At 36.7% G+C, this 72,089-nt stretch overlaps 2 protein-coding genes and 1 long non-coding RNA gene across 3 annotated transcripts; 2 read left to right on the top strand and 1 right to left on the bottom strand.

Moving 5' to 3' along the window:
• The first annotated feature begins 36,463 nt into the window (after window positions 1-36,463).
• Window positions 36,464-38,550, top strand: LOC110778502 (pathogenesis-related protein STH-21-like). The gene is made up of 2 exons (XM_021983058.2): window positions 36,464-36,763; window positions 38,027-38,550. The coding sequence occupies exons 1-2, from the start codon at window positions 36,574-36,576 to the stop codon at window positions 38,320-38,322; spliced, it is 486 nt and encodes a 161-aa protein (XP_021838750.1). The 5' UTR covers window positions 36,464-36,573; the 3' UTR covers window positions 38,323-38,550.
• Window positions 38,551-43,895: 5,345 nt separating this feature from the next.
• On the top strand, window positions 43,896-45,022 carry LOC110778503 (pathogenesis-related protein STH-21-like). The gene is made up of 2 exons (XM_021983059.2): window positions 43,896-44,200; window positions 44,565-45,022. Exons 1-2 carry the CDS (start codon window positions 44,011-44,013, stop codon window positions 44,858-44,860), a joined length of 486 nt encoding a protein of 161 aa, XP_021838751.1. The 5' UTR covers window positions 43,896-44,010; the 3' UTR covers window positions 44,861-45,022.
• Window positions 45,023-49,966: 4,944 nt separating this feature from the next.
• On the bottom strand, window positions 49,967-54,093 carry LOC110778504 (uncharacterized). Its single transcript, XR_002530859.2, has 3 exons — window positions 53,614-54,093; window positions 53,458-53,529; window positions 49,967-52,057 (listed from the first exon to the last, which is right to left on the bottom strand). It is a non-coding gene; the product is annotated as an uncharacterized lncRNA (long non-coding RNA).
• Window positions 54,094-72,089: the final 17,996 nt, after the last annotated feature.

The raw sequence follows: 72,089 nt of genomic DNA, 5'->3' as shown, positions 1-72,089 counted from the left end.
TGTTCCTGTGATACAGAATTACCTTTGTTCTTTTTCAAATGAATACTAGAATCATATGGGGTTTGCACTGGAGTGCAGTCAAATTGACCAAATTTCTTTAAAATCTTTTCAATATAATGAGATTGGTTTAAAGACATCCCATATGAAGTTCTAGTAATCTTTATGCCAAGAATCACATCTGCCTCTCCTAAATCCTTCATCTCAAAACAAGAATTTAGGAAAGCCTTGGTTTCGTTCACTATGTCTATATTGGTACCAAAAATTAACATGTCATCCACGTATAGACATATGAAAACGCAACCAAGTTTTGAAAGTTTGGAATACACACAAGCATCAGAATCATTTACCTGAAAGCCATTAGAAATAATAGTTTGATGAAATTTGTCATACCATTGTTTAGGTGCTTGTTTTAATCCATACAATGATCTAATGAGCCTGCATACCTTATCTTCCTGTCCAGGAACAACACATCCCTTTCCACAATTCATATGGGGTTTTATCTAATTTCTTATGGGGAACACGGTTAAGCACATAGCAAGCAGAAAGAATTGCCTCACCCCACATGTTAATAGGCATACCAGAACTTATAAGCATAGCATTCATCATATCCTTAAGTGTCCTATTTTTGCGTTCAGCTATTCCATTCCGTTCTGGGGTATAAGGAGCTGTAACCTCATGAATAATCCCATTAGCTTCACAAAATTTCTTTAAAGGAGTTCCATCATATTCACCACCTCTATCTGATCTAACTCTCTTTATTTTCAGGTCTAATTGGTTTTCAACCTCAGCCTTATAAATATGGAATTTCTCTTCGGCCTCATCTTTAGTACTCAATAAATAGACCTTACAATAACGAGAAAAATCATCCACAAAGGTAATATAATAACGTTTGCCTCCTCTACTCATGGAATTCTTAAAGTCGCCTAAGTCACTATGAATTAGTTCTATTAGGGTAGAAGATCGACATACATTCTTATTAAAGGTTTTTTTCGGGTGCTTAGCTTCTACACAAACTTCACATTTGTCAAAAGAGGTATTACTAAAATCTGGAATAAGACTAAGTTGTTTGAGTCTCTTGACAGATGCAACATTCACATGACCTAGTTTAGAATGCCATAAAGAAACTGACTCAGCAATATAAACAGAAGCAGAAGAATTATTATTATCAGTCACAACATCAAGCACAAATAAACCCCCATTACAAAATCCCTTACCCACAAATTCACCATTTCTGGTAAGTACAAGTTTATCAGATTCAAAAGTTAACTTGATACTTGCTTTGTTAAGTAAAGCACCAAAAATGAGGTTCCTGCGGATATCGGGTACATGCAAAACATTTTGCAAAGCAATAGTTTTTCCAGAAGTAAGCTTTAGAAAAACTTTTCCTTTGCCAAGTACACTCACAGTGCTTGAGTTGCCCATGAAGACACATTCTCCTTCAGAAACTTTTTCATAGTCTTGAAACATTTCCTTTCTCGAACAAATGTGGCGAGTTGCTCCAGTATCAACAACCCATTCAATCATGTTGCTCACCAGATTCACCTCGGACACAACAGCAGCAATGATGTCTTCAGTGAGATTAGCTTGAGGCTTGTTCTCCTTTGGCTTGTTCCCAGGTCCATGTCCTTGCCTGCATTCCCTAGCTGAATGACCATACTTACCGCAAGTATAGCAATTTCCTTTAAACTGCATTTTCTCTTTGTTGTTGTTGTTGTTGTTGTTGTTCTGCCTTGTGCCATGGAACTGATTTGGACCCTTGCCTTTCGGTCCCTTATTATAACCTGCATTTCTTTTAGTTTCAACAAGATTAGCAGTAGAGGAAGAATGGTCAGTAGTTTTTCCCTTGGTTTGGATACGGTTCTGCTCTTCAATCTTAATGTGGGAAACGAGTTCTTGAAGGGTAAAGTCTTTTTGTTTGTGTTTCATGGAATGGACATAGGTTTGCTAAGAAGGGGGTAATTTCTCAAGGAGACAGTTGGCTTGAAAAAGCTCACGGATTTTCATACCCTCAGCAACAATATCAGCACATAAATGTTCATACTCATGAACTTGATCAAGGACAGGCTTATCATCAGTCATACGGAAATTTAACCAACCACTACAAGCATATTTCTTAGTCCCAAAATCATCAGTTCCATACTTAGTTTTCAGAGCATCCCAAATTTCCATAGCATTCTTAGACTTACTATAAATCATATAAAGAGAAGCAGTCATGTAGTAAAACAACATCCCACGACAGGTTTTGTTATCTTTCTCCAAATCCCTAGTGGAATTAGCAGGGGCAGCAATAACAGTAAGACAATAATCTACCCCAATTTGACCCAAGAAAAACTCCATCTTATCAGACCACATCTTATAATTCTTCCCATCGAAAGGATCTAACTTAGACATATCAGGGATGAAAGGGTTGGGAAGCATGGCAGAAGTAAAAGGGATAGCAGTAGGGATATGACCAGCCATTGTAAAAATAAAACATGGAAGAACAATTCAACTTTAGATTGTAGGAACAATGACTAGTAATGAACGAATAAACTTATCTTTAACCAAGTCGTGGCGTGTATGAACACTGCCCTAAAGTTGAATTTGCCCCGTTACGTACACACGACCTCTTGACAATCAACCTCCAGGGTTACACGACATCTATCTCGTTGGTGTAGTACAAAAAGATAGATTGAAAACTGTGAGGGGGTCGAAAAAAGCACGACGCTAATGCGTGACCTCGTCCCTCGTGGGTGTGACGATTCTTTTTATTCAATCAAGTGTAATTGGATTTCCTGTGAGTATACACCCAATTGACTAGTAATATAGGAGTCGCCATTCAGTTTTTAACGACAATGAGAAAAACTGACAAAACCCGGTTATCGTGACATAAAGGGAGTGCAATTATGTTTGACCACGACGGCCGTAGGTTCCCTTGTGATCCCTGGTGTGGGGATCTCTCAATATACACCCGCAAGGTAGAGATTGAGGGTTCGGGGGACCGTAACTACCGAGAGGAGTACTTCGCTCGTCGATAACTCCAGAGGCAGGATATCCTTACTAGCTCAGCATAAATAATTGAAGGGACATGCGTTAACTATTAAACTAATCTGAGTTGATTTTAGCAATATGCAACATATAATACTAATTCGATCGTGATTATCTGATTTAAATAGCATTAAGGGACCTAGCATGATAATCCGATTTCCCAAAAATATCATATTGTTAGGCGTGATAGAACAATCAGATTAGGTTAGTTTAACATTTCATAAAAAGGGCGAGGAAAGCAGTTAAATCATCGAAAAGGGACACATTACGACGCACCCTTGAGAGGTGCGTCACGGTTCTCAGAAAACTAACCACTTTGACTTTGCTATTTCTCCTTTTTATTAAACGAATCTCAATTATGGGACAGGATACGTTCTGTTCGATTTCTGGATCGATAGCGACAGAACGCGTGAACAATTTCGCAGCGAGAGGCTTAGCCTAAGGGTTGGAGTCAATACTCAGAATATAATTATGTGTTGTTGTGTGTCTTTTCACGTCGAATTTAGGGGGCTATTTATAGGGAAGAGTTCGTGGAAAGATAGAATTGCAGAGTTCTAATCCACAAAGAATTAGGAAAAAACACGTACCCAGGTATTTTCAGCGCCCAGGCCTGGGCGCCGAAGATTTCGGCGCCCAGAGCCAGGCGTTGAAAATAGGGTCTGGGCTGTTTTCTTTAGTCAGATTCGGATTCCTGAAATCCGTAGAGTTTGAGATTGATTCGAGTCTTTTAGCGCGTATCAATTTTATGACGGAATGCGTCTGGGCCCGTTACGAACTCTAGGCTCGTTAGGATTTTAATTAATACGTAACTCTTATTTCTGAATCATATTAGAAATAGGATTCTCGCAGTTTTCTATCTCATTTAGGATTTATGTTGGAATGCAACACCTAATTCTGACAGGTTTCTATCTTTTATGATTTTCCACTTTTAATAGCTACCTTTTACGGCAGTTACTATTTTTAGAAGGTTTCCATAAATAGCAGGTTTCGGGTGAAATGAAAAGGGGAATCGAGATTCGTTTATTTTATAGGAGATGCGTTGTCAAGTGGAGATTTACGTTTTCATCATCGAACCTTTCCCTTGCGGGAATGGGGACAAAAGTAGGTGTCTACAGTTAGCCCCCACTTTGACTGAGTCTTGGAGTAAGACGTTGGTCAAAGTATTAGACGGAGTGCGTCACACAAGCCACCGTGTATTGTGACCTGTTTTGCGAGGGTCTCACGAGCCCCCGAGTGATAACATTTGACTTAAGGGTCATCACTTGAAGTGTCGACATATCCCTCACGTGTCATTGGGATTTGTCAACTGATAGTATAGAAACTTCCTCACTTTGTCATTGGAAGGATCTAAAGGTGCGTAGAAACTCCCTCACTTTTTCATTGGGAGTAGCTACAGAGTTTTTCGAAATCAAAGCTATAAAGTGTAATTGGGCCTGGCCAAGCCCAATCACGAGGTAAAAACGTTTTTTAAAGATTCTCATTTTCATGGCTAGCTAAACGAGAAAACCCCCTTGTTTTTATAGGACGTAAAACGAAGGAAAATCCAGCACCCTTGTTTTTATAGGACGTAAAACGAAGGAAAATCCAGCAAAAGTTATCGCTGCAGCGACTAAGGACCTGCGCGGTTTAATGGCGCAGACACCGCCGGTTGAAGATGGCGAGCCTGTCCGCTGAGGGTGGACACCCCGTCCGATAGAAGTAGACGAATCTGTTTTTGAAAATTTGAAAATAAGGACCTACGCTGTTTGTGACGTAGACCCCGCCGGCTGAAGATGGCGAACCTTGTCCGCTGAGGGTGGACACCCCGTCCGATAGAAGTGGACGAATCTATTTTGAAATTTATTTTGCTTTTTTGAAAATAAGGACCTACGCGGTTTGTGACGTAGACCCCGCCGGCTGAAGATGGCGAGCCTATTTTAAATTTGAAGACTTTATTTTTATTGAAAATTGAGGACCTGCGCGGCTAGTGACGCAGACCCCGCCCGCTGAGGGTGGGCGAACCCATTTTGAATTTCTTATTTTGCCTATGTAGAAGGGCTTTTGTGATTACAACCTGTTGGTGGGTCGTAATATTTCCTGATTAGATGTGTCCTATAAGTGGGTCCACACTGTGTATATTTTTGTTTAACAATATTTTTTATTTTTATTTTTTTCAAAATACCGTTTTTTTTTTGGGAAAAAAATATCAAGATAACGGATATCTTACACAAAATAGGGGAGTACGCGTGCCCGACAGCGAATATTCGCTGTCTGGGAAGCATTTTCAGCGCCCAGTTGTGGGCGCTTGAATTTCTAACGCCCAGAGCTGGGCGTTGAAAATGCGAAAGGGAAGGCTGGTCTTTAAATACGCGGACCGTCTCCTTCCTTTTCCATTTCCACCATTTTCGCTCAAACTCTTCACTTCTTTCAACTGATTTTTGCTCGTTTCCTTTACTTTTCTTCACGAATTCTACTCCAAATCACTTCCTAATCTTCCCAATGTAAGTAATTTTCAGTAATTTTGAGCTTTTTTTTTGTCAATTTCAGTATTTTTGTCAAGTATTTTTGTGCATGAAATTGATTTGGGGTTTTTTTGATTTTGTGCCCCTTTCCTTCAATTAGATAGTTGAAAATGTTCCACATAACATGTTAATTAGTTTGTGCATGTTAATTTTTGCAAGTATGTTGATTTTTGTTAAATTTGGGCATTTTCATGCTAGCCCCCAAGTATACCTACGACCCAAGTATTTCCTTATAATGTAGGTATTCTTGGTATATTGCTTGCGTTCCTCATAATTCATGGGTGACAAATCATGGGAGAATTTTGATTTTGCTGGAGTTTAATTTTTACTTAGGGAATTTTGCTAAGTATGAACTTAGTATCATGTTTTTAGGGAACAAAAATTGTATGACTCCATTTCATGAGTGAAATGCACTCTTTTTAGGGATCGGTATGAGTGTCGATTTTGTCAAAGGTATAATGCCTTGTTGTATTGTTGATCAGCATGTCTGACGAGTCGTTACCCCCTCCTGGTGGCCACGAGGAGCGTGGCATGACGCGTCAGTCCACTGGCCCGGGTCCCCTATGGGTGGGCCCTGAGCTCTACGACGGTCGTGATCTGCACTACGACCTAGAGCACCACGTGACTTCCCGCCTTCACGCGAGGAGAGAGACCACGGTTCGCGGCTATGGCGCAGCGACGAGTGAGACCGTTTTTAGCTATCTGAGCTCGGACGCCCAGGCCTTGGTGAGGGCGAGCTCACTGTTTCCGGTGGTTGAGACCTTCTGGGAGATACTGCGGCTTAACATCTCCCTGTCCTTTCTGCGGTCGTTCATGAGGTGGTGGTGGGATACCACCAACACCTTCCATTTTCCTTGGGGCGAGATGACGATCACTCCTGAGGACTACACAGCTTTGACGGGCTTGACCTTTACAGGGAACCCCGTTCGTCTGAGGTCGGATGGCCCATCGCCGACTGTTGCTGAGGGTACCAGACTCCTGGGCTCGTGGATGGGTAGTAGATTACCTTCGTACCAGCCCCGTGGGATACCTTTCGCTGACCTGATGTGGGCTTTGGAGCATGGGGTGGAGGAGTCGCCTTCGAGACAGGCTCGGCTGTTCTACCTCCATTTTATTACTTCCACTTTTCTATCGGGTCCGACTGACACCTTTGACCCGAGGTGGATAGGCATAGTGGAGGACGTGTCTACACTGGGTGACCATCGCTAGGGCGATTTGGGCTATGCGACGCTTGTCGGCCAGATGAGTTTGTCGGTGCGCGACTCGGACCCGAGTAGACGTCACTTTGTGATTACATTAGCGGGAGTGCCGCGTTTGATCGAGGTATGTGCCTAGACTTTCTTTTGTTTTCTCGCTTTTACCGGGCCTCTTTTTTTTTAAATGCTTTATTGTCCTTTTCTTTTTGCAGCTGTGGGCCTTTGAGCACTTACCTTGGCTGGCTCCTCGAAAGGGGTAGAGGCCTTTGGAGTTTCCTGCCGGTCGCCGTTGGGGTTGGAAGAAGAAGCTGACAGTGCGTCCACCGCCCGATACCGTGTGGGATCTTATCCGGGACGGGAACCCTGAGCATGTACAGAATCTTATCCTCTATCTCGTATTTCGTCATTTTTTTATATTTTCTATGTGCGAGATCTGACTGCGTTTGTACAAAAACAGGTGGTTTGGACCCCATGGCTCTCTTTTAGGGGTACCCATGCTTCGGTCAGGGATAGTTATGCCCTGAGCCAGATGCGGGTCTTGTTCGTTGGCCGCCGGGACCCTGTCTGCTACCTGGGAGAGCGGGTACGTATGCAGACGGTCGGGGCTTTTTCGGTGCCCAGGCCTCCGCCTGCGACCATGCTGTCTACTCGCTCGATAGGCGAGTCGTGGAGGGTCCACTCGAGGACTGGCGTGCCGGCGACGGAGTTGGTGATAGAGGGAGCTAGCTATTACCAGTTTATCCAGGATTCTCTTCGTCTCCCGGAGCCTGGCGCTGTAATTTGCCTCCTCTCTTTGTATTGATTTTAGTGTTTTCATGCTCGTGCCCATGTGTTTATGCCTACTGTGTTTTGTGCAGGAGTGTCCTGACCTTTCGTTGGGTGGATGGGTGCTTCCCGATGCTCGGATCTCGTATACCGGAGAGAGTGGATCCGAGATTCTGGAGACTTTCCCGGAAGACCGGGTTTTCCATGCTCCGCTCCCTGAGGGAGTACAGGCGGTATGCACCTTTTATTTTTGTACTCTTCTTATATTTTTTCTTTCTTTTTTACTGACATTCTTGTTTCAGGTTCCGGCCCGTACGGCCAATGCGATGGTGGGGGTGATCAACCGGTTGAAGTCCGCGTTGGTTCGAGCTTGGTCTGCACTTTCTTGCAGGAGCCCCCACTCTACTCGGGTAATATGCCCTCTTTTTTCTTTTGATCTGTACCTTTTGTTTGGCTTTCGGTTATTCACTCTCTTTTTTGTCCTTTTTTGCAGACGGCTGCTGGACGTGCCAGGGCCGACGACGTGGGTCCCTCGGGCGGGGGACACGGTCGTGAGAGAGAGAGGGCACGGCACTTGCCCCTACGGCATCGCCGTTCTGACGCGGGGGTGAGTTCTTCCGGGGAGAGGTCCGAGCCGGAGCGTAGGCGACGTTCCGTGTCGGTGGCCCGAGATCCTAGCCCCGAGTTGCAGTCACAACCTCATTTTTGGGGTGACTCTGGCTGGGGGCCCTCATACCACGGGGAGTGGAGTGGATGGACCGGCGAGGCTTGGAGACATGGAGCCGATGACGAGTCTTAGGCTTACCTCATGTTTTGTACATATTCATTCTTGTATTCCGCATGTATATATATATTTTTGCGATTTTTGGTGCAAGAATGTTTTGAGCCTTCCGTGGGCTTTGTTTTAACATATTATAGCAATATTAGCTTTCTAAACCAACGACGAATTTTGAAAAGGAAAAGACTTTCGTAAAAATAATGAGTTCATATAAGAGTGCACACATATTTTTAGACTAACCGACTACTTGGGGTATTACATATGCATGTTCACTATTTTTTTGTTTTTTGCCGACTCGTGCCATACTCCTTTGTTGGGCTTGTTCCTGGAAATTCTTGTGGCTTTGTTTTTTATTCTATTTGGTCTTGCTCGTGCATGGGTTAGGGTAGAGTGCCCTTTGCAATATCTTTTCTTCTTGATGCGTTGCATGACTTTATTATTTTTTAATTTTTATTGGACCGGATCCTTGAGAAGGATTGCCTACGTATCTTGTCAGAATCAGGTCGCGCGTAGTTCTAGCTTGTGAATTTTTTTTGAAAGGGTGTTCATTACACGTCTGCTTCCCCCCCAAGTGTTCGTGGTTCTTTTGAGGGTTAGAAAAAGGAGTACGAACACTTTGCAGAAGCGGGAGGGTAGGTGGCAAGAGAGAATGACGCCCGTTCAAGGGCGAAGGAAATATCGGCGCCCAGGCCTGGGCGTTAAAAATAACAGCGCCCAGTCCTGGGCGTTGAAGTTTTGTCCTTCGCTTTTTCTACCTTATCGAGTTTTATGTCGTTTGCTTAGAGTAATGCGCAGAATGTTTGCTTATGAGTCTTAATGTGTTTTATTAGATGCCTTAACTCTAGACTGAATTTAAATATGGTACTTTTTTAATTGGTCTAAGTTCGTGAGGTTAGCGAATTCCGCTCCATCTATGTCATCTAGTTGGACTGCTCCGCCAGGTAGGATGGTCTTTACAAAATACAGTCTTTTCCAGTTAGGCCGGAATTTTCCTCGAGGGTCCGTAGTAGGTGCGCGGACTTCTTTTAATACAAAATCGCCTTCTTTGATATTTCGAGGTTTGACTCTTTTGTTGAATTGCCTTGCGATGCGCTTTTGATACACTTGCACGTGATGTAGAGCTCTCAACCTCCGTTCGTCTAAAAGGACGAGCTCGTCGTACCTAGCTTGAACCCAATCAGCTTCGGGTAGCTTGCTTTCTAGGACGATCCGGAGGGAAGGAATCTCCAACTCGACCGGTTGGACTGCTTCCATTCCGTATACCAAGGAGTAGGGTGTTACTCCAATGGAGGTGCGGATTGAGGTTCGATAGCCCCATAATGCGAAGTGTAATTTGTTGGGCCAATCCTTATAATTTTCGGCCATTTTTTCGATTATGACTTTAATATTTTTGTTGGCCGCCTCTACCGCGCCGTTCATTTGCGGCCTGTAGGGAGAGTATTTATGGTGTTTGACATGATATTTTTTGAGCAGGTCTTGGACTTCGGCCCTGAAGTGGGAACCTTGGTCACTTATGATTTCATGTGGAACCCCGTATCGACAGAATATGTTCTTTTCTAGGAATCGAGCGACATGTTTGGTTGTTAATTTTGCATAGGAGACTGCCTCTACCCATTTAGTGAAGTAATCAATTGCGACTAAAACGTACTCGTGTCCCCCTGCGCCTGTTGGTGTTACCTTGCCGATTATATCTATACCCCAGGTGGAAAAGGGCCATGGAGAAGTGAAGGTGTATAGTTCTGAGGGAGGCAAATGGTTAAGGTTACTGAAGATTTGGCATTTTGGGCAAATTTTTACAAAGTGATGACAATCAGTTTCCATAGTGGTCCAATAGTATCCTGAGCGGGATATTTTTCGGGATAGCATTTTTCCGTTCATATGGGGTCCGCACACGCCGTTATGGTATTCTTCCATCAGTCTTTGGGCTTCGTTTTGATGGACACAAAGTAATTTGATTTTATTCGGCGTGTATGTGTACAGTTCTCCCAGAATTATGCTATATTGTGAAGCGAGGAGGCGTAGGGCCTTTTGTGCTCGCGGGGAAGTGTTTGGGGGGAATTCCCCACTTGTTTTGTAACGAAGGATGTCCGTGTACCATGGTTCTTCTTTGGTGTTTTCAGGTTCGGAGTCTATGGCACAACAATAAGCCGGCTCTTTCCTTCGCTCGACCCGAAGGGTCATTCCGTCCCATTCATTCGGGATGTTGAGCATTGAAGCTAGCTTCGCTAGTGCATCCGCGAATTGGTTGTCGTCTCTTGGCAAGTACGTATACTCGATTTTTTCAAATTGCTCGACTATTTGGTCCAAGTGAGCTTGATATTTTGAGAGACTAGTGCTTCGGACCTTCCATCTTTTGGATATATGGTTGATTATTAGGGAAGAATCCCCGAAGACTTGTAGGTGTTTGACTCCGAGGCTAACTGCGGCCTCTAGCCCAACTATGCAGGCCTCGTATTCGGCGGCATTGTTTGTGGCCTCGAAGTCAAGTTTGACGGAAATTGGTATATGGGCTCCTTCGGGACTGACTAGGAGAACTCCGACGCCGCATCCTTTTTGGTTGGACGCGCCATCGAAGTATAGTGTCCAATAGTCGTCTCGTATCATCAGAAGTTCCTCGTCGGGGAGGAGGTAAGCTTCCGTGGTTTCCTCATTCGTGGCATGCTCGGCCAGGAATTCGGCTACCGCTCTTCCTTTGATTGTTTTTTCCGGCATGAATTTTAGGTCGAACTCTGATAGCATGACTAGCCACCTGGACAGGTGACCACTTAGGGCGGGCTTTTCGAACATGTATTTTAAGGGATCTAGTTGTGACACTATATGAACAGTGTGGGCCAATAGGTAATGTCTGAGTTTTTTGGATGCCCAGACGAGGGCGAGACAGGTTTTCTCAAGTTCTGTGTATCTCGTCTCGTACTGTATGAACTTCTTGCTCAAGTAGTAAATGGCTCGCTCGGATCCATGTACACACTGTGAGAGCATAGCTCCTTCTGCAGTATCCGTGACGGTTAGGTATAGGCGTAAAGGGATTCCAGGCAAAGGCGGGGAGAGGACGGGTGGTTTGCTTAGGTATTCTTTGATTTTATCGAAGGCAGTTTGGCATTGTTCATCCCATTCGATCTTTTCTTCTTTTCTTAATTTTTTGAATATTGGCTCACAAGTCATAGTAAGCTTGGAAATGAACCTACTAATGTATTGCAGCTTTCCTAGGAAGCCCCTTATCTGTTTTTCAGTTTTCGGTGGGGGCATTTCGGTAATGGCTTTGATCTTAGATGGGTCAATCTCGATTCCTCGCGTACTAACAACATATCCTAGCAATTTTCCCGAGGTTACCCCGAACACACATTTTTGTGGATTTAGTCTCATGTTATATTTCAAGATTCGGGTGAAGAACTTTTTAAGTGCCGGGAGGAGACCGCGCCGGTCTTTAGATTTGACGATCATGTCGTCCACATAGACCTCGATTTCTTTATGTATCATGTCATGGAGTAACGTGGTGGTTGTTCTTTGATAGGTGGCCCCCGCGTTTTTCAAGCCAAAAGGCATTACAGTGTAACAATATGTTCCCCAAGGGGTAATGAAAGTTGTTTTTTCCATGTTTTCTTCTGCCATGAGTATTTGGTTATATCCGGCGTACCCGTCCATAAAGGAGAGGAGCGCGTGTTCTGCGGTGTTGTCTACTAGTATGTCAATGTGAGGTAGAGGGAAGTCATCTTTAGGACTGGCTTTGTTGAGGTCTCGATAGTCTACGCACATTCGCACTCGTCCATCTTTTTTAGTTACGGGGACAATATTGGCCACCCATTCTGGGTAGTTGGAGACTTTTATAAAGCCGGCGTCTAATTTCTTAGTGACTTCTTCTTTTATTTTCAAGGCTATTTCTGGTTTGAGCCGCCGTAGCTTTTGTTTTACTGGCGTCATTTTGGGATCTAGCGGAATTTTATGCTCAGCGATTTCTCGATCTATTCTTGGCATGTCTTTGTAGGACCAAGCGAAGACACCCTCGAATTCCCGCAAAGTGGAGATTAGATCGGCCTTTTCAGTGGGAGTTAAGGTGAGGCCAATTTTAATAATTTTAGGATTTTCTTCTGTTCCAATATTTACCGATTCTGTGTCCTCAATTATAGGAGTTTTGAGTTCTTGTTCACTTACATCTTTTATTAGTTCGGTATATTCCTCTTCTGGCTCTTTTTCGTGCTCATTAGTGGCGAGACATTCTGCATTATTACTCGGATTTTTAAGCGGCACATACTCAAAAGTTTCGTTTATCTTATTAAAGTCATGAAGCATTACATCAAAAAGATCTCCCGGAGTAGAAATTTCCGGGTCTAAACTATTTTTGGGAGGGGTTACAATTTTGCTAGGTTCGGACTCGGAGTCAGACTCGGATTCAGACTCTAATTCTTCGTACATCGGACCCTCTCCGGCAGATATCTTGAACTTCATCCCACGAGCGTTAGTCCATTTGAAAGTCTTGCGCCACCCTCGTTGGATTTGGTCATCTTTTGAGGGTGATGGAGCGATCAATTTAGTAGGATCGAACACTTCATCTTGGAGAGCTAATGCCATAATTTCTGTTTCTTTCTTCGCTCTTTTCTTTTCTAACCCAAACAATAGCCCGAAAGCGTGTGAGTTGGGGAGCGTTTTTGGCATAGCATGGTTCTTTGGGGCGAGTGGCCTTTGAGAACGTAAAGGGTCGTGTCCCAGAGCATGCATCTCTTGGGTTTGTGCGACCTCTAGGTATGGATGTTCGGGATATGCTTCTTCCATCGCGTTCCTTGATGGCTATCACGGGCAAGTACCCAGGAGCCCTGCATTATTGTTGTGGAGTAGGAGACACATTAGTTTGTTTCGTGAGTCGGTTTTTTTTAGACATCCTATGACTACCCTTAAGTCGGACTAGTATATTTGGACTGTTATGTGTGCACTTTGAACTCTTTATGTTTTTGAAAATCTCTGCCCGTGTGACATTCATGATTATTTGTATGGTCGACTTTTAGTGTCGAGCATTGCCGTCGTAGGAGGCCTAACAACGACGCAAAGAGTTATTAATTTTTTCGCGAGTCGCTTTTGAAATCGAGTGCTTTTCTTATGCCCTCGTAGCAATTCTTTTTTATGAACATTTTTTGCGCTACGTATTTCCTTTCGCGCGGGCACCGAGGCTGCTGCGCCTGACCAGAAGGCCAAGTTGCAACTTCAGCGCCCAGCGAGGGGCGTGAGAAATTCTGGCGCCCAGCCAGGGGCGTTGAAAATTCGTCCCTGGCTGGTTCTCGTTTTCTGTCTTCTGTTTATGCGACTTCGACTTGCGTGCTTTCCTAATAACGTCCTTTACGCGTAACAGCGTTTGTGGGATTCGTTACAGGCCATCCCGAGCGTCGTTTATTTGTGGCGATCATTCGGGTTTGCGGAACACGTGTTTCGGTATAACTCTTTGGAAAATTAGTCTATGAATGTTTGGGCAATTTTTAAGGTCGTTGGTTTTCTAGGATAGTTTGTCACACACAATCACATATTTCGCTACACATAACTACATTACAAACATGGATTTGAAAATTAAATATGCCACGTAGTTTATGATAGGCTTCTATGGGTAGTTTATTTGCGCCTGGCTTGGTACCGCTTCTATCGTAGATCCAACACATGCCCCGGTCGAGGTAGTGTCTTCAACAGACGAATTTCGCTCAAGAGGCCAAATCGCAAGTGCAAGCCAAGGGGGCATGCAGGCGAGAGGGACCTAATGGGCGAGCGATTGGGTTCGGGATAGGTGTACTACCTGCACAAGTACCGAGTGGGAAACATGCGCGGCGTATGCACCCCCCTATTGGCGAAAAAAGGTATCCTTAGTCCCAACTCCCGAGGGAGCCGAGATTCGTTATGATGTTCTGCCCGTTCACATTAATATGCTGATTTTCAGGTCGTCCCAACTTGATGGGGAAATAAACGCGGGGTAGGATCGTTTCACCCTTCGGCTAGATTGATTACCTACAAGCACGAGTATTTCCTTCACTATCCCCAGTGGAGTCGCCACTGTGAGGGGGTCGAAAAAAGCACGACGCTAATGCGTGACCTCGTCCCTCGTGGGTGTGACGTTTCTTTTTATTCAATCAAGTGTAATTGGATTTCCTGTGAGTATACACCCAATTGACTAGTAATATAGGAGTCGCCATTCAGTTTTTAACGACAATGAGAAAAACTGACAAAACCCGGTTATCGTGACATAAAGGGAGTGCAATTATGTTTGACCACGACGGCCGTAGGTTCCCTTGTGATCCCTGGTGTGGGGATCTCTCAATATACACCCGCAAGGTAGAGATTGAGGGTTCGGGGGACCGTAACTACCGAGAGGAGTACTTCGCTCGTCGATAACTCCAGAGGCAGGATATCCTTACTAGCTCAGCATAAATAATTGAAGGGACATGCGTTAACTATTAAACTAATCTGAGTTGATTTTAGCAATATGCAACATATAATACTAATTCGATCGTGATTATCTGATTTAAATAGCATTAAGGGACCTAGCATGATAATCCGATTTCCCAAAAATATCATATTGTTAGGCGTGATAGAACAATCAGATTAGGTTAGTTTAACATTTCATAAAAAGGGCGAGGAAAGCAGTTAAATCATCGAAAAGGGACACATTACGACGCACCCTTGAGAGGTGCGTCCCGGTTCTCAGAAAACTAACCACTTTGACTTTGCTATTTCTCCTTTTTATTTAACGAATCTCAATTATGGGACAGGATACGTTCTGTTCGATTTCTGGATCGATAGCGACAGAACGCGTGAACAATTTCGCAGCGAGAGGCTTAGCCTAAGGGTTGGAGTCAATACTCAGAATATAATTATGTGTCTTTTCACGTCGAATTTAGGGGGCTATTTATAGGGAAGAGTTCGTGGAAAGATAGAATTGCAGAGTTCTAATCCACAAAGAATTAGGAAAAAACACGTACCCAGGTATTTTCAGCGCCCAGGCCTGGGCGCCGAAGATTTCGGCGCCCAGAGCCAGGCGTTGAAAATAGGGTCTGGGCTGTTTTCTTTAGTCAGATTCGGATTCCTGAAATCCGTAGAGTTTGAGATTAATTCGAGTCTTTTAGCGCGTAACAATTTTATGACGGAATGCGTCTGGGCCCGTTACGAACTCTAGGCTCGTTAGGATTTTAATTAATACGTAACTCTTATTTCTGAATCATATTAGAAATAGGATTCTCGCAGTTTTCTATCTCATTTAGGATTTATGTTGGAATGCAACACCTAATTCTGACAGGTTTCTATCTTTTATGATTTGCCACTTTTAGAAGCTACCTTTTACGGCAGTTACTATTTTTAGCAGGTTTCCATAAATAGCATGTTTCGGGTGAAATGAAAAGGGGAATCGAGATTCGTTTATTTTATAGGAGATGCGTTGTCAAGTGGAGATTTACGTTTTCATCATCGAACCTTTCCCTTGCGGGAATGGGGACAAAAGTAGGTGTCTACAAAAACGAAATTGAACGTTGCCCAAAATGAATCAGAGAGTATGTGTTTGAGAGGAAAATATTCGGAGAGCAAATTTTTCTGTGTTTTCTTTGTGAAGGACGAAGCCAAAATAAATAATGGAAGGGTGAAGAATTATTTCGGGAAGGAAATAAATTCGGTAATCAATTAGAATCAATCAATGACTCAATTTCCGGAATAAAATCTGTAACCGTTATGGAAAATATTCGATTACCAAAATACAACAACTAGCCGTTACACGGGATTGATTGGCGGCAAAAAGGGACTCACCCACACCCGCGAATGCGCCGCGCCACTCGCCCTCGCCCAAGCCCGGCCCGGCCCGCGCGCCCGCGCGTGTGCGGTGGCCTAGAGCCTCCTCTCAAGTCTTCTAACAAATCTATTAGTGGAGTGAGGATATATAAAGTGGGTAAAACTCTTGTTTTTTGTCAATGTGGGACAAGCACAATTTTCATTCTTTTGAAGCATCACTACCTATACTTCCAACATAGGCTTCTATGGGTAATATTTGCGCCGGCTTGGTACCTCCTCTATCGTCGATCCAACACATGCCCCGGTCGGGGAAGTGCATTCACGAGCGAATTTCGTCCCAAGAGGCCAATCACGATGTAAGCCAAGGGGGCATGCACCAATGAGAGGGACCTAGTGGGCGAGCGATTTGGTTTGGGATAGGTGTACTACTAGCGAAAGTGCCGAGTGGACAACATTCGAAGTGTATGCACCCCCCGGGTGGCGATGGGTATCCTTATTCCCAACTCCCGAGATGAAACATGCCTAGGGAGCCAAGATTCGTTATGCGGTTCTGTCCGTTCACATTAATATGCTGATTTTCAGGTCGTCCCAACTTGATAGGGAAATAAACGCGGGGTAGGATCGTTTCACCCTTCGGCTATTTTGATTACCTACGAGCACGAGTATTTCATTAACATCCCCAGTGGAGTCGCCACTGTGAGGGGGTCGAAAAAGCATGAGGCTAATGCGTGACCTCGTCCCTCGTGGGCGTGACGTTGTCAGATCAAGTGTAATTGGATTTCCTGTGAGTTTACACCTAATCGACTAGTAATATAGGAGTCGCCATTCAGATTTTAACGACAATGAGAAAAACTGACAAAACCCGGTTATCGTGACATAAAGGGAGTGCCATTATGTTCGACCACGACGGCCATAGGTTCCCTTGTGATCCCTGGTGTGGGGATCGCTCAACGTACACCCGCAGGGTAGAGATTGAGAGTTCGGGGGACTGTAACTACCGAGAGGAGTGCTCATCGATAATACTCCAGAGGCAGGTTATCCTTACTAGCTCAACATAAGTAATTGAAGGGACATGCGTTAAACTATTAAACTATTCTGAATTGATTTTAGCAATATGCAACACATAATACTAAATCGATCGTGATTATCTTATTTAGATTGATTTAAGGTACCTAGCATGATAATTCAATTGTCCACGGTATTATCTTATTAGGCGTGATAGATCAATCAAATTAATAGTTTGACAATTTTATAAAAGGGTGATGAAAGCGATTAAATCATATGAGGGACACATTACAACGCACCCTTGAGAGGTGCGTTGTGGTTCTCAGAAAACTAACCACTTGGCTTTGCTATTTCTCCTTTTATTTAACGAATCTCGGGTTTCCAAGCAATGTTCCAGTAGTTAGGCTTAATTCATCAAGCTACAAGGGGCAGGATGCGTTCTGTTCGACTTTTGGGTCGATTGCGACAGAACGCCGGATCAATTTCGCAGCGTGAGGCTTAGGCTTAAGGCTAGAGTCAATACTCAGATTATGGAATTGTGTGTGTTTTTTTCATGTCGGTTTTAGGCTGTATTTATAGGAAAAGAGTGTGTGGAAAGATAGATTTTAAGATACGAATCCAAAAAGAATCCGGAGATAAAACGGCCCCAGGCACTTTCAGCGCCCAGGGCTAGGCGCCGAAGATTTCGGCGCCCAGATCCAGGCGTTGAAAATGGGATCTGGGCCGAGTTCTTTGTCAGATTTGGACTCTTAGAACACGGAGCTTTTGAGATTTATCAGAGTCTTTTAGTGCGTATTAACTTATGACGGAATGCGTCTGGGCCCGTTATGAACTCTAAGTTCGTTAGGAATTTAATTAATACGTAACTCTTATTTTCGAATTATACCAGGAATGCAAATTCTATCTCTTTTAGGATTTATGTTGGAGTGCAACACCTAATTCTGACAGGTTTCTATCCTTTATGACTTTGCCACTTTTAACAACTACCTTTTACGGCAGTTACTATTCTTAGCAGGTTTCTATAAATAGCAGCTTTGGCTGAAATGAAAGGGTGATTGAGATCCTTTATTTTATAGGAGATGCGTTGCCAAGTGGAGATTTATGTTCTCATCATCGAACCTTCCCTTTCGGGAACGGGGACAAAAGTAGGTGTCTACACATTCTTCTTCCACGAAACGAGCCCCATACTGTCGTTCGAGACATGCAGGTACAAATTGTCATTCGAGTACAAGATAATACAACTGAAGTGCAGGAAAAATGCAATACGAACAATGTCTGGAAACCCGTAGCGAAAAGTAGGGTTGAAAACATCCCTACGGCAAAATGCGCTGCAGACAGAGGTTTATTATGTATGCTTCAGTTGTTTTCCGTGCTAGAGAATGTGGCGTAACTAATCGAGGTAAATGTCATTTATGCTCAGCATAATTTTAAGATTTTGTAACGCAAGCAAAAAGATAATAACAATTGGTTAATCATGCTAATCATGCAGGGATACCCGAACAATGAAATGGAGATAAGAACCCTACTTCTTGGTAAGCTGGTGGCTAGCCAACATAACGAGTTCAGATAAAACGAAGTCATAAAAATTCTATCTTCCAAGTAAAAGAGATTGTTCAATGTAACTAAGTAGGAATACCTACGCTGAACTTTAATCAATTATGGTGTATGTGCTCATCTTTTGGAATATATGAAGTTGTATGAAACTATATTATTTTGGGGCACAACGTACATATAATAATGAAGGAAGTAATTTTAAACATCCGTAACTCCCTTGTGCGTTATAGAATACCTACAAGCACCTGACTGTATAGTAGAGGAAAACAAAACACTTAATAGCCCGATCTGATTTCTGTGTAACGTTATTATAAGTTTTTGACAAGAATAGTCTCGTTGACATGTTATTAGACCAAGCCGCCCCTAAGCAAGGACGAACCTTCCTTCCAGAGTAGGAGGAAGTATTTTCGGATATCAGATATGTGCTTACAAATACATATCATAGCAAAAGATAAATAGAAAAAAGGACAAAAAAGAAATTAAATGGTACTTTTTTAAACAAAAATTGTACTTTTTTAACAGAATGGTACTTTTTTTTACATGAATGGTACTTCATGTTTTGTCTTTATTTAGCTGATATGTGAGTTGCCACACATATCTGATACCCGAGAAAACAACCTCTCGGAATAGTGACCAATTTTCTCATTTCAAATAGGATATTGAAGTATTTACTTGATTTTTATACCGTGATATGTGCTTGTAATTTAATAATCCACACATAATAATATTTAATTGATTTAATTACCTCTTGCCTTTTTTACTGATATTTTTCACAGCGCGTTTCTGTCAGGCGGCCTGACGGCCACGCGCCTGTCAGTCCGCTGACTCCCCCACGCGCGCGTGGGCTTCACGCGCTACATAAATACAAAATCTCATATTTTTTTTCTCTCTCTTCCTCCTTCCTCCTTCCTCCTTCCTTCTTCGACAACAGCGAAATCCTTTCTCAAACCCTAATCTAATTTCGCGAAATTATTCAGCTTGCTCCGCCGCAATCGCCGCTAACAACTTTCAGATCCGACATGGGCGACGGCGGCTATGAGCAATTTCAACCACCAATACCGATATTTCCGCCACAATCGCCGCCGACAACTTTCAGATCAGACATGGCCGACGGCTTTCAACCACCACCACCATTATTTCCGCCACAATTTCAACAACCAACACAGATGTTTCCGCCACAATTTCAACCACCGAGTTTTCAACCTCGCCACCTTCAACATTCTCCTCGATTTCTAACACCACCGAATTTTCAACCTCCCCACCTTCAACATCATCGATTTCTACCACCACCGATTTTTCAACCTCGCGACCGTCATCCTCCTCCTCGTTTTCAACCTCCTGTGCGATTTGATAACCCTAACCAAAGCGACCTTCATCCTCCTCCTCGATTTCAACCTCCTGCCCGTTTTGATAACCATAATCAAAGCGATCTTCATCCTCCTTCTCGATTTCAACCTTCTGCGCAATTTGATAACCCTAATCAAAGGGCTTTTACAACATTGCAGCAAGTAACTACTGAAACAAGTTCTGGAACAAAGGAAAATACATCTGAAACAAGTTCTGCAACAACAGGAGAAACAACATCAGCTTATTTTTCAGGTTTTAAAATTAATTTAATGAATATAGTTAACTAATTGATTAATTGTCGTAACTAATTAGATTGTGCAATTAACTAAGCGGCTAAAAAACTAAACAAATTGGTTTAAAATAAAGTAATGAATGTCAAAGTATAACTAATTGCTTTGAAAGAATCACTAACTGGTAAAAATAGTTAACTAATTAGATAATAAACTAAATAATATATAAAGGAACTTTTAATTTAAATAAATCACTGATTTATTTAAAAACTTAACTAATTAATATCAAATACTAAACTAATTTTTTTTAAAGCTACTTTTCAAATTTCATTTTTCACTAAGTTAACCATTACCATTAATTAGGTAACATTTTCCACCAAGTAGTTAACTTTTTGAAGCAACTAGTTAACCTTTTCCACCAAATAGTTAACTTTTTGAAGCAATTAGTTAACTTTTATCATCAATTAGTTAACTTTTATCATCAATTAGTTAACTTGTACAATCAATTAGTTAAGTTGTTCCCTTAATTAGTTAACTTTTATCATCAATTAGTTAACTTGTTCTCTCAATTAGTTAACTTGTTCCCTCAATTAGTTAACTAATTGATTTCATTTTCAAAAGTTAAGTTAGTATAATTATTGTTGATGACTATGTTTAACTAATATTGTTAACCTAAAAGTAGTTAACTTTTTGCATCAATTAGTTAACCTAACAATCCATTAGTTAAAAAATTCTTAACTAATTGGTTCCACTACGTAACTAAATAGAAGATTTATTTAACTAATCGATTGCAGAAGAAAAATTTAAAAAAAAAAATTAATCAAAAAACATTGTAGTTCAATTGGTTAACTAATTTCCTGAATTATGTAACTAATTAGTTTCTTTTGTTAACTATTACTTTTGTTCATTTTACAGGTTCAAAAGATATTTGGAACGATTTAACAGAGGATGATATTAGAGGACCTTTGACTGGATATACTGGCACTGTAGATGAACTACATGAACTTTATGACAAACATTCAATACTTCTTGGATTTTCAATAAGAAAAAATACATTAAGGAGAGATCAAAAAACGGGAGAGATAAAGGAAAGATACTTTTGTTGTTCAAAGGAAGGAAAGAGAAAGGAAAACACAAAGAACACAAAGAAAGAAGAAGCAACTGTATCAAGTGAGAGCAAACAGAAAGAGCAGTCAAAGAACCCAAGGCAGCAAAACCTTACTAGAACAGGGTGCAACACATCTATACGATTGAAGTTACAAAAGGATGGAAAGTTTATAGTCTTTCATCATGTTATAGAACACAATCATGCCTTAACAAGAGAGTCACTGCAAAACTTTGAAAGGTACAAAATAAAATACAAGTAATTAGTTAACCATTAAATATATTTAGTTAGGCTTTGACATTAATTACTTAAGCGTTTAAATAATTTTGTTTTAATAATAAACTAGATAAAACAGTTACTTACCTTTTTCCATCAATTACTTAACTTTTTTCATAAATTAGTTAACATTTTCCATGCATTAGTTAACTTTTTAAAACATTTAGTTAACGTTTTGCATCAATTAGTTTACTTTTTGCCTCAATTACTTACTTTCTAAAACCATTAATTAACTTTTTCATCAATTAGTTAACTTTTTCAATCAATTAGTTACGTTTTTGCATGAATTAGGTATCTTTTATTTTAATAATATATTAGTTATTTACCTTTTACAACAAATAGTTAACTTTTTGCGTATATTAGTTAACTTTTTGCATATATTAGTTAACTTTTTACAACAATTAGTAAACTTTTTGTATCATTTCCAGATCACAAAGAAAAATTGATAAAGAAAAGGGAAAAGTAATTGAAGGACTCACACTATCAGGAATAACACCAACAGATTCCTATAGATATATGTGTAATGAAGCTGGCGACGCAAGGGTGGTTGGACACACATTAGTTGACCACATGAATTTCACAAGTAGATTGAAAATGAAAAGACTAGAAGGAAAAGATACACAAGCAGTTGTGAACATGTTAATTAAGAGAGGAGAAGAAGATCCAACATTTTATTTTCGAGTAAAGGTGAACGAGGCAAACCAAGTAATAAGCATGTTTTGGAGGGATGGAATGATGCAAGAAGATTATGACGTATATGGTGATGTCTGTGTCTTTGACACAACTTTCAGAACAAACAAATAAAATTTAGTTTGTGCGCCATTTGTAGGTGTCAACAACCATTGGAGTAATGTGATGTTTGGTTGTGCTTTTATTGCTGATGAGAAGACGCACACTTTTGTGTGGTTATTGGAAACATTTCTGGACTCTATGGGAGGCAAAGCACCTATAACTATCTTTACAGATCAAGATCAAGCAATGGCAAATGCTATTGAACAAGTAAGAGTGTATTAACTATTTGGGTTTTATAGTTAACTAATTGCTAAAAATTGTTAACTATTTGCTACTGGTCTTTAACTAATGAGTTGAAAAGTTTAACTAAATTGATAACCATTCATCAGTTACTTTTTCCATCAATTAGTTATCCTATTACATACATTAGTTAACTTTTTGAATCAATTAGTTAACTTTTGCAATGAATTAGATAAGTTTTTGCATGAACTAGTTAACTTTTGTTTTAATAATATATTAGTTACCTTTTTGCATGAATTAGTTAACTTTTTGCATGAATTAGTTAACTTTTTGCATCATTTTCAGATCACCTAACTAATACAGAATTCTGTTCTCACTTAACTATATAGTTTAAATTCTTAACTAATACATCATTCATCAAAAAAATTGCAGGTATTTCCTAATACCAGACATAGATTATGCTTATGGCACTTACAAAGGAATGCTGTGTCAAGATTTGGAGACTTAAAAGTTGAAAATACATTCAAAGACACATTCAAGAAGTGCTTATATCGTTGTTACAATGAAGAAGAATTTGAAACCACTTGGTTTGACATGATTACTAAGTATAACCTTCAAGATCATGATTGGTTTACAAATCTTTATACAATAAAAGAAAAATGGTGTACAGCTTTGAACAAAGATTTTTTCTCAGCTGGAATATTGTCTTCACAAAGGTAAATGCTTAAATAAAAGAAGTCCACTAATTTTTTTAATGCTAAATAATTGCTCAGAATAATTCACTAATTGCTATGAATACTTCACTAATTGCTTTGAATACTTCACAGTGTTTAACTAATTGTTTCATCTACTTAAGTAATTCCTTTGCCTGCGGCTTAACTAATTAATCAGAAAGATTAACTAATTAAACAAAATGTTTAACTAAATGTTTCACCTTCTTAACTAGTTCCTTTGTTTGCTTAACTAATTCATGTACCTGCTTAACTAATTAAATAGAATGTTTAACTAATTCAATCTTGTTACACAGGAGTGAGAGCACTAACAATGCAATTGGATTTAAAGGGAACAAATCAACTTCACTAACAGAATTCTTTCACATTTTTGGAGCAACAGTGGATCGTTGGAGATATCAAGAAGATCAAAATGAATATGATTGTGGAAATGCTTTGCCTAAATCTGATTTTCCAATGGTCGGAATGATAAAACATGCGGCAAATGTTTACACACTTACATTGTTTAGAGATTTTGAAAAAGAATTCAAGTATGCAATGGGTTGCATCTGAAATGTCAACTACATCAATGGAAATTTCTTTGGTTACAAAGTGCAACATGAATCTTGGCCTGAACATACTGCCCATTATGTAGCATTTGATCCAACAACAAATTCCATTAAATGCACTTGTAGGAACTTCGAAGAATCGGGTTAGTTAATGCTCTTAACTAATTGCATTTTTACATACACTATTTAGTATAAAAACTTAACTAATTGCTTCTAAAATGTAACTAATTGAATTGAGATTTTACATGAACAAATAATATGTTTAACATGTTCAATTAATAAAAGTGTATAACCTAATATCACAAATAAATTAGTTAACTTTTTGCATCAATTAGTTAACCTTTACCATCAATTAGTTACCTTTTTACAGAAATTAGTTAACTTTATTCATCAATTAGTTTACTTGTACCATCTATTAATTAATTTTTTCATCAATTAGTTAACTTTTTCTATCAATTAGTGAACTTTTTCTATCAATTAGTTAGCCTTTTCCATGAATTAGTTATTAAGGTACCTAGTTTTGTATTCACTTCAGTTAGTTTGTTGTACAATTAGTTAACTTTATTCATCAATTAGTTTACTTGTACCATCTATTAATTAATTTTTTCATCAATTAGTTAACTTTTTTCATCAATTAGTTAATTTGTACCATCAATTAGTTAACTAATTTATTGAAATATTTTGATGTCACAATATGTAGGATGGCTATGTTTCCATGCAATACGAGTTCTACATATACATTCTATAGTCAACATTCCAGAGCAATACATTTCAAAAAAGGTGGACAAAGTTTGCAAAAAGTGAAGTATGGAAGAGAATGGAACATAGAGAAGATAATGGAACAGAAAAGAGAAAAATTACTCCATGGCGTTATGAGATGGCAAGAAATTTGTACAACTTGGTTATTAAATGTCAAGAGAGTGATTCAGCTAAAAAGGTTTTTACTAACTATTATTTAACTAATACATAACAATAAATACTAAATACTTCAAGAGTCTAAATAGTTTGCTTTAAATCTTAACTAATAGGTGCTTAAAGAGGCTTATGCTCATGCTAACGAAAGCATAAATAAGGTTCTAGAAAAAGAAAAAGCAGCAGAAAAGGAGGCAACCCAAAAGGCACAAGACGATGTTGAAGCACAACAAACCACAATCAACATAGCACCGTCTACATCATCATCATCATCAAATGCACCACAAATAATAGTTGAAAATCCACCACTAGTGAAGACAAAAGGAAGAAGTAAAAGAAAAAAAGGATACTTTGAGATAAGGACATCGTCAACAGCACCTACGAAATTTGGAACTTTTACACCAAAACAACAACTTTTTTAGTGATATTGGATTGAATTTTAGTGTTTATCAAATTAGTTAACTTGTACCAGCAATTAGTTAACTTGTTCCCTCAATTAGTTAACTTGTTCCCTCAATTATTTAATATTGTTAACCTTACAATCCATTAGTTAACCTTTTCCATCAATTAGTTAACTTTTTGCAGCAATTAGTTAACTTTTGGAATCAATTAGTTAACTTTTTCCATCAATTAGTTACCTTTCTATAAAAATTATTTAACTTGTTCCCTCAATTAGTTAACTTCTTTCATCAATTAGTTAACTTGTTCCCTCAATTAGTTAACTAATTGATTTCATTTTCAAAAGTCAAGTTACTGTAATTATTGTTGACGTCACAATATGCAGGATGACTATGTTTAACTAATATTGTTAACCTAAAAGTAATTAACTTTTTGCATCAATTAGTTGAACTTACCACCCTTTAGTTAACCTTTACCATCAATTAGTTAACCTTTTCCACCAAATAGTTAACTTTTTGCAGCAATTAGTTAACTATTTTCATTAATAAGTTTTAACTAATTGAATTTGATATTTCACTAATTGAATTTAATGCTTAACTAATATATTGAATTAGCTTGACTGACTTATGAAATATATCAAGTAAATAATTCAAAATAAGCTCCCTCAATTAGTTAACGTTTTCCCTCAAATAGTTACCTTTTTGTAAAAATTAGTTAACTTTTATCATCAATTAGTTACCTTTTTCTAAAAATTAGTTAACTTTTATCATCAATAAGTTAACTTGTACCATCTATTAATTAACTTGTTCCCTTAATTAGTTAACTTTTTCATCAATTAGTTAATTTGTACCATCAATTAGTTAACGTGTTCCCTCAATTAGTTAACAAATTGATTTTATTTTCAAGAGTTAAGTTACTATAATTATTGTTGATGTCACAATATGCAGGATGACTATCTTTAACTAATATTGTTAACCTAAAAGTAGTTAACCTTTACAATCTATAAGTTAACCTTTTCCATCAATTGGTTAACTTTTGCAGCAATTAATTAACTAATTGCATCAATTAGTTAAGTTTTTCCATCAATTACCTACATTATAAAGTAACTAGTTTTGTATTCATTTCAATTAGTTTATAGTATTATTAGTTAATTTTTGCTATCAATTAGTGAACATTTTCTATCAATTAGTGAACTTTTTCTATCAATTAGTTAGCCTTTTCCATGAATTAGTTATTCTATTAAGGTACCTACTTTTGTATTCACTTCAGTTACTTTGTTGTACAATTAGTTAACTTTTTCTATCAATTAGTGAACTTTTTCTATCAATTAGTGAACTTTTTCTATCAATTAGTTAGCCTTTTCCATGAATTAGTTATTCTATTAAGGTACCTAGTTTTGTATTCACTTCAGTTAGTTTGTTGTACAATTAGTTAACTTTTTCTATCAATTAGTGAACTTTTTCTATCAATTAGTTTGCCTTTTCCATGAATTAGTTATACTATTAAGGTACCTAGTTTTGTATTCACTTCAGTTAGTTTGTTGTACAATTAGTTAACTTTTTTCATCAATTAGTTAACTTGTACCATCAATTAGTTAACTTGTTCCCTCAATAAGTTAACAAATTGATTTTATTTTCAAAAGTTAAGTTACTATAATTATTGTTGATGTCACAATATGCAGGATGACTATGTTTAACTAATATTGTTAACCTAAAAGTAGTTAACTTTTGCATCAATTAGTTAACCTTTACAATCTATAAGTTAACCTTTTTCATCAATTAGTTAACTAATTGAATTTGATATTTCACTAATTGAATTTAATGCTTAACTAATATATTGAATTAGCTTGACTGACTTATGAAATATACCAAGTAAATAATTCAAAATAACCTCCTACTAAATATATATATACCAAAAGAGCTACTTGCCCAAAATATTCAAAGATTAAATTTCTATTTTAAAGCACCTATTGCTCAAAATATATCAACCAAACAGAGCAGTTAATAAAAATATTCACATATTAAATTTTTTACTAAATAACAACTAAAAACAACCTGATAGATAAGTTTACTGATTAACTGGAAGGTGGCTTTGATGAACAAGGATAACTAATTCATGGAAAAAGTTAACTAGTTGATAGAAATAGTTAACTATTTGATTGCAAAAGCTAACTAATTGATAGCAAAAGTTAACTAATTGATAGCAAAAGTTAACTAATTGATAGAAAAAGTTAACTAATTGTACAACAAACTAACTGAAGTAAATACGAAACTAGGTACCTTAATAATATAACTAATTCATTGAAAAGGCTAACTAATTAATAGAAAAAGTTCACTAATTGATAGAAAAAGTTCACTAATTGATAGAAAAGGTTAACTAATTGATAGAAAAAGTTCACTAACTGATAGAAAAGGTTAACTAAATGTACAACAAACTACCTGAAGGAATACAAAACTAGGTACCTTAATAGAAAAAATAATTCATGGAAAAGGCTAACTAATTGATAGAAAAAGTTAACTAATTGATAGCAAAAATTAACTAATAATACCACAAACTAATTGAAATGAATACAAAACTAGTTACTTTATAGTGTAGGTAATTGATGGAAAAACTTAACTAATTGTTTGAAAAAGTTAACTAATTGTCAGAACAAGTTAACTTAATGATTTAAAAAGTTAAAAAGTTAACTACTTGATGGAAAATGTTAACTAATTGATGTAAAAAAATAATAATTGTGGTAAAAAGATAAGTAACTGATTATTTAAACGATAAAATAATACAACATAAAAAAGTAAAGGACATTAATAAAAAAAATTACGTAAAATAGAAATTAACCGTGTACTCAAGACCAAAATAGAAATTGTTTTGTTCTTTATTCAACATGAACTGATTTTTGTTCAAGAGAATAGACCAAATCTCAACAATGTTGGATAAGATATATTTCTCAGGAACCAAACATTGCATTTCCTCCCTATTTATTTTGTGGAGCATCCCAAAAATAAAAACATCAGCCCTGTTACACAAAAATTAAAACAAATAAATAAGGAAAATATTGAATTATGTAAAAATCTCAACTAAATGACATATATAGTTAACTAATTCATCTCACAAGATAACTAATTGTTAACTTACCGTTGATCAAGTGCCTCATCATCCAAGAAACAGAAGTCAATAACTTCTTTTCCCAGTCTCCTCAGACGACCGAGGGTCTTTGGAAATCTCTCCATTAACTCAGATATGCAGAACACTTCTTCTGTAGCAGAACCAATGGGAAGACTGCTATAGAAACTCCTAGCTTCTCGTTCAGGTTCAGCAACTTGGGGAGCAACATTTCCAGAACCTTCAACATTTTTCTGAATCGGCCCCTTATCACCAGGTCCATTATCACCAGGACCCTTGTCAGCAGCACCAACATTCTTCTGAATTGGCCCTTTGTCAGCAGCACCAACATGAGAAGGAGACTTCTCAACAAAATCACCACCAGCGGTATCACAACGAGCATCATCATCAACAGCATTATTTTCGTTTCTCAAGTGTTCAGCATAGGCAACAATTGAGTCAATAATCTCCAAAAACACAGGATCACTGTATCCTGGACTGTCTGATAATTCTTGTCGCCGACTCTTTAACAAATTTATACGGTCCTTATGGAAACTGGACACAACATATAAATCGCGACAATATATTCTCATTGCTAATTGCAACTCCTTCACACACAAAAAAAAGAAAAATATTAAGAAAAGAAAACAACAGCTAAATAGTTAACTAATTGAATTATCTAAACAATTATATAATTAATGGAAAAAGATAACTATTTGATGAAATACATTAACTAATTGCTGTATAAAGTTAACTAATTAAAGGAAAAGGTTAACTATTTGATGAAATAACTTAACTAATTGATGGAATGATGAAACTATTGGAAAAATTCATTAAAAAATAAGTTCACTTATAGAGAAAAATAGTTAACTAATTGATGAAATAAGATAACTAATTGCTGAAATAGGTTAACTAATTCATAAAACAAGTAACACTTGGTTAACTACTTAATGGAAAAAGTTGACTAATTGCTGTAAAAACTTAACTAATTTAAGCAAAAGGTTAACTATTGTGAGATAGGTTAACTAATTGAATAAAAAGGTTTACTAATTCATAAAAAAGGTTAACTAATTGATGGTACAAGTTAACTAATTGAATAAAAAGGTTTACTAATTCATAAAAAGGTTAACTAATTGATGGTACAGGTTAACTAATTGAATAAAAAGGTTTACTAATTCATAAAAAAGGTTAACTAATTGCAAAATAGGAACTCCTTCACACAAAAAAAAGATAACTAATTGATGAAATACATTAACTAATTGTTGTATAACGTTAACTAATTAAAGGAAAAGGTTAACTATTTGATGAAATAACTTAACTAATTGATGGAATGATGAAAGTATTGGAAAAATTCATTAAAAAATAAGTTAACTAATTGATGAAATAAGATAACTAATTGCTGAAATAGCTTAACTAATTCATAAAACAAGTAACACTTGGTTAACTAATTAATGGAAAAAGTTGACTAATTGCTGTAAAAGGTTAACTAATTTAAGAAAAAGGTTAACTATTGTGAGATAGGTTAACTAATTGAATAAAAAAGTTTACTAATTCATAAAAAAGGTTAACTAATTGATGGTACAAGTTAACTAATTGAATAAAAAGGTTTACTAATTCATAAAAAGGTTAACTAATTGATGGTACAGGTTAACTAATTGAATAAAAAGGTTTACTAATTCATAAAAAAAGTTAACTAATTGACAAAATAGGTTAACTATTAAAAAGATTCATTAAATATGAACAAAAATAAATATGAACATTATCATGACTTACATCATCGCAGGTAGCTTGAATTTCAGCATCTGTTTGAAGACTTTCCGGAATTTGGAACTCAATAATCCTGCTTCGATCAGCTTGGGAATTATCCGGTGCACCTTCCGAAGGTTTAGCAGAAGCAGCAGGAGCACCAGAAGCAGCACGAGCAGCAGAAGCAGAAGGAGCAGCAGAAGCTTCAGGAACCTCGAGTTTGATAGGGTTAAGACCCCCTAACAAATCAGCAAAAGTCTTAGACACGGGATAGCTGGTTATATCAACCAAAGCTACCCCAAAACCCATCTTCTCCTCGGAAACCAGACGTTCAGTCACTTGTTCATCATTCCAATGTTGAACAAGTGGGATTTCCTTAGGGGGGACTACACCCCGAAATAACGATCTTTGGAGATAAATTATCTCCAAAAATAGAACACAACCACCAACCTTTTCATTCTTGACATTCGCTCTCCGCCTCTCGACAGCAAACCCAAGCTGGTTTAACACGTATTTACACCAATTTTGTTTCACAATCTGTGAAACATCCTCAACAGCCTTCAAAACCTTGATGTCTAACAACCGGTTAGACGTAGGAGCCAAAAATACACCTATAAAAACAATAAGATAATTACAGAAATCAATAAGATAATAGGTTAACTAATTCATAAAAATAGTTCACTAATTGATGTAAAAAGTTAACTAAATGATGAACAAAGTTAACTAAATGTAAAATAGGTTAACTAATTGTAAAATAAGTTAACTGATTGATGAAAACAGTAACTAATGGATAAAAAAGGTAAACTAATTATTAAAATGAACTAATTAATGAAAAAAGAAGAATAATTAATAAAAAAAGGTAAACTAATTAATGTAAATAGTGAACTATATACTTGCTGTTAAAGGTAAATAACTTGAGCATAATTAATTTAGAAATTTTTACCTAAAACATATACCACAAAGGCACGTTTAAAATCATCTCCACATTCATCTGTTTTCAAAAAAGATTCCAACTCCGTCAAGGTGGGAGCCTGCACAGTTGGTTTCTTGTGGAACTTCTCATTCCATCTTTGAATCATTTCATGGTTGGCATCTCCGTCAACCCGCTTTCTTGGCGTCTCTTGAACATCAAAATCCTTGTTCCATGGCAAGCCAAATACGTCATAGATATCATAATCATATAACTGAACATTATGTGTTTCTCCAAACTGGAGCATATGACCAACACAATTAAAATGTTGAAGCAGCCATGGAACAAGGCGTGTGTTGACTTCATGAAGTCGAACACTCAACAAACCACCAAAACCAATTTATTTAATGGCTTTCACTTTGTTATCATTCTTCTTTATAGAATTAAGAAGATTAATCAACGCCTCTGGTCTACAATTTAGTTTGTAACCCATACACAAAACAAAAGAATTTAATTAATGAAAATATTTAACTAATTGCTTAAGAAGTTAACTAATTGAAGAAAAAGGTTAACTATTTAATGAAATAGGTTAACTAACTGCAAAAAACTTCATTTTTCATGCAATAGGTTAACTAATTGATGAAATAGGTTAACTAATTAATGGAAAAAGTTAACTAATTGCAGTCAAAAGTTAACTAATTATTGAGTTAACTAATTACAGTAAAAAGTTAACTAATTAATGTAAAAGGTTAACTAATTAGTGGAAAAAGTTAACTAATTAATTAGTGGAAAGATTCTTTTTAAAAAAAGGTTAACTAATTACTGAAAAATATTTAACTAATTGTGGTTAAAGGTTAACTAATTATTTTAATTACATAACTACTTCATATAGGTAAAATAATTTGTTTCAAAGCAAAAGTAATTAATTTAAAAATAAATAACAAATAGTCATACCAATCCAACTAATTAAACAGTGATAAATAACAGTTACAAAGATAGGTTAACTAATTGAAGAAAAAGGTTAACTATTTAATGAAATAGGTTAACTAACTGAAAAAAACTTCACTAATCATGCAATAGGTTAACTAATTGATGAAATAGGTTAACTAATTAATGGAAAAAGTTAACTATTTGCAGTCAAAAGTTAACTAATTATTGAGTTAACTAATTGCAGTCAAAAGTTAACTAATTAATGGAAAAGGTTAACTAATTAGTGGAAAAAGTTAACTAATTAGTGGAAAGATTCGTTTTAAAAAAAGGTTAACTAATTACTGAAAAATATTTAACTAATTGCAGTCAAAAGTTAACTAAATGATGCAAAAAGTTAACTAAATGTAAAATAAGTTATGATAATTACAAAATCAATTTTTAAATAGTCATACCTATCCAACTAATTAAACAGTGATAAATAACAGTTACAAAGATAGGAGTTATACCTATCCAACTCTACAACTTCCCCGCCCGTATATTTTAATTTAACTTTCGACTTCTTTGGCCCCCTTCCAATTTTCCTCTCATCTGCACTCAGCTTTGGACTAGCTGGAATATCTTCAGTCGGACTTGAACTGCCTTCCACATCTTGACTCGACTTCCCATCATCGCGATAATCAGATGCTTTGTTTGCATTTTTTGACCTCATTATGTGAACTGAAACTATAAATGAATGTAGTTCAATATATTGAAATTCGCAAATAAAAAGAATGTGTAATGAACATAAGCAGTATAAATAGCAATAAAAACAAAACAATTTCATTGTGTAACTAATTGCTTTGAATGTTTCACTAACAGGTTAAAATAGTTAACTAATTGGATTATGCAATTAACTAATTGGTCAAAAAAGTGAACTAATTGCTCAAGAAAGTTTGAAATTAAATAAATTAACTAATTCATTTAATACTTGATTTATGAATGTCAGAATATGACTAATTGCTTTGAAAGAATAACTAATTGGTAAAAATAATTAACTAATTGAATAAAAAATAACTATTTATCAGCGAACTTTTAATTGAACAAAAACACCAAAACAAACTTCAAATTATAAACAAATTGAACAAAAAGAAGGAAAAAGGACAAGAAGCTTCAAAAATATTGTCGAAAATGAAGAACAACCAAAAATATCACAAATCACAATTACAAAACCCTAAATCACAACCAAAAACAGTAAGAAACAAAAACGAACTTCAAATGATAACAAAATTGAACATAAAGAAGAAAAAATGACAACAAAACTTCAAAAATATTGTCGAAAATGAAGAACAACCGAAATTATCACAAATCACAATTACAAAACCCTAAATCAAAACCAAAAACAGTAAGAAACAAAACGAACATCAAATGATGACAGAATTGAACAAAAAATAGATGAAAATAGAAAGAACTTACCGAATGTTGAAGTAAATCGGAAAATATCACAATCACACCTTCAAAACCCTAAATCGAACGAAAAAAAAGAGGATAAATCAGTAAGAACTACACACGAACAAAGAAAAACAAGTGAAAATGCAAAAAACTTACAGAAATTGAAGAAATCGAAGAGAAGATCAAAGAGTAGAAGCTTTCTCTCTCCTAAAATGGAAGAACTCGGCGGTTTCTCTCTCTAAAAGTGAACAGTGATTTGAAAATGGGCCGTGGGAAAGAAAACCTTTTATACTAAACCCGAAAAAATAACCGTTTTCAACCCGATTCAGATTTGACCCGCGTCCTGACCCGCGTCACGACCCGCGCTGCCACGTCACCGTCTGACGCTGTCAGTCCGTCTTATTCAAATTTTTGTATATTTTTCATAGTTTAAATGTTTGTTGATCTTGATAAATATCTTTAACTTGATCCCTCAAGTATAAATTTTTTTTTCTGATTTATATGGTGAAATAGGCAAACACTTTTTTAACGCTGCATAGATGTTCCTTTGTTATAGAGATATTGATAGGAGTGGATACTTTTTGACCAATTGACTATGAATGATGCATCATGGCCTTCATCGAGTAAACTTCTTTTGAAACATTCACACTTGCTTCACCAACTCTTATTCCGCACCATATTTTTCACGTCCTTGATGCAAAAGCATACTAACACATTGAACCTTTTTCACTAAAAAGGTTTCACAAAGTATACTCATGGAGTCATGGCGCCTAATTGTATTCACATTATATTCATTTACTTAATTACTTGAATTAATATCAAATTTTCTGAACTTTTTTGAACGTGCTTTATGAACATATCTAAATTTATTTTAACTAAATTTAGAATTTATTTAATTGTAAGATGAATTTGGATAACCCGGCCATAAATTATTTTTCTTGAACTAATTAACTTATCGAACTTAACTAATTTAGATTTATACATTTTTCGTAAACTTATTTTATTCGTAGTTTGATCTTACTTTCCCCAAACTAATTAATTTTATTTGAACTAGTATAAACTATTTTTCATAAAATAAGTGAAAAGGATGGATAGAACGAACCCTTAAGAATTTTGGTTTCTTGATTTCTATAAAGGGTTTATTAAGATTAATTTTCATCTTACAAAGCTATGAGTTCTAATAAATGTTAGGTTAGATATGTTACTTGTACTTAAATTAAATTGACAAAATAATGCTTTGTAGTATATAAGTGTATGTTTTATTCACTTGGTTTTTACTTATTTTTCCCGAACTTATCTTATATAAACTTATCTGAACTTATTGAAATGTTTATAACTTTTTTTAGTTATAAATTTTACTTGGGTAAACCTTATTTTTCATAAACTTATTTACTCCCTATGTTCAATAATGTTTCTCATGTTTACTATTTATATGGTCAACGTTTAAAAATTTTGACTGTAATTAATAGTATAAATAAGAGTAAAAATATTAACTTGTGGGATATCATTAGATTCGTTTCAATATAAATTTTCTAAATATCATTTTTTTTTTTAAATAATTTTTTGTAATGCAAAATTAAAACTATTACTGGTTAAAGTAGTGCGTTAGAAACTGCGCATAATGAAAAAGTGAGGAACATTATGGAACGCGGGGAGTATGAACTTGGTTTTTCTAAAATAAGTGAAAATAAGATGAACATAACACAGCCTAAATATATTATCATATTTTAAGTGATCTAGTAAATGAGGGTAGTGATAAAGTTTGCAAATTGCGAAAAAAGTGTTGGAATCCTAAGTAGCACACATTTAATCGTGCCACATACGGGGTGACTCATCAAATAAAATTTACACGTACTTCGTATTTACTATGAAAATAAGGTAGGAAAAAGAAAAAGAAAAAAAAAGGATACAAATTTTGATTATAGTTATAACTTTTACATAAGGCGGTCTTACAAAAAAGACCACCTTGTTGTCATATAAGTTAAACAATGAAATCAATTAGTTAAGCACTGGAACTAATTAGTTAAACAATGGAACTATTTAGTTAAACACTGGAACGAGTTAGTTAAACACTAAAATTAGTTAGTTAAGCACTAAAACTAATTAGTTAAATCATGAAATCAATTAGTTAAGCAATCAAAGTGGTCTTTCCGGTAAGGCGGTCTTACACAAAAGTTGCCGATTGTAATATATGTTTCTTTTATCCTATAGATTAATGATTGAAAACAGAAATTATAATCTCTAATGATATACTACGTATCTTATATTCTTATGAAACATAAAAACTATTCGATCAATTTTTACCTTAAAAAGTTTAAAGCTTTGAGATTAAAGCCCCTAAGATTTTGTCTTGTATCTATCTAAACAATAAAGTCATGCGTTTAATATACTTTAAATGGATTTCAGAGAAGAAAAAAATTTGAAGAACACATTATTTTTGAACAGAAGAAGTGAAAAGCAAACGACGAGTATACATATTTTCAAAAATGAAAATAACATATTGCAAATTAAAAATTATAGACCTCCTGCCTTTTTTTTATTCTAATGATTGTATTCATGTTAGGAAATCTCTAATTTCCTATTTTGATCATGTCACCTGTTATGTCATTACGAAGATACAAATATAATAATCGCAACTTATAACCTTTATCACTTTATCTAAATGATTATATGTAGCTTTTATTTTAATTTGTAGCGATATAAAATGAAAAAATATATACTCCGCATATATTTATTAAGCTATTCAGCAACACAAATTCTTATTTACAATGGTTGTACACTAAATATTGTACACCGGAGTAAAAATTAACTCAAAATGATTAAAAGTTAAGCATATATAGGTAAAAGTTATTTATTTTTTAATGATAAATTTTTTCATTTTAGTATAACTTTTTTCTTCAAAATAACTAATAATATAGAAAATTAATCATTTAACCCTTTAAAATATTTATCTATCAAATTTTTTTACTAATATAAAAGTCAATCAAAACTAGGTTAAAGTTACAAAAAAAAAGGTTAAAGTCATTTTGGTGTACAATAAATTTATTGTACACCTTGTACGCACAAGACCTTTTGATTCAACAGGGGCTGCTCCACTAATAGATTAACCAAAAGAAGACTAGGAAATGAGGCGGCTTCTTCGTCCATACCATTAAGTTTACTTTTGCAAAGCTAGTACGGAGTACAATTATAATAAAAATAAGTAATCAAATTCTCATTTGCATATCCACTTGATTCTCTTATAAATACCAAACCAAATTCACATTCTTTTCATATCCACTTCTCATTTCATCTTCCTTTGCTAACTTAATAAGCTAGCTAGTCTTCCTCATATCCCTTCTTTTTACTCTTTCAACACAATATTAATAATGGGTGTATTCACATACACATTGGCCGATATCACGAGCCCCGTTGCCGCGCCACGGTTGTTCCAAGCTCTAGCCATTGACAACCATAACTTCATTCCTAAGGTCGTACCTCATTTGGTTAAATCTGTTGAATTTGTTGAAGGTGACTCCACCACCGTTGGATGTGTCAAACAGATCAATCTCCCCGACGGTTAGTTTTTTTTCATAAATTAATAATTTCATGCATATCATCTACGTAGTACTGTAGTACTCCCTCCGTCCCGGAATACTTGACCTGTTTTCCTTATCGGGTCGTCCCTTAATACTTGATTTGTTTCTAAAAATAGAAATATTCTAATAATATTATATTATTTCTCACTCCACCCCTATTGACCCACCTACCCCTACTCCATATAAAAAATAATTAAAAATTCAACCCATACTCTCCCCAACCACACCCCTTTACACATTTCCCACTAACTACATTAAAATAATACACCACTATCAACTACTACCTATTAAATTAAATAAGTCAATTCAAGTCCCTTAAACTCTATGCCGGTCAAAGCGGGTCGAGTATTCCGAGACGGAGAGAGTACATACCAGTGTCAGGAAACTCAGGACTACGATGATATAACGGTTAATTATGGGGCCTGTCAGCTGTGTAATAAAATTATAAAACAGAACCACAAAAGAATCAAACTCATGACTTTATCTATTACACTTTACACAACAACACCTTAATCACTACTTTAATTTTTGTGAGTATTTGTTAATATTTAGAAAACTAATTATATTACTCCGTATATCTGAAACTTTAGACCCTGCTCCGTCGCTCATCCCGCCACCACCAAAACCGGATCTAATACATATATATTGATAAACTAGCTAGTAAAGTTCTTTATCGTATACGGAGTATTTAATTAGCTTTCTTAAGATGTAACAAGGTCTTATGGATTCCTATAAGTTTAGATAAGGTCATATAAATTAAATAAGGCTATATAAGATTCTACTACCTCTATTTCAAAATGATCTTTACACTTTTCGTTTTAGTCCGTTTCATAATGTTCTTTACAACTTGCTTTATTCAATTTTTGGATATGAAAATTTACTGCATTACCCTTCTTATTCCACAATATTTACATTTTTCACTCACTTTCTCTTACTTTATTTACCTTTTTTTTTCTTACACCCACCCATCTTTTTGCACATTTCTCTTACTTTATTCTTATTTTATTATATTCATCCAACTTTTCTACTTTTGTCTTAATATTTGTGTAAATAGTAACCGTAAAAATGTTCATGAAACGGAAGTAGTATAAGTTTTAAGGTTCTATACGCGCGCACCTGTAAGCTGTAGTGTATGTTTCGTTTATAAACTTTAATTCTATACTCAAGGAACACATATTATAAACCTGTAGTGTATACATATATATGAATAGATGATGATGACCAATTTGAATAAATAATGCAGAGGCTCCATTCAAATATGTGAAAAACAGAGTGGACGAGATCGATGCCGGTAACTTGTACCTAAAGTATACTTGCATTGAAGGAGATGTGTTTCCTGAAACGGTAGAGTACGTTGTGTACGAGGATAAATACGAGCCTTCCGAAGCCGGAACACGGTGCAAAATGGTGGCACACTATCATTTGAAAGGTGATAATGTGATGAAGGATGATGACCTTGTAAAGGCTAAAGAAGGAATTCAGAAGATATTCAAGGCTGTTGAAGACCATCTCATTGCTAACCCTCGAGTTTATGCTTGAACGTACTATTGTGGTGTTTTTATTATGAGTGAATCTTGATTTTTATGTTGTATTTTCAAGTGTTTTTCAATTGTAACAAACACACTATTCAATATGAGTGTGTTACATACATGTTTTTTTTCCAACTTTTTTTTTAATAATGTGTGAGAAAGTGCTTGGTGAGATATGAAGTTTATATTCCGTAGTTGATAATGAAGTGCAAGAAGTTGAAAGACTTTTTTTTTTTAACGATGTATACCTTTTTTTTTTTTTTTTTTTTATTTCTTTCTATTGTTTTAACCTAACCAAACCTCAAAAATCCGGTTAGACTTGGTAAAATTGGCTTTTGGATCTAGCACAACAAGCAACACAATATTTAACTACAGTCAGTGGCGGACTCAGGATTTTTTTTCGGGGTGTCTGCGGTGGCGTTTCCATGGTTTTTACTTTTTAGAGTATTGTGTCTGGTGATCTTCCACAACATACAACATATTACTAAATAAAATGCATCGTCCTAAAATTAATAAATATTCATATAACAATCGTACAAAATTATAATTATTCTCTACGGTTTACATATTTGCGGTGAAAAGAATAAATTAATTTAAAGGAGTGGGTATAATAAATTCAAAACTCTAAGAGATCAGTTATTTCTAAAATCCAGTCTTTTAGGATTATCCCTATATTTATTCAAAAGGATAAGAGATCAGTTGTTTCTAAAGACCAGTCTTTTAGAATTATAACCTAAGAGATCGGTTCTATATAATAACAGGTCTCTTAGTTCTCAACTATAAGTTTTTTTCCAAATTTTTTTGGGGGTCGGTGGACCCCACATGCACCTACTTGGCTCCGCTACTGACTACCGTCTAATATAGTTGAAGAAACTTAGAAAACAATACCTTCTATGAACAAACCACAAATCAACTTTAAGTCACTAGAAATCACTTAATTAGGAGTGAATCTAGCAAAATTGACATGTACGGGCTCATTATAAGACATAGTACTATTAACGACGGAAAATTCCGTCGCTAAATGGCAAAAATCGTTGATTAATGGCGGGATTTTCTGTCGGACACCCGTAATAAAAGGGGTCGTCATTAATGGGAAATCTCGTCGTTAACCCGTTGTAAAAGAAATTTGTGACGGTTTTTCCCATCTTAGTTTGGTTGTTAGCCCCGTCGCAAAATAATTTTGTGCCGGGAGTTTTAACCCGTTGCTATTAGGTTGTCATTAAAAATACAAATTGTTGTAGTGGCTGTATCAATTATCCGCCACCTAAAATCAGGAAGGTGATAAATCCGAGAAAAAGTTATACTTCTTCCAAGAAAATCTACATTTTCAAAGTTGATTTCCTTGAAAGAAGTAAAATTCTATTACATTTATCATTTGTTCTAAAATCATAAAATCTGACTATTCCATAAATGATTTTAACACTCGATTAAATCGAACTGACGTGACAAAAAAAAAAAGCAGAGTAATACAAAGTTTTTTTGGAAAAGTTTATTTTTTTCTTTTTTAAGAACAGTTATGTAGTACGGGGTATCTTTTAATTAAAAGAAACTCTATAAATAAAATAAAATAAAGGCAAATTTGCCAAAAAGGACCTTTTATAACACAAATTTTGCGAGAAAGGACCTCATATAATTTTTTTTGTGAAAACACACCTTAAAGTATTTTTTTTGCGAGAAAGGACCTAAGGGAATTTTCCGGTATTGACTGAGCTTTTCCGGCAATTGACTTGCACGTGAGCAGCACGCGTGGCTTACGTTGGCTAAAGACACTGATTTTCCCGAGTCTTGAATTTTCAAATTTGATTTTATTTCGATTTTTTTTTCAACTTTAGGTTTTAAAGCTTAGAATTTTGGAGGAAAATTGGGTGTGATTAGCAAAATAAAGTCACACGTGATTCTCACGTGCAAGTCAATGGACGGAAAAGCTCAGTCAATGCCGAAAACTTACTTTTGGTTGTCTTTCGCAAAAAAAAATTATATTAAGGTGTGATTTCACAAAAAATATATATAAGGTCATTTCTCGCAAAAAAATTTACATTAAGGTGTGATTTCACAAAAAAAATTATATAAGGTCCTTTCTCACAAAATTTGGGTTATAAAAGGTCCTTTTTAGCAAATTTGCCTAAAATAAAATAAAATAAAATTAGCTACGCTTATGTGCTACAGTATCACACACTTTAAGTTTTGATCGAGAGCTAACACGGTACTAGGGCGAGGCATTCAAAGTTTCAAACTGTAATGAGGTGCCCAAAGTTAAATTACTTAAACGTGGGATAGGCAAGATGAACTTATGCTTAAAATAAGGCATCCAAAGTAACAAACTTTTTACTAAATTTATATTAAATATTAATGTATACTACCTCCGTTTCAAAATAAAAAATTACAGATACTATTTGCACGGATTCCAATGCAATATTTAACTACTAATATATCCAATTCTGTATGTGAAAAAATTATAAAAATTATATATTCTGAAAATACATTCCGAGAACAATATAACAAGATCTTACCTGTAACATTTTGATGTATATAATGGGAAAAAAAAAGGTCAAAGTTTTTATACTTGGACACATTTTCCAAAGCGTAAAGAATTTTCTGAAACAGAGGTAGTATGCACTAGGATACATCATATATGCTCATTTTCCTGTTTAGCTCCCTTGGGCCTTGGAAATAGAGTTTGACATGGGTCAGTCCAACATGTGGACTGCTGGAGCCCGACATGAAATTGATCTGGCACAAGACAAGTTCGTTGCACTGGACACAACACGAGAGGCACAACGATGGACCATGGTTCGTGAGTGAACTTCATCTTAGAAATTAGGCACGAGCACAACACGAACCCGATGTGCCAGCCCGTACGCCGACACACTTATCTTTTAAGAAATTAACAAAAAAAAACCTTTTAATGAGAAAGGGAACTTGCTAGCACGACATAATCGATCCGACGAGACACGTGGGACTGAACGTGCATAAACCTCATTATGGAAAAGAGAGACACAAGTTACGTACGATACAATTTTCCCTTGAACCGTCCTAAACACGGTGCCTTAAGACTTAATGCATGAGATGACGAAGGGCCCAACACGTGGGCCTATATACTTGGCCCGTCACGGGCCTAATCCTATTTGAAAATAGCTCCAAATGATGATGGAAAAAAACAATAGAAAAACAAAGTGTACGTAATTGTAGGTGAATGAATGCATCACATGTCTATAAGAATGAATGACCTTAGCCACCTTTTGTGAGTTTTGTGTCTAGAAAATCATCGTGGTACTATGAAATTGGGTAAACAATCGAGTCATATTTTCACTACCATATAGTTATAGTAGCTGATTTCTTCTTTAATAATATCATCATTGATTATTGTTCCTAATTTCCTATGCTAAAGAAAAATTAGTAGGCATCTATTGGCCCACCGATTGTTCGAGTAATTGAGTGTTTGTTTAATTTTCATAAAGGCATATGGTGGGCTTCTATTAGGAATTAAGATCCTATTTCAGGAATGTCGGTAAGGTTTGATGTACATTCGATGAGAACCGTAGTCTCGGGTACCCGAGACGTTAACTAGACGAATAGATGGATAGTTAGATACTTAGATGGATCATGACGGATGGAGGGAAAAGGCTACATGTACGCCTATTGTACAAGATTTTCTTGTTAATCACCAATAATTTGTTGACACATCAACAACCCACTAAAAAATGAGAATGAAAGACAATAAATATGTCATTTCAACCAATAATAAAACACGGTGTAGAAAACACCCTGTATACCTAGTGTACATGTAGTAGGATCCCGGATGAAGTATTATCTGTCGCAACCAATCTTGATTTCTATTCGATCGCTTTGTTTGGCCCTCATCATCTATATTAAGCCAGATTCTATTCAACCTCTTTATAACTTGTAATGCCTTGTAATGAGCGTTCTGATTAAAAAGTTAATTACATTGAAATATACACACTTGTACTCTTCACCTACTCTTGCCTCACCACTAGACCTGGTTATCGGGCGGGGCGGGTCAGGGTCGGTGCGGGTCAAAAGAGGATCGGGTATTGAAAGGGTCATTTTTAGCGGGTCGATAGAGGGCGGGTCAAAAGCGGGTCGCGGGTCAATAGCGGGTCATTAGTGGGCGGGTCAATAAACAAGCAATGAAAAATGAAAAACAAAAGAGCCATGTGCAAGTACAAGTAAATACGAAGCTATACACGTAATTTTTTGTATCATTACTATTTTAATGTTCAAAATAATTGTAGTATAAGTTTGACCCTATAATGACCCTGTCCAATAGAGGCTCTGTCCAATAAGAGCCCTGCCCAATAAAAACCCTATTAACTTGACCCTAACCCGATATCCATTGGAATACCCTGTCCAATAACCAGGTCTACTCACCACCGTCCTTTGCCTTTTTAATGCAAAAGCATAACATTGAGCCTTTTCCAATTTGCACCTACAAAGTTTTCATTAAAGAACTTAGACTATACTTTCTTGAGTCATTAATATATAATAACAGCATATTATGGTAATGCCTTCGTTTAAAAAATGTTGGATAGTATATTATCCACTATGTATTTGAATTCATAAATAAGGGTCAATTAATATTATAAACGAATAATAGTACGTTGATTTATTTAGTATAAATACTACATTTATTTCAAAATGATCTTTACATTTTCTGTTTTAATCCGTTTCATTATGTTGTTTACACTTTGCTTTATTCTATTTTTTAATATGAAAATTTACTAACTTATCTTTCTTACCCAACAATGTTTAAAATTTTCCACTCAATTTCTCTTACTTTATCCATATTTAATTATATTCAACCAATTTTTCTACTTTTTTCTTAATCTTTGTGCAAATAGTAACTGTAACATATTTATGAAACGGAGGTAATAGCGGCTAATTCAATGATTAGATAATATCATGATATCAAAATAATACTCCGTATATAGGTTTTTAAATGGATATATATATACGATAAAATAGTTATACTAAATACACTAAATCATAACCCTTCTTATTTTTCATTTGTTAAATTATGGTGTCTAATGTTAAATTGCCTCAATTTCACCGGACACCTTGAACATTATAAGATGTTACTAAAAATTGCATAGCTCCGTTTCAAAATGATCTTTATATTTTTCATTTTAGTCCGTTTTATAATGTTCTATACACTTTGCTTTATTCTATTTTTGGACATGAAAATTTACTACCTTCCTTCTTATCCTACAATATTTACAACTTTTCACTCATTTTCTCTTACTTTATTCATTTTTTGTTACATCCACCCAACATTTTTACACATTTCTCCTATTTTATCCATATTTTGTTATATTCTACCAATTTTTTCATTTTTGTCTTAATATTTATGCAAATAGTGACTGTAGATATGTTTATGAAATGGAGGTAGTAGTTAGTTAACTGAAAACGTAAAGTGGATAGATTTTGGGCCATAGTAGGTTGTAATTCAGTCAGTCGTTCAGCAAGGGCTGCTCCGGCAAAAAGTTAACAAAAAGGAATTTGAATGAGCAGAGCAGCTTCTTTGTCCTCACCAACTCTATCCACCATTATAAATACCAGACCAATCACATTCTTTTCATATCCACTTCTCATTTCATCTTCCTTTGCTAACTTAATAAGCTAGCTAGTCTTCCTCATATCCCTTCTTTTTACTCCCTTCAAATAAAACACAATCTTAATAATGGGTGTATTCACATACACATTGGCTGACATCACCAGCCCGGTTGCTGCGCCGCGGTTGTTCCAAGCTTTAGCCATTGACAACCACAACTTGATGCCTAAGGTTGTGCCTCATTTGGTTAAATCTGTTGAGTTTGTTGAAGGTGACTCCACCACCGTTGGTTGTGTCAAGCAGATCAATCTCCCCGACGGTCAGATATTTTTTCACAACTTAACATTACATTATGTATATCATCTACCTACTACGTACTTATGTAACTAGTAGTACGTCTAGTATATATTAATACTCTAGCTAACAAAATTCTTTATCATATACAAACTACTTAACTTCCTTAAGGTCTTATAAAGTCCTAAATCCTCGGATAAGGTCATACTACAATCCTACAAGTCAAATAAGATCATACGTACGGTCTTATAAGTTCAATTCAAATAACTTAGTCATATCAGTCGAAGAGAACACATCCGTAGTGTATGTTTATATATACTCTAATTCTATATTTAAGGAACATACTCCGTATAATATAAGTATATAATTTGAATGAATTATATGTGCAGAGGCTCCATTCAAATATGTGAAAAACAGAGTGGACGAGATCGATGCCAGTAACTTGTACCTAAAGTACACTTGCATTGAAGGAGATGTGTTTCCTGAAACAGTAGAGTACGTTGTGTATGAGGATAAGTACGAGCCATCAGAGGCCGGAACAAGGTGCAAGATGGTGGCACACTATCACTTGAAGGGTGATAATGTGATGAAGGATGATGACCTTGTAAAGGCCAAAGAAGGAATTCAGAAGATATTCAAGGCTGTTGAAGACCATCTCATTGCTAACCCTCAAGTTTATGCTTGAACGTAACTAATACAAATATGATCCAAAGTTTAATGAGTGATAATGTTTCCAATTGTAACAAAAAATAAAGTATTTAAAAATGAGATAATGTAGTGTGTGTGAATCTGGGGTGATGTTTTGAGAAAATTAATTAATAATATTTGAGAAAGCATTGTTAGTGAAGATCTAAAATTCTAAACATTACTCGATCTATTACAACAAAGATCTAAAATTCTAAACATTACTCGATCTATTACAGCAAAGATCTAAAATTGACGTTGGTGATTACTGCCAAGACTCATTATACAGATGCAATCTGTTTCGATGAGGATCAGCAACATCAATTACAATGTCAGGAGATTCTCCATATCAGCCAATATTAGCAAGTTAAAATCACGTCTGTAAAAGGGATAAAAAGGGAAGAGGGAAATGCAGCAACAAAGCATCCTAGTTTTCAACCCATCCATATCTCGTCTTTGGAATGATAACCATCTCAACATCACGTACCGCGTCTGTACCACTCAGGCTTTGAAGCTTTCATGTATAACCCATAAACAAGATCTGATATGGTCAGGCCATGAAGCCTTTTTTTAGCCAATAAAGATATTATTAACCAAAGATAAAGTTGCAACCTAACACCAAGACAACAAGCTAACTGTTTAGGAGAACCCCTAAACATTACAGCCATCACACCTCACCATTATTGTCTACAAGCTGCTTTGAACAAAAATCCTATTTACAACCACTCTGTTAGGATCAAGCTTATTATACAGTTTGGCATTCCTTTGAATCCAAATTTCATACACAGTTTCTATGAAAAGAATACTATAAGCAATATCTTTAGTCTTGGTGCTTCTGCTCATCTTAGCTGCCTACAGTAAAGTGCTCAAGTTCCAGAGAGGAACTAGGGATAGCTGCTAAAATTCCTGAGGTGGATTAAGCAAAGCTGGAGCAACAAAGCTGATACAAATCAGAGAAACAACTACACTCACAAGATTTCCTAGAATGGTGAAGTTCCCATGTACTGAGTTCCTATCTTCTTTGTGAGGAACTCACCTCTTTCAGAGTAGGAACTACTGCAGCTTGTGAGTCGCAACTCCAGTGAAAAGAAGACACGAAACTAGGTAGTTGAATACTCTTAGGTTTTGTGTAAAATAATAATGTTAGCCAAAATATATATATATTATGGAACTTAAGGATATTAATTTTATTAAAACGATTTTATCAAATACTCCCTCTGTCCCAGAATACCCGCACCGGTTCGAGTCGACACGCTTGCCAATGCACAACTTTGACCACCAATATCTTTAACTACATACTATAAAAACTTATGAAATATTAATATTTTGAAAATATATGTTAAGATGAAGCCAACAATATATTATATGCTAACTTTTTTTTTTCATATACTAGAAATAAAATAGGGTCAAAGTGGATTATTTGAATAGTGCAAAAAGTCAAACCGGTGCGTGTATTCCGGGACGGAGGGAGTATATGGCAGCAAGTTTTAAGGAGTAAATTCATATAAATAATTATTGTTTTTATTTTACCAAATAAAATCTGATTTTATCAAATAAATAAAAACAGTTTTACTATCCCTAAAACTTCTCCTAAAATATGATTTAATGACAAACTGTTTTCTACCAAGCTTTTGAGCGTTGAACTAGTTCAAGCCCACGCCCAACTTGTGAGGAGTTACTGGGGAAGTGGTCTTCCCTTGTTCCACAAGTCAAGGATCGTGGAGACCGAGGAGTATAGGATAGTTGGCAGTTGAGATTTGAAGGGAACTAACCCTAATGATTCATTTCTATAAAAGGGTCGTGTATTTTCTGTTAAAATTACACAAACATTCCAAAAGTTTTCTTACTTCTAAAAACGCTTTAAAAGAGTTTTTCAAAACGGTTTGTGTCCTAGAAAAATTCAAGTTCCTAAGTTCCATATACATCTAAAAGCTTTATTATTATTTAGAGTTCTCATAAACCAATTGTAATTCGAGTGTGAGAGGATTGAGTAATCCTGTTAAGGCTTAGAGTTAAGTCTGAGAGAAAGAGAAGCAAAAAGAGAGTTGTAATCAAAGTTGATTACTGTGAGGAACTCCAGTTGTTATATTATTGTAATCGAAGTATTATTTTAATATAAAAGTGTTTTGAGGTTTTCTCTTCTTAATCAGTGTCAAGAAGTTTCCTCAAATTGTTTAACTTTTGTTTCCGTGTTTCTCAGTTCCTTTAATTGTTCTAAGTTCTGCAAGAAACTCAATTAAGTTCCGATTACAATCCCCCCCCCCCTTTTCTACGTGTTCCTGCTAGATTATCAATACCTTTAGGGTTGGATTTGCTAATGCAAATAATCCTTTTCTAGCTTACTTGAGTAGCTTCTGGTTTCAAGTATTTATATACTTTCTGAATCTTAAACTTCTCAGCCTAAACAAATCTTCGAGCAACCCCTGCTTGAACAAGTATCTCTCTCTAGTGCCAAATCTTCCTCAAGGACCAAGTTAATCCATTGGGAACATTCATGGACCAGAAATCATTCCTGCTTTATTTAGTAAGTATGCACCCATTTCACCCACATCATGTCTTGTTTCGTAAAATGAGCCCATCAGTGTTTAAGGGCGACAGCCTTATTTCACATGGTCAGGTCATTCAGATTCCACCCACCACAATTTGTAGGAAGGAAAAGTTGCTCCTAAGAGATATGAGCTTTTCTAGAACCACTATCTGAACCTGTCCATAAGAAGCATCTACAGATTCTCTGATTTTCCTTTATCACTTTCTTAGGCATAAAAAAGATTTGGCACCAGTACAGTTGGATGCCAAACAACACAGACTTGATGAGTTAAAGTCTGCCTACATAGGATAACATCTTAGAAGGCCACCCCATTACCCTTGTTACACATTTCTCAATTAATGGCTTACAACCAGTGTAGCTCAATTTCCCGGTAAAGACAAAGGCACTCCCAAGTAATTAAAAGGAAAAGGTACCCCTAGGAATACCTAACTCAGAAGTGAGTAACTCAGCAACTGAGTCAGGACCACCTGCAATGTACACTTCACTTTTATGCAAATTAGCTTCCAAGCCATATGCTGCTGAAAACTTTGTGAAAGCATCAACCATGGTCTTAACAGAAGGCTCATCATCCCTTGCAAACATTAATAGATCATCTGCAAACATCACGTGTCTAATCTCTAATCTTTTACACCTTGGGAGGAATTTAAAGTCAGGCCCAAGTGTAAAAAGGCATCTTGAAAGGTACTCCATGCCTTTGGCAAATAGAAAGGGTGACATAGGATCACCTTGTATGTGCCCTTTCTTAACTGGAATTGGAGGAGAAGGGAAGCCATTCACCAAGATAAAATAAGACACAATGGCTAGGATGTGTATGATCCATCTTATGAATTTATCAGGGAACCTCAATTCATACATCATGCTTTAGAAAAATGGCCACTCCAATCATATGCCTTCTTTAAGTCAACTTTTATAATACACCTAGGGAACACATATTTCCTAGAATAACACTTGATTCATTCAACAACTAATAAGATGTTATCATAAATAACCAGAAATAACTCTCCCATGAATAAACCCAGTTTGAGCTGAATTTATCACCTCTCCAAGGACTGAATGCATTCTCTCTGTGAGAATTTTGGAGACAATTTTATACACCACTGAGGAACAAGCAATATGCCTGAAATCCTTAACACTTGAAGCATTATGGATTTTAGGAATGAGAGTTACAACAATGTTGTTCACCAGTATTAGCATAATCCCAACTTCAAAGAATTTCTAGATTTCTTTATACATGTCCTCCTTGAGAATACCCCAAACTTCCAGGAAGAAGAAACTATTCAACCCATCAAATCCAGGAGCTTTATTCACATCAATCCCTTTCAAGGCTTTATCAATTTCATCAGATGTCACTGGTCTCACCAAACTTTCAGTAGTTGTAGCAGAAAGTTGATTTCCTCTCCTCACTATCTTAATATCAATGTCATTTAAGGAAGAGGTTGCAGAACCAATTAAGGTCTTGTAGAATGTTCTAATTTCCTTAGTGATTTCAACATTAGTTAGCAACTCCTTACCATAGCTATCATACAACAATCAAATTATTCCTATCATTCCTCTCCTTCATGGCACCAAAAAAGAATTTAGTATTAGAATCCCCCTCTCTAAGCCACTGGATTCTTGATTTTTGTTTGAAGGAACTTTCTTGAACTAGGAGAACTTTCTTGAACTAGGAGAACTTTCTTCAATTTCAAGCTACACTCCTTCTCATCATCTTGCAATCTGGTCTCAGTGTGATCAATAGCAAGCTAGCCTTTGTTATGATTCAAATCAGCTTTAAAATTCTCAATCCTCTCCTTTAATCTTGTAAACTCTCTATCATGAAGAGTTTTTAGACCAGTCTTAACAATCTTCAACTTTTTCCATACTTTGAAGATAGCAGTACGTACTAAAAAATAAAGTCATTTTAGCAACACTTCAAATTTGTTGCTATTTTGAAGAAATCCGTTTCCATGTCTAGTTAGCAACGGATTGGAAACGAAAAATAATGGTTACTAAATCGCTGGTTGCCATATGATATTAGCAACTAAATCCCAAACTATTTTGTTGCCATTTTGCATCCATGAAATATGGTTTCTATATTGGTTACCATGTGTAGGAATACGTTGTTGCTAAAAATAGCAACGAACTATTAAAAAACGGTTGCCACAACTAAAAAAAACTTATTAACATTGGTTTCTAAAAATAACAACAAATTAATAACATTAGTTGCTAAAAAAAAGGGCAATGAATATTTATTTTGGTTTCTAGTAGGAGAAACAAATTATTTATTTGGTTGCTAATAGTAGCAACAAATTATTTATTTTTGGTTGCCAACAATGGCAACAAATTATCTATTTGGTTGCTAACATTAGCTACAAAATATTTATTTAAACAAATTATTTATTTGGTAGCTAACATTAGCTACAGATTTTTATTAAACTAGCAAAAAAAATTGCACTGGATATTTTTTTGGTTGCCAAACCTAGCAACAAAATATTTTTCCATTGCTTTATTTACTGCTCTGTTTTCAAATTCTGAAATAGATTTAAATCAAATTTATTGATGCGATAATTACAACAACGATTAAATAATAAAAACTTTCATTAAAAGATCAATTCAAAGCCTACAAAAGAAGTTTCATCCCAAAAAATTGCATATATATGCAATATATAACCTGTAATCCACCTAAATATGAGAGTTGTTTACCTGCTTTCACTACGGAAAAAAAGTCTACGCTAAACTAATTGTCCAAATATTTTTAATCAAGCTAAAAATAACACAAAGCAATGCAATTTCTTCTGATAACCAACATTCAAGATTGGCGCAAAATGACATTTTCAGTTAGAAAAAGAATCTGAGCTTGCATAGCCTTCATAGCATCTGTTGTTTCTTTAAGTTGTCTTGTTGTTTCATCAAGTTTTTTTTCTGTTTCATCGAGCTTTGTTGTTGTTTCAACTAGGACTACCTTTGTTTCTTCAATCTCCTTCGCTTGTTCCAAATTTTTCGAAGAGAGTTGTTCAACATTACTTGTCAAATTAGTCACTAGCTCATTCTGCACTTGGGTCGCTCACCTGGAGGAACTGAGCTATTCTTCAGAGATGCAGTTTCAGTTCTGATCTTAGTAATCCATTAATCCATCAATACTCAAATTCACAAAATCCTCACAAATTACTAATCAGACAATGAAACCAATATCTTATTCAAATATTCTATCAAAATGGTACGTTATTCAAATATATAACATACTAAATTATAGTAGTAGCTCAAACACTATAACTGAAACAGAGGGGGAAATCGATTTTTTCAATGAGAGATACCTATAAAGAAACTGAGCGGGGCTATAAGGTGATCGATCATCCATTATTGTCAAGAACACAGTACGTACAACCATTAAGAGTCTCAGCTTTGTAAGGCCCCCGAACATCTACATGTGGAATCTCAAATGGTTTGGTAGTTTTAATTGTGCTATGTGGGAAGGATAACTTAGTTTTTCTAGCAGCAGGACAAAATATCCTATTTATAGTATTGCTAGATTACAACTAATAACCTGCTAAGATCGATAAATAAGAAAAGAGCATGAATGATTTATTAATCAATATCATTTGCAGAATCATTAACACAAAGAAGAAATCAAACATAATTTATCGCCAAAACCTTAGGCTCATAGCTCAAAGATAATACTTCAATAATGGGAGGGGGATAGGAGAGAGAAAGTGCTCTCTGATTACAAGTTAATGAAGACCAAAAATGAATAGTCAACTATTAGGACAAAATATCCTATTTATACTACTGGCTAGATTACAAGTAATAACCTGCTAGGATAAATAGGAAAAGAGCATTAATTATTTATTAATCAACTACTCCGTAATATGTGGCTGATGTGTCATCCTTGTAAGTTGTAACAAACACCAAGTAGGCAGTTACATGGGAAATAATACCTTGTTGTGCAGCGTAGTTTTAGCTAGTGTTGCCTCAACTAGAATCAGGTATATTATTTGAGGTGGCAGGTATATCATCCTTACCAATAAGATATGCTCGAGTTATTATAGAGAAAAACCTGTGGTAATGGTGTGAAAAAGGATAGGTACTTTCTGAAAATAATTTCCTATAATTAAATTTTTATTTTTCTAATTTTAGACCTTCTAAAACGTGTGGATACAAAACAAACAGAGTTTATCCCCCAAACAAAACAATGTAATGTTTTGTACGAAGTAATAAATAGAACGGATATTTCTTTTAAATTTCAAAAAATCAAAACATAATTTTCTAAGGAAAATTAAATCTAGCTAAACATATTTGATTTTATTTTCCTCAAATTATAAAATGAAGCATATATTAGTGGTGTATTTGAGTTTGATAATGAGCATGGCGCTAATAACAAACAACCAACTAGTCGCAAATGCAGAAGTTAAAGGAAAGCATTATATAAACCTCGATCCATGCAAGACACTCCGTCCTCCTCCGCATTGCGGAGCAGATCCAAAAGCTAAAATTGGGGATTATGTCGCAAACCCGTATTCTCGTGCTTGTAATAAGGTCAATAAGTGCCACAGGTATTAGGCACCCAACCAGTTGCATCTCTCCATTGAAACACTATATATGTACTCCACACAAGAGTTTTCGGTTGCCATTGTAATATTGTTTGATTTTCCATGCATTAATTTATTGAAAGTCCTGTGTCAAAATAATAATGAATAAAACAAAAATTTGAAAGAATGTATCGTTGTTATTAACCTTATGCCATATTTGGCAGTTGGTTATAAATGGTATCAACGGGAATGAATTTGTATGTAAATTTATATGAAAAATCTATATCCATTCCCATTGTAATGCTACATTACTCAAAATTATCTATTTTTTCTTCATTAATTTTTATTTCCGTTCATTACCATTTGGTGAGTGATTTTGAGTAGGAACGCAAATTTATATTAAAAAAAAAAATCAAGTTTGAGATAAAGTTTCATTACCATGTACATTATGATGTCACTTAGATATATTCAGATTCTCACCATTTATTATCGACTACCAAATGGGTCGTAACTATAGTCCTTTAATTATTTTTAATCTTGGTTAACAAAAATTAATAATTGAAGTTACTAGATTTCTTCCAAAGTTTTTTTAAAAGAACAAAATTAATTCATTAATAAAATAGTCATACGACAACTATCTCTATTCTATAAGGAAACTCCTGAGGTCAATTTAGTAATTATACTTGGTGTCCCCTATGGAATAGACTAAAGCGCCCTCCACAATTTCACAATTTAATTCAATTAAAAGGCTAATTATTTATTGATTTATAAAGCTGCTTATTTATTGATTTTAAAAACTGATTGCAATAACAAATTAGGAAACTCAACAAGTCAACAATCAATTAACTCCACCAAACCTAAAATCAGTGTTATGGGTTGCATTTAGGCCAACAATCAATTAATGATCTCCTTCCTTAATAACTTTTTATGTTTTCTCCGAAATAAATTCTTCAAAACCTAAATATTCACTTTCTCTCTCATGAAATACAATATTTCACAAGAAAACTCCTAATTCAATTTCAACAATTCCCATATTATTGGTTGATCACATTTTGCAAATTAATACAAGGTTAGTTTTTTAAAATTCTACAATTCAAATTGTTGAACCTTAAAAAAAAAACCAGAACCCTAGCTTAATTCTTAATAAAAGATAAATCAAACTTTTCTTGCTAATTTGTTAAAATTAAATATTCTTTATTTGTCAATTTTTTCTTAATAATTTGCTAAACCCTAAAATAATCTTTCTAGGCCTTGTTAGGCAAAACTAGCAGTAGCGGGTAGCGGTTGAGTAACGAGTAGCTGTTGGAGTAGCGGGTAGCAGGTAGCAGTTAATAGTAGAGGTAACAATTAGTTGTCAAAGAAGCGGGTAACTAGTGTTAGCGTTTGGTAAAAGTAGAGATTGAGGTAACAATAAAAAATGTAAATTTAATATTATTAATCTCAACTATGGGTGGTCTTCTATTATTAATCCAAATTAGCAATTATTCCATAATAATCCTAACTATTTGATTTTCCTTCTTTAAACAATCCAGGTCAACCGGTTACCTCTAAAATCGGTTATCTAAAATCTTCATCTCCTCCCTTCAATAATCACGATTGCTCATCTACCACGCTGACCTGAATGTCATTTCAAAAGTCTGAGATTAATAGCAAATCAATTGATTAATCAATTCCTGGACAGCTTTGAACTGAGAACTTTACCACACAACCACCCCTAGCGGAACCAACGAGTTTTGTCAAGATTAATCCAGTAATTTCAACAACCTGCTAGTGAAGAGATCTAACAAGTCAGACATCGGCAATTTGATTTCTCAATGAAGAGCAGAGATAGATCATCAAGTTAGACAACAAAATTACAGCCAAACCAGAAAAAATATAAGGAGCTATTAAACATAATAGAACACTCAAGTTCAACTAAATGCAGTAAAATTCAATCTCAATCCAGAAAAAACTGCCAACAATTGAATAAAGAGAGAGAAATAGGATACGGGGTTCTGGAATGCTTATCTCTGGAATTGGTAGCTAAAGTGTTAGAACAGATGATCAATTCAATAGTGGTGGCATCTCCATTCCTTGCAATTGCGTGAACATAATCGTCTCTTTTGCTCGCCATTCTCTTTTGCTGTTGTCTACAACTTCTGCTCCGACCCATTTTTTTTTTTTGCCAGAGAATGGACACATACTCAGCAGTAGACCTTGTCAAAAGGTGGGCCGAGCCGAGAGTATAAAATCTGCCCATTATGTCAGGCCGGACTGGATCAAACTTCGGTCCGTTTTTGTGCCCAAAATCCGCTATTTCGGGCTAATAATAGCGGGCTTTCAGACCATTTTCGGGCCGGGCCAATTCTATATAATATACTAAAAGAGAGGAAATCAATGTGGTGATGACAAATGTCACCCTATGATTCGCCTCTCCTTAAATATAAAAAAATGATGAAAATATTAGTCAAAATTTGTTTGTTTTATTTTAGGAAAAATATGCAAAAAAAAAATATTATTGATTTCCATTGTAAATCTTTAGATTCCGTTGATAATAAACATCCTTAAAATATAACGTAAAAATGAAACTTACCAAGATTTTCATTATTAAAGATTCTTATAATTATGTTTAAATAATTTAATACACAATATGTTATTTCTCCCTGAAACTACAAATCTGATTACAGTGCTGACAAGTGTTGTTCTTTTATTTGATTATCTTATACGAAGTAATATGTGGTGATAAAAATTTCACTCTTTGATTCTCCTCTACTTTAATATAAATAAATGAAATTATAAAAATGTACAACACCAAATATTTTAGCTCACGCAAATAGGATAAAAGATAGGGCCGAGAATCGTAATATCAAATGGTTCATTGCTTTTTACCAAATATAATAAGCATAACTAACGCTTACTAAAAGTTCTACTACGTTGGTTATGAATATTTTTTTTTAATAATAACTTAATTATTATAATGTTTTGTTTAGTTACTTAATTATTTTAATCAGACAAATGAATCGCCAAATACTCTAGAATAGAGTTTTTAAAATTCAAAATTGTTTTACCAAAAAAAAAAAATAGTAGAGTCTAGGGGTGGGTTTGAGGCGAGTGCGGGAGAGGGTGATGAAGAGGGGATGCATTTTATTTTGTACCTCTCAAAACGAGATTGGGAGGGATGAATATCATTTCTATCATTGATGGAGGGGATAGGGATGAGAATTGTAGACGGGTACGGATATGCAGGCTAAAAGTGGATTATTTATCGAATATACGGATGTAAATTGTAAGTGGGGCAAGTTTTTTGGGGGATCCCTATGTGCATCCTCCCTAAGTGTGAAAGGATGGAGGAAGTTTGATGGACGATGGGGTTAAATATGTATACGTTGCAGGGTGACGGGGCTGTGAGGGATTTTAGATTGGACCCGTCTGCGTCCCTAATTCTACATAAAATTGATTATGAACATATAGAAATAATAATACTATTGTAGACACCTACTTTTGTCCCTATTCCCGAAAGGGAAGGTTCAATGATGAGAACGTAAATCTCCACTTGACAACGCATCTCCTATAAAAATAACGAATCTCAATTCCCCTTTTCATTTCACCCGAAACCTGCTATTTATAGAAACCTGCTATTTATGGAAGCCTGCTAAAAATAGTAACTGCCGTAATGGGTAGTTGTTAAAAGTGGCAAGTCATAAAAGATAGAAACCTATCAGAATTAGGTGTTGCACTCCAACATAAATCCTAAATGAGATAGAAATTGCGAGAGAATCCTGTTCCTAATACGATTCGAAAATAAGAGTTACGTATTAATTAAAATCCTAACAAGCCTAGAGTTCGTAACGGGCCCAGATGCATTCCATCATAAAATTAATACGCACTAAAAGACTCGATTAAAGTCTCATACACTCCGGATTCTAAGAGTCCGAATCTGACAAAGAAACGGCCCAAACATCAATTTCAACGCTCAACCCTGGGCGCTGAAATTGCTTGGATCCTATTTTCAACGCCTGGCTCTGGGCGCCGAAAACTTCGACGCCCAGCCCTGGGCGCTGAAATTACCTGGGACGTGTTCTTTCCTAATTCCTCGTGGATTAGAGTTCTACAATTCTATCTCTCCACGAACTCTTTTCTATAAATAGGGCCCTAAGTTCGACGTGAAAAAGACAACAACACACAATTATTATTCTGAGTATTGACTCTAAACCCCTAAGCCTAAGCCTCACGCTGCAAAACTGATCACGCGTTCTGTCGCAATCGATCCATAAATCGAACAGAACGTATCCTGTCCCATAATTTTAGATTCGTTAAATAAAAGGAGAAACAGCAAAGTTAAAGTGGTTAGTTTTCTGAGAACCGTGACGCACCTCTCAAGGGTGCGTCGTAATGTGTCCCTTTTCTATGATTTAATTGCTTTCCTCGCCCTTTTTATAAACTGTTAAACTAACTAAATCTGATTGTTCTATCACGCCTAATAAATATGATATTTTTGGGAAATTGGATTATCATGCTAGGTCCCTTAATACAATCTAAATCAGATAATCGCGCTCGATCTAGTACTATATGTTGCATATTGTTAAAATCAACTCAGATTAGTTTAATAGTTAACACATGTCCCTTCAATTATTTATGCTGAGCTAGTAAGGATATCCTGCCTCTGGAGTTATCGAAGAGCGAGTACTCCTCTCGGTAGTTACAGTCCCCCGAACCCTCAATCTCTACCTTGCGGGTGTATGTTGAGAGATCCCCACACTAGGGATCACAAGGGAACCTACGGCCGTCGTGGTCAAACATAATTGCACTCCCTTTATGTAACGATAACCAAGTTTTGTCAGTTTTTCTCATTGTCGTTAAAAACTGAATGGCGACTCCTATATTACTAGTCAATTGGGTGTAAACTCACAGGAAATCCAATTACACTTGATTTGACAAAAAGAAACGTCACACCCACGAGGGACAGGGTCACGCATTAGCCTCGCGCTTTTTTCTACCCCCTCACAGTGGCGACTCCACTGGGGATAGTGAAGGAAATACTCGTGCTCGTAGGTAATCAAAATAGACGAAGGGTGAAACGATCCTACCCCGCGTTTATTTCCCCATCAAGTTGGGACGACCTGAAAATCAGCATATTAATGTGAAAGGGCAGAACCGCATAACGAATCTTGGCTCCCTCAGGGAGTTAGGACTAAGGATACCCATCGCCAACCGGGGGGTGCATACGCTTCGAATGTTGTCCACTCGGCACTTTCGCTAGTAGTACACCCGTCCCAAACCCAATCGCTCGCCCATTAGGTCCCTCTCATTGGTGCATGCCCCCTTGGCTTACATCGTGATTGGCCTCTTGGGCGAAATTCGTCTGTTGAAGGCACTACCTTGACCGGGGCATGTGTTGGATCTGCGATAGAAGCGGTACCAAGCCGGCGCAAATACTACCCATAGAAGCCTATCATAAACTACATGACATATTATTATCTTGCCTCATGATGTAGTGTTAGTTATGTGTAGCGAAGTACGTGAATGTGTGTGACAAATAATGTTAGAAAACCAACGACCTTAAAGAATGCCCAAACATTCATAAACCAATTGGCCAAAGAGTTATACCAAGACACGTGTTCCGCAAACCCGAACGATCGCAACAAAAATAAGCGACGCTCGGGATGGCCCGTAACGAATCCCACAAACGCTGCACAACGCGTAAAGGACGTTATTAGGCAAGCACGCAAAATCAAAGTCGCATAAACAAAAAGTATACGCAAACAAGAAACGAGAATCAGCCAGGGACGCATTTTCAACGCCCCTGGCTGGGCGCCATTATTTCTCACGCCCTTCGCTGGGCACTGAAGTTGCTGCCTGGCCTTTTGGTCAGGCGCAGCAGCCTCGGTGCCCGCGTAAAAAAAATATACGTAGCAAAAAAAATATTCGTAAAGATTGCTGCGAGGGCGTATGAAAGGCACTCGATTCTAAAAGCGACTAAAAAAATATAAAAATAAATAACTCTTTGTGTCGTTGTTAAGCCTCCTATGACAACAATGTTTGTTAGGTTATGATACATATGATATTACATAAATCATGCGGAAACAACCATTAACCCAGGAATACATATTATTTACACATAATCATATAGCATAATTTAGATGCATACTCTTTGTTGCGTGCCCTCCCTAGCTGCGCCCGAACCGAACAAGAACAAGTCTTTAGGACTCCAAGTGTCGTCCCTCCGTAGATAGTCCACAGCACGTCCGGATCCGCCTTAAGATTGACCAACTAGAATCGCCCTTAAGGTACTAGAATTTTCGGCACTTTTGAGCAAGATGTGTGGCTGAATTTTTCTCTCAAAAACTCACTTTGAATACTTTTAAACTCGTTATAAATTGTGAACCCAGGCCACATATTTATAGGGGTATGGAAAGGGAATTGGAATCCTATTCAGATACAAATTAATTAAACCTAGAATCCTACAAGAACTCTAATTTAATTAATTTATCAAATAGAATTAGGAATTTAATCATTAACCGAACTCTGCACGTTTTAGGAAACGTGCACGAACACAAACACTTACGCACACACACACGGCAGCCTCGATGGGCCGCCCATGCGTGCGTGCGAGCAGCAGCCTACGCAGCGAGGCCTGCGCGAGCCACAAGCCCACGCAAGCACCCGCGCGCGCTGCGCGCGCTGTGCGCGCTGCCACGGCCTGCTGGGCCTGGCCTTGCGCTGGGCCTGGCGTGGCTGTTTGTGTGGCGCGCTTGGCTTGCTGGGCGATGGCCTGGCTTCGTGCTGGGCCCTCGTCCGGCAGGCCTCGTCCGATGCTTATTCGTACGATACGCTTCCGATTAAATTTCCGATTCCGGAATTCATTTCCGATACGAACAATATTTAACATTTCCGATTCCGGAATTAATTTCCGTTTCGAACAAATATTTAATATTTCCGTTTCCGGAATTATTTTCCGATTCCGGTAATATTTCCGATTCTGACAATATTTCCGTTTCCGGCAATATTTCCGATTCTGGTAATATTTCCATTTCCGATAATATTTTCCGATACGTACCATGTTTCCGTTTCCGGCAACATCTACGACTTGGATAATATTTATATTTCCGATACGATCCATATTTCCGTTTCCGGTAATATCATCGTTTCCGGAGTATTCATTTCTTGCCTGTGACGATCTCAGCTCCCACTGAAACCAAGATCCGTCGATTCCGAATATCCATAGATAGAGTATTTAATGCCATTAAATACTTGATCCGTTTACGTACTATTTGTGTGACCCTACGGGTTCAGTCAAGAGTAAGCTGTGGATTAATATCATTAATTCCACTTGAACTGAAGCGGCCTCTAGCTAGGCATTCAGCTCACTTGATCTCACTGAATTATTAACTTGTTAATTAATACTGAACCGCATTTATTAGACTTATCATAGAATGCATACTTGGACCAAGGGCATTATTTCCTTCAGTCTCCCACTTGTCCTTAGGGACAAGTGTGCATTTCCTAATTCCTTTGTCGCTCGATGCTTGCTCTTGAACATAAGGTAAGAGTTGTCATCCTTATTATGTCCAGAGGTGTTTCTCGGTTTCAGAGTTCAACTGATCAAATAAACAGATAATCATAGCCTATGATTCATCCGAGCACGACCATGCATTTCACAGTTTCTAGCTCTCCGAGTGGCCTTGTACAACTTTTAAGCATCTCATCCCGATTTATGGGAGGACAATCCCAATCTTGCGATCTTGAGATTAGACTTCGTTTGATAGGTGATTACCTGAGCGTTGCCTTTATAGCCTCCTTTTACGGTGCGACGGTTGGTCAACGTCAAAGCAACCAGTTCTCAAACAAGTAATCTCAAATTACTCAGGTATTGAGGATTTGGTGTCTAATAATTTAATGAAATTTACTTATGACAGATTTTCATCTCTTACAGTAAAGTTTCATAGGTCTTGTCCGATACTAGTCTTCCCAAAGTAAGTATCTATGCAAATGATTATGACATTGCCATGTCCACATAGTTCAAGAAACAGAACTACTAGTCATCTTGCATTCTAATCGTCTAACGTTTTCTATGCGTCCAATTTTATAGAAAACTCCGACTAGGGACCATTTTCAACCTTTGACATTCAAGTTCACTTGATAGACATTTCTTAGTCACAGGACTGGTCCTGACAGTCTATCTTGAATATATCGTCAAATTGAAGGGACTCATCATTTAATAAACCACAAATTAAATGGAAAAATGAATTCTTTTCATTTATTGTGAATGATTAACCAATAATGTTTTACAAAGATTTAAACTCTAAAACTTTAAAACATTAAACAGAGACATCAAAGCCATTCTCCAATATGCTTGATTCCCATAGCTGCAGTGTGCGAGTTGTGCTTCTCCTGCGGCAGAGGTTTAGTTAATGGATCTGATATGTTGTCATCAGTTCCAATTTTGCTTATCTCGACTTCTTTTCTTTCAACGAACTCTCGTAGAAGGTGAAATCTACGAAGTACATGCTTGACTCTCTGGTGGTGTCTAGGCTCTTTTGCCTGTGCAATAGCTCCGTTATTGTCACAATACAGGGCTATTGGTCCTTTAATGGAGGGGACTACACCAAGTTCACCTATGAACTTCCTTAGCCATATAGCTTCCTTTGCTGCTTCATGTGCAGCAATGTACTCCGCTTCAGTTGTAGAATCCGCAATGGTGCTTTGCTTAGCACTTTTCCAGCTTACTGCTCCTCCGTTGAGGCAGAAGACAAACCCAGACTGTGATCTGAAATCATCTTTGTCGGTTTGGAAACTTGCGTCCGTATAGCCTTTAACAATTAATTCATCATCTCCACCATAGACCAGGAAGTCATCTTTGTGCCTTTTCAGGTACTTCAGAATGTTCTTGGCAGCAGTCCAATGCGCCTCTCCTGGGTCTGACTGGTATCTGCTCGTAGCACTGAGTGCGTACGCAACATCCGGGCGTGTACATATCATAGCATACATTATTGAACCAATTAATGATGCATATGGAATCCCATTCATTCGTCTACGCTCATCAAGTGTTTTTGGGCACTGAGTCTTGCTTAGAGTCATTCCATGAGACATGGGTAGGTAGCCTCGCTTGGAGTCCGCCATCTTGAACCTATCAAGCACCTTATTGATATAAGTTCTTTGACTAAGTCCAATCATCTTTTTAGATCTATCTCTGTAAATCTTGATGCCCAATATGTACTGTGCTTCTCCTAGATCCTTCATCGAAAAACATTTCCCAAGCCAAATCTTGACAGAGTTCAACATAGGAATGTCATTTCCGATAAGCAATATGTCGTCGACATATAATACTAGGAAAGCAATTTTGCTCCCACTGACCTTCTTGTATACACAAGATTCGTCTGCGTTCTTGATGAAACCAAAGTCACTGACTGCTTCATCAAAAAGTATATTCCAGCTCCTGGATGCCTGCTTCAATCCGTAGATTGATTTCTTTAGCTTGCATACCTTTTTAGCATTCTTTGGATCCTCAAAACCTTCAGGCTGTGTCATAAACACAGTTTCTGTTAAAACGCCGTTTAAGAAAGCAGTTTTGACATCCATCTGCCATATTTCGTAATCGTAATATGCAGCGATTGCTAACATGATCCGAATAGACTTTAGCATTGCAACTGGTGAAAAGGTTTCATCGTAATCCACACTGTGGACTTGCCTGTAACCTTTTGCAACCAATCTAGCTTTGAAAACTTCAAGTTTCCCATCCTTGTCCTTTTTCAGTTTGAAAACCCATTTGCTTCCAATGGCTTGATAGCCATCTGGCAAATCGACCAAATCCCATACTTGGTTTTCAGACATGGAGTCTAATTCAGATTGCATGGCTTCTTGCCATTGCTTGGAGCTAGGGCTCGTCATAGCTTGTTTGTAAGTCGCAGGTTCATCACTTTCCAGTAATAGAACGTCATAGCTCTCGTTCGTCAAAATACCTAAGTACCTTTCCGGTTGAGATCTATATCTTTGCGATCTACGCGGGGTAACATTTCTAGATTGACCATGATTCTCACCAGATTCTTCTAAAGATCTCTGAGTTTCATCCTGAATGTCATCTTGAGCATTCTCTAGAGTTTGTTGTTCGACTCGAATTTCTTCGAGGTCTATTTTTCTCCCACTTGTCATTTTGGAAATGTGATCTTTCTCCAAAAAGACACCATCTCGAGCAACAAACACTTTGTTCTCAGATGTATTGTAGAAATAATACCCCTTTGTTTCCTTTGGATAGCCCACAAGGATACATTTGTCAGATTTTGGATGAAGTTTGTCTGAAATTAATCGTTTGACGTATACTTCACATCCCCAAATCTTAAGAAAAGACACATTTGGAGGCTTTCCAAACCATAATTCGTATGGAGTCTTTTCGACAGCTTTAGACGGATCTCTATTTATAGTGAGTGCAGCTGTATTTAGTGCATGTCCCCAAAATTCTAATGGAAGTTCGGCCTGACCCATCATTGACCTGACCATGTCTAGCAAGGTTCTGTTCCTTCGTTCCGACACACCATTCCATTGTGGTGTTCCAGGAGGAGTCAACTCTGATAGAATTCCACATTCTTTCAGATGGTCATCAAATTCATAGCTCAGATATTCACCGCCTCTATCAGACCGCAGTGCCTTAATCTTCTTGCCTAATTGATTCTCTACTTCACTCTGAAATTCCTTGAATTTGTCAAAGGATTCAGACTTATGCTTCATTAGGTAGACATAACCATACCTACTGAAGTCATCAGTGAAAGTGATAAAGTAGCTGAAACCACCTCTAGCATTTGTACTCATTGGTCCACATACATCTGTATGGATTAAACCCAATAGTTCATTTGCTCTTTCTCCAATTTTAGAGAAAGGTTGCTTTGTCATTTTGCCAAGTAAACATGATTCGCATTTACCATAATCCTCTAAGTCAAATGGTTCTAGAATTCCTTCCTTTTGAAGTCTTTCTAAGCGTTTCAAGTTTATATGGCCTAATCGACAATGCCACAGATAGGTGAGATCTGAATCATTCTTTTTGGCCTTTTTGGTATTTATGTTATATACTTGTTTGTCGTGATCTAATAAATAAAGTCCATTGACTAATCTAGCAGATCCATAAAACATCTCTTTAAAATAAAACGAACAACTATTGTCTTTTATTAAAAAGGAAAATCCCTTAGCATCTAAGCAAGAAACTGAAATGATGTTTTTAGTAAGACTTGGAACATGGAAACACTCTTCCAGTTCCAAAACTAGCCCGGAGGGCAACGACAAATAGTAAGTTCCTACAGCTAATGCAGCAATCCGTGCTCCATTTCCCACTCGTAGGTCGACTTCACCCTTGCTTAACTTTCTACTTCTTCTTAGTCCCTGTGGATTGGAACATAAGTGTGAGCCACAACCTGTATCTAATACCCAAGAAGTTGAATTAGCAAGTATACAGTCTATAACGAAAATACCTGAAGATGGAACGACTGTTCCGTTCTTCTGATCTTCCTTTAGCTTCAAGGAATCTCTCTTCCAATGCCCCTTCTTCTTGCAGTAGAAGCATTCGGATTCAGAAGTGGGTTGACTGACCTTCCTCTTTGCAGATTTGGCGCCAGTTTGCTTAGTTGGGCTGGCCTTGTTGCCACCTTTCTTAGCATTCCTCTTCTTTCCAGATTTCTTGAACTTGCCCCCACGCACCATAAGCACATCCTGCTTATCACTTTTGAGCGTCTTTTCAGCGGTTTTCAGCATACCGTGAAGCTCAGTGAGCGTTTTGTCCAGACTATTCATACTGTAGTTCAGTTTGAACTGATCATACCCGCTATGAAGAGAATGGAGGATGGTGTCTATAGCCATTTCCTGAGAAAATTGCTGATCCAGCCGACTCATATTCTCAATGAGTCCAATCATTTTGAGAACATGTGGACTTACGGGCTCGCCTTTCTTAAGTTTGGTCTCAAGAATTTGCCTATGAGTCTCGAATCTTTCGACTCGAGCCAGATCTTGGAACATGTTCTTCAACTCACTGATGATTGTGAAAGCATCTGAGTTGATGAACGTTTTCTGCAGATCCGCACTCATGGTGGCGAGCATTAGACATTTCACATCCTTGTTGGCATCAATCCAACGATTGAGGGCTGCCTGAGTGACCCCGTGGCCTGCAGCTTCGAGCATCGCCTCATCTAGGACATACTCCTTTTCTTCCTGCATAAGAACTATTTGCAAGTTCCTTTGCCAGTCAAGGAAGTTTTTCCCGTTCAACTTCTCCTTTTCGAGAATTGATCGAATGTTGAATGAATTGTTGTTTGCCATATTAAAAACTACAATTGAAAAGAATAAACAAATAAATAACCATTCACAGTTTCTCTTAATAAACTTAAATTCTAGCATACATGCATAATTCAATGTTTATTAAGCATTTTATTCAAATTATGTGTTCCGGCAGGTGTGAATAAAATGATTCCAAGATCCTAAAATCATTGAAGAACTAAGCACAGTTTGTCGACTTAATCCTAGAACATCTTAGGTAAGCAAAAGCCTTTTGCTAATAGTCTAGAAACTATTCTTGGTTGATAGGTACGTCTAAGAACTTATTAGGTAAACCTATCGAATTTGCCACGACATAAAAGGACTCCTTACTTATATCGTTGAGTTTCACCAAAACTAACATGTACTCACAATTATTTGTGTACCTTGCCCCTTTAGGACCAATAAGTAACACCTCGCTGAGCGAAAACTATTACTAGATTGATGTAAAGGATATCCAAGCAAGTGTATATTTTGGCATGGCACCTTTTAACTCAATTTTTAAGTTTGGAACTTAAGGCTCTTACTATGTTGGTTAGATTTTAAGTGAACTAAAATCCTTAATCATGCAACATAATCAAGCTTTTGATCTCATGCATTTTAAGACATATTTAAAAGCAATAAATAACTTAAAACATGCATAAGATATTTGTGATCTAGTATGGCCCGACTTCATCTTGAAGCTTTAACTTCAAAGTCCGTCTTGAAAATCTCCGTGGGAGGCACCATTTTCTTCAAATAGGATAAGCTATAACTAATTACAACTATTTGATGGTACGCAGACCATATTTGAATTGAAAAATAACTTTGGTACTTTAGACCAATTACATTCAAATTAATGGTACGCAGACCATATTTTCTATCCTATTTGGGCCATACTAGTCACTTCATAACCTGCAAAACAGTACATATACAATATATACCATTCACCCATTCATTATCATGAATGGCCCACTTAGCTGGTTAGTAAAACACATTATGCATCTAGTAAATATTTGCAGCAATTAATCAAGGGCACCAATAATCTACCAATTATTCAGTCCTTATTAATTCTAATCAAGTTGTTTTAACCTTAAGGATTTGTAGACCTAATCAAGAGTTTATGACTAAAATACGCTCCCACTTAAACCAATAAATTCATATGCTTTACTAATTTTAAACATAAAAATGTATTTCTAGTCTAACCGGAAACGTAACATACAAATTTAATTAAAATTTAAAGCTCATATAAATTTATAATTGAATCCAAAAAGTTTAATTTAATTTCAGTCGTTATTTAAATTAATTCATGATTTTAATTTTAGTAAAATAATTAGAATAAATAACATTTATTATAATTACAATATTCAAAATTAAAATCCAAGAAAATAATTTAAATTATTAATTTTAAAATTAATTAAAATTACGTGAACTGAAATTTTCAAATTAAACATTCAAAACGATCTAATCGTAACGCAAACACCCTACGCATTGCACGCCCATGGGCCGCACGCATACAGCCATTGCTGGCCATATGCGCGCAGCCCATGCGCTCGTCGCATAGCTGCTGCATCTCCATCGCAAGCCATCGCACGCTGTGGTGCTTGCTGCGCGCGCGCCAGCGCTTGTCGCACGCGAGCCATCGCTTGCAGTGCGCGCGAGCCATCGCTCGCTGTGCGCGCGAGCCATCGCTCGCTGGGCGCGCGACATCGCTCGCTGTGCGCGCGAGCCATCGCTCGCTGGGCGCGCGACATCGCTCGCTGTGCGCGCGACATCGCTCGCTGTGCGCGCGAGCCATCGCTCGATTTGGATGAGTAACGAAGAAACTGCCGAAAAACTGCGTACGTATAATTAAATAAACGCAATTTGCAATTAATTAACAATTACGAAAATTAATCACCCCTTTTAATTCTTGCAAATTTGTAATATTTAACCATGTTTATGCAAATTAGATTATGAAAATAATAAGGGGCTCGTGATACCACTGTTAGGTTATGATACATATGATATTACATAAATCATGCGGAAACAACCATTAACCCAGGAATACATATTATTTACACATAATCATATAGCATAATTTAGATGCATACTCTTTGTTGCGTGCCCTCCCTAGCTGCGCCCGAACCGAACAAGAACAAGTCTTTAGGACTCCAAGTGTCGTCCCTCCGTAGATAGTCCACAGCACGTCCGGATCCGCCTTAAGATTGACCAACTAGAATCGCCCTTAAGGTACTAGAATTTTCGGCACTTTTGAGCAAGATGTGTGGCTGAATTTTTCTCTCAAAAACTCACTTTGAATACTTTTAAACTCGTTATAAATTGTGAACCCAGGCCACATATTTATAGGGGTATGGAAAGGGAATTGGAATCCTATTCAGATACAAATTAATTAAACCTAGAATCCTACAAGAACTCTAATTTAATTAATTTATCAAATAGAATTAGGAATTTAATCATTAACCGAACTCTGCACGTTTTAGGAAACGTGCACGAACACAAACACTTACGCACACACACACGGCAGCCTCGATGGGCCGCCCATGCGTGCGTGCGAGCAGCAGCCCACGCAGCGAGGCCTGCGCGAGCCACAAGCCCACGCAAGCACCCGCGCGCGCTGCGCGCGCTATGCGCGCTGCCACGACCTGCTGGGCCTGGCCTTGCGCTGGGCCTGGCGTGGCTGTTTGTGTGGCGCGCTTGGCTTGCTGGGCGATGGCATGGCTTCGTGCTGGGCCCTCGTCCGGCAGGCCTCGTCCGATGCTTATTCGTACGATACGCTTCCGATTAAATTTCCGATTCCGGAATTCATTTCCGATACGAACAATATTTAACATTTCCGATTCCGGAATTAATTTCCGTTTCGAACAAATATTTAATATTTCCGTTTCCGGAATTATTTTCCGATTCCGGTAATATTTCCGATTCTGACAATATTTCCGTTTCCGGCAATATTTCCGATTCTGGTAATATTTCCATTTCCGATAATATTTTCCGATACGTACCATGTTTCCGTTTCCGGCAACATCTACGACTTGGATAATATTTATATTTCCGATACGATCCATATTTCCGTTTCCGGTAATATCATCGTTTCCGGAGTATTCATTTCTTGCCTGTGACGATCTCAGCTCCCACTGAAACCAAGATCCGTCGATTCCGAATATCCATAGATAGAGTATTTAATGCCATTAAATACTTGATCCGTTTACGTACTATTTGTGTGACCCTACGGGTTCAGTCAAGAGTAAGTTGTGGATTAATATCAATAATTCCACTTGAACTGAAGCGGCCTCTAGCTAGGCATTCAGCTCACTTGATCTCACTGAATTATTAACTTGTTAATTAATACTGAACCGCATTTATTAGACTTATCATAGAATGCATACTTGGACCAAGGGCATTATTTCCTTCAATGTTCGGCTCCAAAACCGAGCACGCTAATTGAAATGACCTTGAATGTCACATGGGCAAAGTATTCAAAAAATAAAGTTCAAATAGAGTCTTCAAGGAAAAACAATGTTCGAATAAAAGATAAATCCGAGTCTAGACTAGGCTATGCCAAAGTACAATCTAAATCCTAAGTCTTAGTTGTCTTATCCATAGAATCGGTCCTAATGCTTGGTGTCATTCTGCAAGTTAAAAGGTTAAACCATATTGAGTCTCCCTTCCTAACATTTAAATCAATAAGCACCCATATGTAATTGTCATCCCTTGCTAAGAATCTACGGCCTCAATACTCTCTCTCACCAATAAAAATAACATATTATAGTATTTGCAAAATGGAAACAGTCACATTCTGAAAATCATTCCCCCATAGTCGCACAACCCCCGAAGTGAGCCTAAGGTGTCAATACCATTAGCAAAAATTAATGGCCTCAAGGCTTATGATCACATTGGGTCACGACTATCATAGTCCTCTCGAGCCACTCGCTCCTTTAAATACTCCTAAGTACGGACTAAAAGATTTTCCATGAATGCAACATGACCAACCATGAAAATACCCAAATCGGCATACCATAAGGCTACCATTGGGGTAAAGCAATACACACTAAGAGGGAAGCCGCACTAATGATTCCAGTCTTGCAAAAATAAAAATTCAATCTCCCCAACCAACTACCTTGCCAACATTAAGCAAAATGGCGCATGACAAATGAACACCCAAGGGTTAAAATCTAAAGTGTCAACCAACGAAAGTTATGGTCCAATTAGCCTAAGTCTGAAAGTTGCTTGGTCAAGTATTATAGGCTTATGCCACGTCATTATTTTTGAGTCTAGGCTATCTCCTTGTATTCATACACGGGTCATAATCAGAAAAATTAATGAAAGTTCGAGTCTAAATCACAACTTCCAATTAAATCCCGAAAATTGGAATCTGAAAAGAAGCAAAAAATATTATTTTCGATGTAATTCTTTCGTTAAATTTCAATAAGGTAGAAGCAACATTTTGAATCTACGCTATTTGCACATTTTAAGAAACGACTAAACACGCTTGCAAAGTAAGACAATTTAAAGGTCCACCCTAGGCCTGCTAAAATTAAAGGTCCACCCTAGGCCCGCTAAAATTAAAGGTCCACTATAGGCCTACTAGACCTGTCAAACGGGTCGGTCGGGTCGGGTTGTAAAAAATTACTTTCGGGTTCGGGTTAAATCGGGTCGGTCACTTTCGGGTTCGGGTTTGCAAATGCTTGTTCAAGACCCAGAACTTTCGGGTTCGGGTTGACCCAACGGGTTGAGAGATTTTAAAACGCGCATTATATTTTCATTAATTTAGGTTATAAAATACAAAATATTGGGACAAATTAACAAATTTTCCTAAGAAAGTTTATATTTAGTCAAATTCAACCATAAAATGGCGTATAATTCAAATTAAAATCATATTACACACAACAATAGTAAAAACAACGTGCCTATTATGCTTAAATTTTTCTCATAATCTCATTTATTACTATAAATACAATGATTTTCAATCGGTCGGGTCCAAAACGGGTTCGGTCGGGTTTTGACCCATTCCTTTTCGGGTTGCTCGGGTTCGGATAAAATCGGGTTACGGGTCACAAAATCTTGTTCAGGACCCAGTATTTTCGGGTCGGGTTCGGGTCGGTTTTCGGGTCGGGTTGATTTTTGACAGCACTAAGGCCTACCAAACGAGGCTCACTCAGTCTCGCCTCGTGACTCAAAGACCACAACCATCTACCTCTTAGCCCAAATAAAAAATTTGAAGGATTTATGTTGGGGAGAAATCCCAAGCAAAAAGAAAAAATAGAAAGAGAAAAGGGAAGCGAAAGGAGCAAGCCATGAAATACTTAAAAAGAAAGAGAAAAGGGAGAGCGAAAAGAGCGAGCCATGAAATACTTAGCCCGTACCTCCCAAAGTGCGAAATTTACACAAGTAAACGAAGGAAAAGAATTGAGTCAACCAATCCAAATCATAAAATTCTACGATGTCTACCCTTTCCAATCCTTATGTTCTTAGACGCCTTCGCTTTGGGGCCCCTGTTCAGCTCATTTAACCCATCCATGTTCTCATTGCCATAACCCAAGAAACCATTACCTCGACTCTTGTTCTTGAACTTGTTATCAACTGCGAACCACGTACGACCATTGACACGTGCGTCATACCCATTATTTCCAAAGCCCAAATCTGCTCTTACACCACCATTAGCATAATGACCATATAACTTGTGTGGATACATCCTGTTGATATACCCTTGAGCCGTCCCCATGCTACTCATTGGCCTTGATTGATGTAAACTCGTGACACTAGCTTGAGGCTGCAAATTGTGAGTCCTAGCAGATATAATCCTCATGCTTGACCAATACCTATACAAATTATCCTATCTCATTCAACCCATCTTTCAAACCGTCTTGAGTCACGAGTAAAAAAAAGAAGACAAATGAAAAGTACAAAAAGATAATAAATAATAAAAAAGAAAACTTTGCAAAGCGCCTTTAAAAGTTCGTCTAAAAAGAAAAAGAAGCATTTAGCGCACCAAAAAAGATCCGCCCAGAAAACATTTTCAGCGCCCACCTCTGGGCGCCGAAATCTTTAACGCCCCAGCCTGGGCGCTGAATCTCTCTGCTTGCCAAATTTTGTTCAGAAGTGCTCGTCATTTTATCCGCATATACACGAAAAAATAACGAACACTTGGGGGGGGTACAACACGTATTCAGATATACGTACCACCAAAAAATACATGTACTCAAAAAAAATATAAAACAAATTTTTGGCTTACGGCAGGGCAGCAGATTAAAATAATAATAAACTTCACTTATTCTACCGTTTCAAATAATATGTTTCCACCTCAGAACGTACTTGTTTAAAATCGACATTCTAAGAAACCATTTTCTGGCTAAGAACTACGCAAGACCTGATTCCAAATTAAATCTATTTAAGGCGGATACGTAGGCAATCCATGATTCGGTCCAACCAATTTGCAAAAATATTAAAGCCTATAGAATAACAAGAATAAGAAATAGAGTCCCTTATTGAAATTTAATTACTTGCAACCCAAGTCGAAAGAAAAATTTAAGTCAAAGGAAGAATCCAAGTCACCAAGATGTCAAAACGAGCACACATCGAAAAATAATAAGGGCACGTACCCTTGCTAGAAGGAGCACTCACACTCCTAGGCACTTAGCCAAGACTCAAAAAGATCGCTTTGCCTCAATTGAATGGGGGCTAGCGCAAGCATCCATGACCTCTAAAAGTACTCGACTCGACCCTCCCTAAAGCGAACTAACTCACTTAAAGAATTTCTTTCACCACTAGACATAGTCGATCGCTTAAAGACTTTCTTTCACCACTAGACATAGTCGCTTAAAGACCTTCTTTCACCACTAGACACAGTCATAAGCGCCAACAAGTAATAAAGGCAGTAAGCTTGCAATAAAGAGGATTGTTCTACGACGTCGCCCCATCGTTCCTTCGAACTCAGGGCACCCGTCCATGGTAATTCAAATGCTTGCGAATCCCCTTTGAAAAAAACAGACATTGTCAATAGGACTTGGCACTTAACCAAGGCTCGCCCTACTTAGACATATGACACGGGCATCTAAAATCGAAATCTAAAAACATCATTAATGGGAAGACATAACAGCAACTGGGGGCTAAAAATTGAAATGAAAAGCTAGGGAAAGAACTAAGTATACCTTGACCTTTTGTGCAGACATACACCAAGTAAATCTAAGTCAATTTGAAAACAGTTTATATTCCCGCAATTCTGGAAAAGATGGCCCTAAAAGCCCAAAGCATGTGCCACACGGGCACAAGTAATATCTTGACGCCTGCACCCTGGCTCCCTGCAAATTCTTAGACGGCATTCCAAAAATCATAACAGTATTTTGATTCACTCATGTAATCCTGTACGAACCCTTCTATAAGTCAACCTACTTAGGACACCTCGGATTGTACACAGTAGGACTCGGATTTCAAATAATTTTCAAAAACTTCTTCGAACATAATAAAGCGTCGTTGGTTTAATCTCAGTATGCGTTTATCTCGACGTTGCAAGTGAGTCAAAAAGATTTCTAAATATGATTATGGGTAAAGAAAGACACCTAGCTTTTGGTCAAGGCACACTTCAACATGTGACTACCTTGACCATGGCGATGTCGCATAAATACGACATTTACAAGAGAAGTAGCAGATCACTACTCGAACGTACCTCGCACTAAACGAGTCTGGTTCAAACTATTCATGATCCATGTCACCATGAATGCATAAAGACGTATGCAAAGCATTATAGCACCAAGCCAATCCCGTAGCTACAATTGGGGGCTTGAGAAAAACACTCTAAAAAGCTCGAAATGACGATTTTATCGCAAATTCTCGACGCTAATGCTATACACATGTCATAAGGGCACAATCCTAAGGTTTGATCGTGTAAAACGACCCTTAGAATGGCTACAACCCCTCCCAAATTCTAAGCA

This window comes from Spinacia oleracea, chromosome 6, assembly GCF_020520425.1.
Source record: "Spinacia oleracea cultivar Varoflay chromosome 6, BTI_SOV_V1, whole genome shotgun sequence".
Lineage (NCBI taxonomy): Eukaryota > Viridiplantae > Streptophyta > Magnoliopsida > Caryophyllales > Amaranthaceae > Spinacia > Spinacia oleracea.
Note: the sequence above shows the minus strand (reverse complement) of the source record. Positions and strands in the feature narration are given on the sequence as shown.

Bases quoted from the DNA above. Each gene is read 5' to 3' on its own strand.
- LOC110778502 (XM_021983058.2), top strand. From the start codon at position 36,574: ATGGGTGTATTCACATACACATTGGCCGATATCACGAGCCCCGTTGCC. The intron at 36,764-38,026 runs GTTAGTTTTTTT...TAAATAATGCAG, and splicing joins ACAGATCAATCTCCCCGACG to AGGCTCCATTCAAATATGTG.
- LOC110778503 (XM_021983059.2), top strand. From the start codon at position 44,011: ATGGGTGTATTCACATACACATTGGCTGACATCACCAGCCCGGTTGCT. The intron at 44,201-44,564 runs GTCAGATATTTT...TTATATGTGCAG, and splicing joins GCAGATCAATCTCCCCGACG to AGGCTCCATTCAAATATGTG.